We start from the raw sequence: 72,089 nt of genomic DNA, 5'->3' as shown, positions 1-72,089 counted from the left end.
TGCTTCCAATGTCCACATTTGCACAGTAGGTCGCTTTGGATAAAAGCGTCTGCTAAATGACTACATGAAGGTAACTCTCAAACCAGACCAAACTAATATTAGCTTGAGCCTTAGTTGTAGCAGTATGAAAATCATTGTGTTTTACCTTTCCGTGATTTGTTCATGTTGTTCTAAATCACTGTTTCATTTTTACCATACAGTTCGTATTGTATTGTCATGTGTGACTGTAAAAAAGTTTTGTGTGTGAGTGTCTGTTTTTTTTTGCAAACAGTACTGCTGTAATGTTAGCGAGCTCTTTGTGTTCTTGGCTTCGCTTTGTTCATATACATCAGTATTCTTTGAATTTGCTCGATTAAATTAAGTATTTAACACAATTTTGGGTAATGTGTGTGTGTGTATATGAATATAGAATGCAACACAAGGATCTTTAAAAATATTTTTTAATGAAATAAAATATTTTTATTAAAGATTACGAGGTAACACGGTCATTTATTAGGGTTTTTATTAAGACACTGGTAATTTATTGCATCTTTGGAAAACTTAATCCAATAGCCACTTATTAAACATACAGCAAGGAACACATAGAGGGTGAGTAAACACTGAAAATAACGAATATCATTGTTCAGGTTTGTATACCGAATACACTATTATCAGAAAGAGCATTCAGTTTTAAAATAAATTTAAATTGACTGAAACAGCTTCTCTATCATTGAAAAAATTGTGTTTAACATGGGTATGTCACATTGCTCAAAATATAGACTTTTTTTGCAGCATTCGTAAGGGTTGACCTCAGGAAGAGGCCAGTCACGATCAGACTCATCAGAGTCAAAGTTTGTTTCAAAGTCCTACCGACGTTTATTTACCAGAGATAATTCTGGTCATGAAGTGTTTTTTGTTCCAACAGGATGCTATAGATATGTAGTCTGGTGGCTTGCTTGCATGGTACCAGATACCAGGCATTGTACCATCCCATTGGAAAATGTACCGAATGTTTTCATCCATATTAAAGTTTCTCCAAATTTGATTGTAGAAGTATGCCCAGTCTACGCCGGTCAAAAGCAGTTAGGTGCATTCAGATGTATATTCTTCGTAAGATTCCAAAACGTAGTGTTTTACAATCTGCAACTCTTTGTCAAACACAAATCTCCCCACACGATCATAAGACACGGTGAAATCTTGTTTCACAATATCTTCGTCTTCACTGAGAACCTTTCATAGGCTCTTCCCTTGATTTTTCCTTGGTGCAAAAGTCAGCTCCTCTCTTATTTCAACAGAACTTCTTGGCGGTGTTACACACATCATTCTTCATCATTCTAGATGTTTCAGGACTGTTTGGAGGAGCGGCAGCCATTGTTTAAATATCACACTGGGAATGTAGGTAGGAGCCCGCAGGTGTGAAACAAACAAGGATGTGACACTTTCAGTAGTCATAAAACATTGGATGCTTTAGCACATTCAGTGAGATTATTTTCTCTTAAACAATTTATGTTTTCTTTGCGAACAAAGCATTAAAATTATCTTGCTAGTTAATCTAAAGCACACGGTTGCACGGTAGTTTTGTTTACACCTTAAGTTTGTGACGACCACTAATATAAATTTTTATTTAATTATGTACAAATAGGCCAAGAACTATTATTAATATTAATGTGTTAATTATATTATTATTATAAAAGTAGCAGTCTCGATTTTGAGTGTTGATGGATAGATGGATAATTCAAGAATTTTTTTTAAAAAGATCCTTGTGTTGCATTCTATATTCATATACACACAAACATTTACCAAAATTGTGTTAAATACTTAATTTAATCGAGCAAATTCAAAGAATACTGACGTATATGAACAAAGCGAAGCCGAGAACACAAAGAGCTCACTAACATTACAGCAGTACTGTTTGCAAAAGAAAAAAAAAAAAAACAGACACACACAAAACTTTTTTACAGTCACACATGACAATACAATACGAACTGTATGGTAAAAATGAAACGGTGGTTCAGAACAACATGAACAAATCACGGAAAGGTAGAACACAATGATTTTCACACTGCTACAACTAAGGCTCAAGCTAATTTTTGTTTGGTCTGGTTTGAGAGTTACCTTCATGTAGTCAAATGCTTTTATCCAAAGCGATCTACAAATGTGGACATTGGAAGCAATCAAAAACACCAAAAGAGCAATGATATATAAGTGCTATAACAAGTCTCAGTTAGCTTAAATGCAAAGGCTTTTAAATAATATAATAAAATAAAAAATAAAACCTTCAGGCCTACTACAGTTAAAAACATTTGTGAGTAACGCGGTGTTAAACATGTGGAACAGTAACAAACACTATTCAACATAAACATCAATTCAAAAAACTAATGTTACTGTGGGCTAGTTTCACATCATGTAGATTATCTCAGTAAATAAATCTCAGCTCACTTGCATTTTCTGGCTAATAGCTGAAATTTGGACTGATGCTAACCCTATTTTTCAGGCCTTAAGGTTTGGTGAAATATGTTATAATATTTTAAAAACTATAAACTATATAAAATGTTCTTAAAAATTTAAACGTCAGACATAACAACTTTGTAAACACGTAACTAATATTTTAAGCTAGATAAATGTTTAGATATTTTGTGAAAACAATAAAGATATACTACATTTCAGGGGCCCATGCTGTTGAAGACCGTAATTTCGCACTGTGTTGTTTTAATAAAAGTAGATAAATTATAAAGACAGTCATGACAACATGCAGTTCCAGTCGTATCTGTTTCCCGAATCAGACCTTTTGGTCTGATGAATACCTAAAACATCTAAAACATGTGTAGGTGCAGACCATCTAAAATGGACTAAAACATGCCCCTTTCAATGAATTCTTTCTACATGTCTTCTCTGGTTTATTTACCAGTGTGATGTTTAGAGACACAGACAAAGGAAATAGTTCCCGTGGCATCCTTGTCTTTTAATGTCTAACTTTAAATGTAATAGATGGGTTTGTATAAAGTGTAACAGTCACAACAGAAAATGGCAGGACTCATTTTCAAGTTGAGGTAGTGGCTATTACATGTCTTTGTGACACAGGTAGACCAGAAAAAGCGCTAAAGTGCATCACTATCTCAGTTTAAACACTCTCTTGACAATCATTTAATCATCTTGTACTCTATTTTGTTCATGTTTTCCTGCGAACACTCGCAGGCCTTTTTGACCAAACTCTGAGAATAGTCTTTATCTAAAAAACAATGAAAAAGATACACAGCTGGTGGGCCAGATCAACATTTAAAGTTTTCACTATAGTTTAGAAGAGAGGATTTAATTATTAGGTATTTGTTATTCTGATACATATTTCTGTTGTTCAAACATATTTCCTGTATAAAAAGAGTATGTCTATAACCTATTCAAGGGCGTGTAGTGCAATCTTATGGATCTTAAATGTAATCACATTACAAGGTTACATAGTCCCTCTAGCAAATCCACCAAAAGTGGACAAAGCAGAAAAATCATAGCACACGGTAGATGCTTATGCTTATGACCAAAGTGGAGTACACATAGGCCTACTCTTTAATGTCAAGTAGAAATGTTGAAACAAACGAGTACGACAAATAAAAATGTGAACATCATCATCAGCTATATGAACAAGAGCTCTAGATGTAAGGGCGATATTTTTATGCTGTAGTTGTTCATAAATTCCTATGAACAGGCACTTGCATTTCATAATTCAGTGATTTTTTTAGTCAATTAGTTTTGCGCACAGATAATCCATATGTAAAAGCTATTTTTTTTCTATAACCTTTACAAAAGCGAGAACATCATAGTTCTCAAATGTGTTTGTATTACAAGAGTAGCCCATCTAACAAATCTGGCAGAAGTGGAGAAACAAAGATGTTTGGCACATACACACAGTAGATACTTACGTACACCAGAGATGTTGCTTAATTCGAATCAAAGAAGATATCAGTAGTATCTGAAAACATACTCTACTGTTTAATGTCAAGTGGAATGTGCCGAAAAAAGATTCTGTAGATAAACACCTCAGGGGAAAATTGTTTGAAATGGAAGATTGTCCAAATAAAGAGTTCAGTCGAATTTTTAATACATTTCTTAAATGAATTGAATATCTTGAAGAGAAAAACTGTAACTTAATTTCTTAATTTTCCTTTATTCCTATTATGATGACAGCTAACAAAGAGATGTCTTCACCTAAAAACTTACAGTCCAACAAACAAATTGTGAACGGCCATCCAAAATGCTTTTATAGTAAAGCTTTGGCCCTTAAATACCCATGATCGGCTGGCATATGTTGGCAAATCTTTATAATCTCTCTTGGATGACCCCTGGTACTGTTCTGAGCTGCTTCCATACGGGGCACTTATGTTCAAATAAATTCAAACTTCATTGGATTTTGATGTCCCAACAGAGCTGCTATATCGGCCCTCTGCCTAAAGGGTTAGTTCACCCAAAAATCTAAATTATGTCATTAATAACTCACCCTCATGTCGTTCCAAACCCGTGAGACCTCCGTTTATCTTTGGTAAACACAGTTTAAGATATTTTAGATTTAGTCCGAGAGCTCTCAGTCCCTCCATTGAAACTGTGTGTATGGTATACTGTCCATGTCCAGAAAGGTAAGAAAAACATCATCAAAGTAGTCCATGTGACATCAGAGGGTCAATTAGTATTTTTTGAAGCATCGGAAATACATTTTGGTCCAAAAATAGCAAAAACTACGACTTTATTCAGCATTGTCTTCTCTTCCGTGTCTGTTGTGAGAGAGATCAAAACTCTCTCACAACAGGGGCAGTTCTAGAGGCGGTGCCACAGGGGCCCTGGCCCCTGCTGAAATCTGATTGGCCCCTGATTGTCCCCCGTTCAATCAATCGTAGACAAGAAGAGCAACCGGAGAATTCTTCACAACTATCACAGATGCAATTCCACCCCCAAACAATTGGCGGCACTCGCGGCAGTAATGTGTCAATGCAACTTGGGAGAAGAAGCAGAGGTCTTAGCTTTATATTATATTTTCTTGAAATTTTGACTGTAAATGGCTTTGGCTTGAGCGATACCAGAACATTCTCTGACGTTATGCCAGTAGGAGGGAGAAAGAATCCATCTATCTATCCAATTTGAAGACAATTCTTGGTGAGTCACAAATCCCTGTGTTGGTTGTCATTAAAATGACCAAATGAAAGGATATTTACAGTAGCTGCTGCTCTCACTTATTTTAGGTTTGTTAACTGATTGTGGAAAGAGCACTGGAAGCACTGTCGAAGTAAATCAATAAACTTGTTAACCCTTTGACACATACGATCACACTGGTGTGATTAGAACTTTCATCAACTGCTGAATTTAAGTCTGCTTCCGCGCTTTGACTGGCACAGAGCACTTGTCATATTATCACAAATATTCAGTGTTTTAAACCATATAATGCTTATTTTAGGTTTAAGACATTTAAATATACATAAGCACAAGCAAAACCATACATTTACAGTTTGTAAAATACACGCTGATGTCTATGGAAACGGAATTAATGATCCTTACAAATATAATCTGATTTCATGTTTTTATTGATATCATATACAGATTGTGTAGGTAACTAAAGTTTACTCTGCCCATCTCCGAGTTTACCGGTGACCTACTTCAGCGTGTTTCGGGAGGAGAGGATGAATGTGCGTGTTGTAAATCCCACCCACAGCTCGGATTCAGCGCGAACCATCATGGCGGCACCCATCAACCAACACAGTCGATATAAAAGTGTTTAAGCTACCAAATATATTTACTTACACATATTTCAGAATCGGAATATCAGATATTTCATTTTATAGTGAGTATGTTTGCAAATATTTTGAATAAAACAGGAAAAATGAAATAAAAGCGATCCATGTGTCATACAGATCTATTTTGGCTGTGTTGTGTCACATGATAATTACAACGTGTCGCCAGGGAAACAATAAGGTGGTACATTTTTTACGTGGCTGGAGTATTCTGTCTTTGGAGACTCTGTTTTTTGCTATCCTTGTCGCCACCTTTCGCTCCCAAATGCCCCAATGTCTATATTCAGGTCAGAATCAGGGTTCTCTAATTGGAAAAAAGCACTGTGCAAAAATGGTGGCTTAGAGATCATTGCAAATCAGAACATCAAAGAAGTGCTGTGTTTGCTTGGACACAGCACAAATTAGTCATTGAAATGTGTGAAACGTGATGCGTTGTGTCCTTTATGCACAGTATAAATAAATGAAAAGAAATCATTAATAACTTTACTGGCTCATATTTTCTATTAGAGCGTTTGAAAAAGGAATGACTGCCGAAATGTATTTGCACAGTACTGAATAGATTATTTTGTGTGCTTGAATGTACTCTGTACTTGGCCCCTGAATGTAACATGTGGCCCCTTACTGGCCCCTGCTACAGAAAAATCCTAGAACCACCACTGTTTCCGGACATGGACAGTATACCGTGCACACAGTTTCAATGGAGGGACTGAGAGCTCTCGGACTAAACCTAAATTATCTTAAACTGTGTCCCAAAGATAAATGGAGGTCTCACGGGTTTGGAACGACATGAGGGTGAGTTATTAATGACACAATTTCACATTTTTGGGTGAACTATCCCTTTAATGTGTGCTGAAGAGGTTAATGATGTTGTTGAATATCTTGAGATGGAGCTTTGTTTACTTCGTTTACTTACTTAAATGCTGTTACTTGAATTTATATAATCTTGGTTATGCATGGAAATTCTGGACATATTCTGGTCTCCCAAACCCTCTACAGGACACTCGGCTGATTCTGACTCTTGATCTTGAGCATTAACACTTGAGCTTTCAATTCCATTTATCCATTGCTTTGTGTCTTTTATAAAGGTGTCACTGTGCTTATAAACACTCGAAAACCAATAATCTTTTTTGGTTTGCTCATCACTAGGTAATAATAGGATCAAAGAATCATGAAGTTTGATTGTTTCTTAAAAAACTTGAATCCAGCCTTCAAGTTCAGACCACACATAATTTCTTTGCATGAGTCCTTTGATGGCTGGTATAGAACTTTTAATTGCATTCACCTTTCTTTTTTGTTCTTTCTGAAGTTGCTAAATTTTATTAGCCATGGCCTTTGTGGTAATCTGAACTTTTCTTTTACATTTGTCATGTTCAGGTTCAATTTCACTCATGATTGCAGCATTTGCATCTCAGCGCATCTACATTCGAATTACATAAGCGCTACCCAAAACATGCAAGCTCAAACCAAAATAAGCAAACACCTTTCGTGACCAAGCACATTGTCAAAGACGCTCCTCAACAGATTCAAAAAAGCCCAAACGACAGCTCAGAAATACCAACAGGGCTACATCAACAGCAAACAAACAGAAACTGCCAAGCCATTTCAAATCATCCGCAAAAACAATGTTCTGCCCATCTCTAATCCAGTGTAGACAGCATCACTGATTATAACACGCCACTTGCGTTCGGTGTTGTGCCGAATACTGCACCCCTGCCAGATTATGCACTCTCTCATTGAAGTCACTAACAAATTGCCTAATCATAACCTACTGGTTTGATGATGTCTGCAAACATTATCCAAAATCATAGATCCTGTTGTTCTGAAACCAACTGTACAGTAATCCTTCTCATTAGAATGAGTGAGAGTAGGTCCACTCTATTCTGTCAAATCTGCTCTTGCTTCCAGTCATCGAAGTGGACAGTATACCATACATACATTTTCAATGGAGGGACAGAAAGCTCTTGGACTAAATTTAAAATATCTTAAACAGTGTTCCGAAGATGAACAGAGGTCTTACAGGTTTGGAACTACATGAGGGTGAGTCATTAATGACATAATGACATAAAAGCCCGTTCCTATTGCAGCACAGGGAAGAAGACTTGGGGGGATCGCTTGGGACAGCATGCCAAATACGCATAACCCTTTACTCAGTTTATTATGTGTAAGTGTGAACTCAAGTCAGGAATGCATGAATTAACATTTCTGCATTTGACATTGAGAGCAGAGGGAGTAATTTAGAAATATTTTTATGATGGAAAATGCAGTTTTACAAATAGACAAGGCAAGGCAAGTTTGTTTATTTATATAGCACATTTCGTACACAATGGTATTTCAAAGTGCTTTATTTAAAAGAAAGTAAAATAATCATGAAGAAAAATAATAACAAAAATAAAACAAGCAATTTTAAAACTTTGAAAATGATTTAAAAATCTACTTATTTAAAATGAATTTAAAAACATTTAGAAACAAAAAATTATTTTACATAAAAAACAGTGAAAATACAGTGCAATCAGTTCGGACATTGCACAGAGCTCATTCAATAAATGCACAGCTAAACAGATGAGTTTTAAGTCTAGATTTAAATGTGAATCTGGAATCTGATCCCATCTGCGGGCGGCATAGTAACTAAAGGCGGACTCCCCTTGTTTTGTGTGAACCCTAGGTATTTCTAACTGACTCGATCCTAATGATCTGAGTGGTCTGTTAGGTTTATATTCAGTGAACATATCGGCAATGTATTTTGGTCCTAGGTCATTGAGTGACTTATATACGAGTAAAAGTACTTTAAAATCAATCCTAAATGTAACTGGAAGCCAGTGTAAGGACCTGAGGACTGGTGTGATATGCTCAGAATTTCTGGTTCTAGTCAGAATCCTGGCAGAAGCGTTCTGGATGAGCTGCAGCTGTCGAATGGTCTTTTTTGGAAAGCCGCTGAGGAGCCCATTAAAATAGTCCACCCTGCTGGTGATAAAGGCATGAACAAGTTTCTCCAAGTCTTGGCTGGAAACAAAACATCTAATTATTGCAATTTTTTTAAAATGATAGTATGCTGATTTAGTTACTGCTTTGAAATGACTACTGAAACTAAGCTCTGTCTCCAGAATCACACCAAGATTCCTGACTTGATTTTTAGTTGTTTGACCCCTAGAGTCAAGGTATGCATTTACCTTGAAAACTTCATCTTTGTTTCCAAATGCAATGACTTCAGTTTTTTCCTTGTTTAACTGAAGAAAGTTCTGGCACATCCAACTATTAATTTCATCAATGCATTGGCAGAGGGAGTCAATGGGGCTGTAATCATTTGTAGATAAGGCTAGGTAAATCTGGGTATCAACAGCATAGCTGTGATAGGCAATTTGGTTCTTTCCCATTATTTGACTTAGTGGAAGCATATACAGGCTACACAAGAGTGGTGCAAGAATTGAGCCTTGTGGGACTCCGCATGTCATGGACGTCCACTTAGACTTGTGCTCTCCTAGACTCAGATAATAACCTCTCCCTTCTAAGTATGAACTGAACCATTTGAGTTTAAGTATTTGTTCAGCTGATTAAAAATTACATTTTCTATAATTTTGCCTATAAAAGGAAGATTAGATATTAGTCTAAAATTGCTCAAAATGGTGTTATCAAGATTGCTCTTTTTCAGGAGGGGCTTAACAACTGCTGTTTTCAGAGAGTTTGGAAATGTCACAGAAAGAAGTGAGGCAGTCACCACTTCTAAGAGATCTGCTTCTAAACAGTTAAGCACACTTTTGAAAAAAGATGTGGGAAGTGTGTCAAGATAGCAGATGCCAGAAACATGGTTTTCAAAGGAAAGGTTGCTATTAAATACACGAGGAATTAACAGAGCAGACATCAAGTGTTAAACAGTGTTTTAGATTTTTACATGCAGAGGTTTTTGGTCCAGTAATTAAAACCTCAGTTTTTTTTCATAATTAAGCAGTAGGATTACTAGTCATCCAGTTCCTCTTCAGGAACTCGAGCTGCGTTGAGAACGGTTGGGGTATATGAATAACTTGTGTAATCAGTCCAATGGATGGGCGAGATGTCATAGGCGGGTGACGTCAGAGACCAGGAAGCATAAAAGCATGAGCGGCAAAACCGGTAATCAGCCTTCTGTTTTCAGCAAGCGCTCTGTGTGTGTGTCAGTCGCTATCTGTTTGTGAGTCTTATTTAGTGTCGTTTGTCCACTGATAATCTCCATTTGTCAAAGCTTCAATCAAGAGAAGTTTTGGGCGAGAGCAGGCAGCGTTCAGGCTGTGTGTTTTCCCTGCCAGCAAAAAAAAAAAAAAAAAAAAAAGGGTAGGGACACACGCAGCTCATGTGTTGTCTGTTTGAGAGTGAAGCGCGCAGTGTCAGCTCTTGAGGGAGTTGACGGCTGCGATGCAAGCATTTTGCTTCACTCTCAGAAGGCTCTCTTTGAGGGGGGAGCCTTCACTGGCATTTCTCGCGGTGCCAGCCCTGTTTTCGCTGAGGCGGAGCAGTGGTTGTGCTCGCGGGTTTCGCTTTCGGATCTGCTGGAAGGAATGTAGACAGGCAAGTCCCTATATCGGAGTCTCCGAAGAGTGTGTCTGTGCGTGAGATCTTGCGGTTGCAGTCGCGCTGCTGCTGAGGCACATATTTATCTGACTATGTGAAGTTAAATGTACAGGGGCTCTTGGGATGTAATTTCTTGTGTGAGAACACATGTTCACCTCTCTTCCTCTGGGGAGGTTGAGGCGGTGAGGGGCTGCTGGGTGTAGCAGTCCCAACCATGTTCCAGCCCCTCGTGCCGGGGGGTGTCACTTTTGTACTCCGCAGACACTAGAGTCAGAGTGGCGCTCCCAGGCCAAAGACTTCTAGTTGAAAGAGGTTCTGCGAACCGTCATTTTCGCTGGATAGCCTTCGTCATAACGTCCTGACACCTAAGGCGTAGGACATTTTGAGGGCCAGCTCCCTCTGGGGAAGACCGGTGTACACCGCATTACACGGTGCCCGTCTCTCCTCAGTGCCCTCAGGAGATCGTTCTGCCAACCCTGCCGGTGATCCAGGGTGCAGCGATCTCTGGCGAGTGCTTCTCTCAGTTACCGCCTAGAAACGAGGAGGCTCGCTACCTCTACGGATGTCTCTAGAGCAGCTAGTACGGTCGTCCCCTGCCGGTCCGCCACTTCAGGGCACCGAGCTAGTGGCTCTAGGGGCACCAGAGGTCAGTCTCGCAAGACTGGTTCCCTTAGGAGGTCACATGGTGGTGTGGGAGCCCTGCCAAATGTGCTTCATGGGGTCCTGCCCTGAGCAGGCTCTGGTTTGTCTTCCTAGAAAATGACGTGGGTCTGAGGACCGTCGTTTTAGGAGACTTCAGGTACGAGAATCCTGATGCTGTGGAACCTCAGAAGGGAGGACCCTCTGGGGAAGAGCAGAGTACACCACATTACACTGTACCCATCTCTCCTCAGTGCCCTCAGAAGATCGATCTGCCAACCCTGCTGGTATTCCAGGGCGCAGCGGTCTCCGGCGAGCGCTTCTCTCAATTACCGCCCGGAAACGTTGCAGTGCTAAGAGGCTCGCGACCTCCTGGGAGGGGTCCAGAGCAGCTAGTTCGGGCCATCTCCTGCTGGTGCGCCGCTTCAGGGCACGGAGCTAACTGCTCTGATGACACCAGATATCAGTCTTGGGAGACTGATTCCCAAAGTAGAGTATTTGGCAGCATGAAAACTACTGCCAAATGTGTCTCAGTGGGTCCTGCACACTGTAGTGAGAGACCACAGAATCCAGTTCTGGTGGGCCCCAAGTAGGCTCTCGAGGTGAGTTACGACATGTCTCATCTGCCCGAGGATGCTGGCCGTGCTTTGAGCCCTACATTACTTTCTCCCAGACCTTAGAGGTCACCATGTGTTGCTGCGCACCAACAACAAAGCAGTGGTCTCTTACATCAACCACCAAGGAGTTCTGCGCTCACGCCGTTTATTCAAACTAGCATACCAGATCCTTGTGTGGTCCCAGGGTGAACTCCTCTCGCTGAGAGCAGTCCACATTCCTTGGCATCTTAATATGGGAGCAGACATCCTGTTGAGGCAGGGGCCGAGGCCCAGGGAATGGCGGCTTCACACCGAGGTGATGAAGCAGAGTTGGAGAGTTTGGCCAGACTTGGGTGGATATGTTTGTGACTCGAGAGACATCCGAGGCCGTGGCTTCATCTGTACATTTTTCCCCCGATTGCTCTGCTCCCAGTTCCCAGTTCAGGAGAGAGTGCTTAGAGGCTGTAGGTGTGGTCTCTGAGGAGGCACAACTCTTAGCTTCCGGTCTCTCAACTGAGGTTGTTGAGACCGTTCTCCAATCCAGCGCTCCCTCAATGAGGAAACTGTACGCCTTGAAGTGGAAGCTTTTCACTTCTCTTTGCAGAGACCGCAGTTCGACCCAGTTAACTGCCCTGTTGGTACAGTGCTGGAGTTCCTGCAGGCTCTCCACAGGGTTGACCCACTCCACCCTGAAGGTCTACGTGGCGGCCATGGCAGCCTACCGTGCCCCTCTCGGTGTCCAGTTAGTGGGCAGAGACCCTCTGGTTACATGTTTCCTCCATGGTGTGCTGAGGCTGAGGCCTCCGGCCAGAAGAAGCTTATGCTAAGTGGTGATCAGGATGCTATCCTAAGCCTTGAGTCCTCTGATCTCCCCTCTCTTGGGGGTCAAGACTCACTCCTTCTGAAGTTGGCCATTGGACGGGTTGTCCCCGATTACTGTCAGGCTCCTGTCTCCTTCTCTTGCTTTAGCTGTGCTCTTCCACACTAGGCAGAGATTTGAAAGTCTGGTGGCATGGGCATTAGAGGCCGTAGGCATCTCTTGCCGGCGCTTGCTTTATCCTTTGAGGCTGGTTACCGGCTTCGCTGCTCATGCTTTTTTGCTTCCTGGTCTCTAACGTCACCCGCCTATGACGTCTCACACATCCATTGGACTAATTACACATGTTATTCAGAGATGTCACGCTGGAGGCATTCCCCAAATGTTCTCGACGCAGTGTCTCGTTCCTTCGAGGAACCAGGGTTACATACATAACCTTAGACGTTTTTAACTTTCAACTTAATTTAATTCAACTGCATTCCGTTAGCTTTGAAAAAAAGTAGCTTTCATCTGGCCTTCTTCATAAATTAACTGAGTGGGGCATTACATGTACTGTACAGTACTTGGTTGTGATGCAAGTTTTTGCAGCACGTTTCTGTATTTGATTGTGTTTTGAGTTTTTGCAGCACATTTCTGTATTTGATTGTGTTGTGAGTATTTACAGCGTGTGTTGTCAAACTGATGCAGATGTTTTCTCAATTTGCTGGTGCTTTTTCTATTTGCATGTGTTTTCTTAAGTTGCAGCACATTGAGCTCTCTCAGACAGCGTAGGAGAGTGTAGGTGGTGATTGCAAGTAATATTGTGTGTGTGTGTGTGTGTGTGTGTATATATATATATATACACACACTCACTGATCACTTTATTAGGTACACCTTACTAGTACCGGGTTGGACTCTCTTTTGCCAGGACTGCCTTATTTCTTCATGGCATAGATTCAGAACAAAATGTTCCTCAGCATTCCTCTGAGATTTTGGTCTGCAGAAATCAAGACTCATCAGACAAGGCAATGTTTTTCTAATCTTTTATTGTCCAATTTGGGGAGCCTTTTCGAACTGTAGCCTCTGTTTCCTGTTCTTAGCTGACAGGAGCGGCATCCGGTGTGGTCTTCTGTTGCCGTAGCCCATCTGCTTCAGGGTTCAACATGTTGTGCATTCAGAGATGGTATTCTGTATACCTTCATTGTAATTTTGTATACCTTGATTGATTTTTGTTCAAACAACTGCCGCTCACTGGATATTTTCTCTTTTTTTGGACCATTCTTTGTAAACTCTAGAAATGGTTGTGCGTGAAAATCCTAGTAGATCAGCGTTTTTTTTAATACTCAGACCAGCCCGTCTGGCACCAACCACCATTCCATGTACAAAGTCACTTAATTCCCATTCTAATGCTTGGTTTGGAGTTCAGCCAGTCATCTTCACCACATCGAGTGCTGCAATGTGATTGGCTGATTAGCAATTTGTGTTACCAAGCAATTGAATATATACTGTATATATTAGGGGTGTAACGGTTCACAAAATTCACGGTTCGGTTCGATACAATACACTGGTGTCATGGTTCGGTACGGTTCGGTACGTTTTAGATACAGCAAAAAGAAAAAAATTGGCAGATAAATTTCCTTGATTTTTAAAAAATGTTTTATTTATTAAAACTAACAAAGTATGTTTTTTTTTACATTGAACAATGATGGAGCTATTCTTTACCCATCTTCTATGGTGTTTTCTTAGCAGTATACTGTATAAAACAAAAACAGCTCCTTATAAAAAAAAATGAAAATGTTATGTTAGTTATGAACAAATACAAAGATGTAACTTTTTATATGGAACTCTATAACTCTTTATATTGAGTGTGTGTTTACTCAATTGGTTCTCTATAGGGCTTATGTTTTTTGGAACAAAGCAGGAATTACGGTCTGTCTGAAATGGGCTCGTGAAGGAATATTGTAACGGGGCTCAATTACATTAAGCATGTTCTTAAAACCTACGTTTTCCACTACAGAGTAAGGCGCTCGCTCACTCAGTACGCGCTGAAGGGTCGTTGCAAAATGGCTAATGCGTTTAACAGACCAGAAATAGAAGATCCTCCAATAACCAACAGGTCTGGTTTTTGGGTGCACTTTGGATTCCCTGTAAGCTATAATGGTGATGGTTGCACTTTATTTTACAGTACGTGTACTAACATGTACTTATAGTGTACTTACAGTGTATTTATCTAAGAAAGTTCTGGTAATACAAGGTAACTACATGGGGTAGGGTTAGGTTTAGGGGTAGGTTCAGGGTTAGTACCTAGTTATTACATAGTTATTGTAATTACTATAATAAGTACATAGTATGTACATGAGGAACAGGACTGTAATAGTAAGGTCTCATATCCGCGGCTATAACGTAAATGTAGCCTACCAATCGCCGTGGTGATGTCTTTTGCCCTGTCTGAATCCGTTGGAAATGTCTGTCTAAATGCTGCGGGGATAGTTTGTTGCTTGTATGTTTCTCCTTTTTTCCGTCTTTTCCCAGATACTGACACACTAAGGTGATGTCGGCGTAAATGAGTTGACATGTTTCAAGTATTCCCGCTGGTGTTTTTTTTTTTTTTGTATTCCCGCTGGTGTAGCCTACCCTAGATGCGACATATCGTTGTTTTTTTTATCCACCACTCTCTTGCCATCACCATTATAGCTTACAGGGAATCCAAAGTGCACCCAAACACCAGACCTGTTGGTTATTGGAGGATCTTCTATTTCTGGTCTGTTAAACGCATTGGCCATTTTGCAACGAGCCTTCAGCGTTTATTACTGAGTGAGCGAGCGCCTGACTGAGTAGCCTAACATAAACATATAAGTTGGTGTTTTTTTCTTCTTCGGGGGTGTCAGGGGCGTTGCCTGTTACGTCGTTTGGGTTATTGGGCTACCTTGTTGAACGCATATCATTATATTTCACAATTTTTTTATTTTCCAAATATAATTAATTAGTCCAACGAACCGTTCGGTCCATAATGCGTACCGCGTACCGAACCGAAAGCCTCGTACCAAACGGTTCAATACGAATACGCGTATCGTTACACCCCTAATATATATATATATATATATATATATATATATATATATATACACAGACAAGTTTTTTTTTTTTTTTTTTTTTGTTAACCACCCGACTACTGTTGTAAAATGTTGAGAGATTCAACAATAACAACAACAACAACAATAATAATAATAAAACTAATAAAATAAAACTTGTCTGAAAGAAGAAAGTCATACATGCCTATGATGGCTGGAGCATGAGTAAAACATGGGGTAATTTTCATTTTTGGGTGAACTATCCCTTTTAGCAGATCATCAAAGGATAAATGTCAGACAGTCATTTAGTGAATAATGGGTTTAGCCCAGAGGGTGAAAATCCCAGACTGACTCATGCCAACTGAAATAATCACCATGATCATTGATTAGGATGAGGATAAAATCTAGAAAAATAAACAGATAATATAAGTGGAATTTAACTGAATATGAGAAAGCAAATATAGATAAAGGACTGTACAAACACTAAATTCTTCCTCTAAGCTGTATCTGTGTTTTTAGATACGAAAAAAATAAACATATCCAAAAAGACGGGACTATATATTTGTCTTTCAGGTTTATGATACATGAGTCATTTTTACCTGTCATTATCATCAAATTTTCATCCTGAATGTTAATGTTGTTTTCATTTACAACAGAAAATTAACACTACTCAATCTAAGAAAATCCCTAATCATAGTTTTACTATTATTAAAACAAGCTGCAACTTCCCCGTAATGCTTTTGATTTCAAAGATATGATTTTATAACAGCGAACTACTAATTTGAATCATTTTTAAACACTGTTCTATTTGCATAGATAGTCTAAACACTTTTCCCCTTCGTAATTTCCATTGGAGGGGGTTTCACATGAGTCACTTCTTGCTAAAGTACTGTGGGTATATATAAGCCTCAGTAGAGTTGCTTGAGAGAAAGATGGGAGACAGAGACAGAATGTCAATGAGATCTGTTTTAAATAAATGGAATATGTCAAAGATGTGTTAAAACGGCTTTCAACTAAAACCAGTAGACTAAATCAGAGGACTGGCAGTTGTCAAGGAGGTATATATCAACAGAACAAGGAAGGAAATCAAGCAGGTAAATGTGTTTCAGAGCTCTGAAGAAAACCACATGATGCTGTGGCTTCTGCGTTTCCTTCCTTTTTGTTTTTAGTTTGTGTTTTTAAATATCAAAATGGAACCTTTATCAGCCGGTGATATTTAAAACACATGGACTCCAAATAACCTTTAAAAACAGAGAATAAGAGCAAAGAAAGGAGATGGAGCAGAGACAGATGTATACGTAACTCAGTGTTACCAGCGTTTAAAGATCACAGATCATCACCTTTCTAAACTGAATGTGTGGGCAATGGAGATGACGTTGACAACATTATTTAAATGTAGTTTTAGAATTGACTCTAAATGAACAGACAGTTTGCTTTTATTATCATAATTCAAACCCAAAAAAATCTGATGCATCCACATGTTTAGAAATCCATCATGAAAAGCATTTAAATAATGTGATTCATGGTCAATCTGATTTTTCTTGTTTTCTTCTCAACAGGTCCTTCTCCAGGTCATGACATGAGTGCGGCTCTGAATCGTCCCAGTTCAGGTTTAATGCTAATCGTGATAGGGGTTTTGTATTACTGAACACCTATGCTGTTAGCATTAGTCCTGCGCTGGTGTCCAAATCTCCAAATCTCATAACATAAATCTAGTTGTGTAAGTTGTGTTCGCATTCACACATGCAGAAACCAACAGAAATGACTCAATAAGTCTAACATATATACAAATAATCACAAATGGCTTAAGAGTTACATCTATCTGTTCATTGTAACGTTAAATTGTATTAGCAGCTTCTGTCTGAACCGAAAACAAATAAAAGGAACCTGCAACCATTTGGTCTTTGAATTAACTTTCATTTCCTTTGTTTGATGGGCTGAATGAGTTTTTATGCATGTAAATGTATGAGGGGTTTCTTCTTCTTTTTCCTGAATGAATTTACAACCTATTGTAGTTTTACATAATTTTCATACTAGCCTACTAGCATATGTGTGTTTCAATAAAATCCCAGTCATTGTCCAAACCCAAATATCAGTTGTGGTCACATTCTGCAAGCAGTTTTTGAAGTGGACCCCTAGAAACATGCAGGGCTGCCGGTATTTTAGATGTTCAAGAGCTCTTAGTAATCTGAAGGTTGTGGGTTTGAATTATTGAAGAATTGATTCATAAAGTGATTTAGTAACACTCCCATTTTGCATGCTCGTAAAGCACCACACCTTATTGGGGCAGTCCCTGTAGTAAATATAATGTAAGATGCATGAATAGAAAAGCATCTGCAAACCATTATAACCACACAATAACTGTAATTACACTGTACATTTCACTTAGCTGACATTTACATTTATTCACTTAGCTGACGCTTTTATCCAAAGCGACTTACAATTGCCACATATGTCAGAGATCACACACCTCTGGAGCAACTAGGGGTTAAGTGTCTTGCTCAGGGACACATTGGTGTCTCACAGTGGATTCGAACCCGGGTCTCTCACATCAAGGACATGTGTCTTATCCACTGCGCTAGCACCACCCCAACATACACTCATAAAGATTTCAAAAGGTGGTTTTCACAGTGATGCCATAGAACAGGGGTCTACAACCTTCAACATTAAAAGAGCCATTTTTTTGGCTCCTTTCCACAATGTATAAATCTCTAAAATGAAGATAACACCGCATATAGCAAAAATTTTAAATTTAGTTATGTTACTGGGCAGTAGCAATCAACTCAGAAGTGAGGGGGACAGAAATGACAAATATAATAATAACAATAATATTTATGTATATTTGTCTAATTGAAAAAAAAAATCTTATGTATTTTAATTGGCTAAGAAATAAGATACACTGCTGGACAATAACCAATAATTTGTATTCTATAATATTTTTGGTATATTTTCCTAATTAATCTTTTTCTACTTTTTTTCTTGCAATGGAAAGGTTTTATGGATGTCAGTGCCATATCATCAGCTCCTCGGTTCTCGAATCGGACATGTCTGACAGAAACGGTTCTTGACTCGAGAACGAGTCAATCGTTCATTCGTTATCTGGCTTGGCTCGGTGTTCATCTTCAGTTCTCTCTTCACAGCAGTTCAGTCAGTGTACTGTTTGAGTAAATGAATTACTCCGGGATATTGGTTTGTTTTAACTCAGAGGCAGTGTCAGTCACATTAAAAAAAGTTAACAGCTTAAGTAATTTGTGGATTAATGCTTACTGGAGATGCGAACTGTTTCAAACGATTCAGTTTCTTTTCGGTGAACTGGTTCAAGAAGATCCGGTTACATTGAGTGATTCGTTCACGAACCGGACACCACTACACTGCAGTGAACGTGTTCACAACAGACCGGAAGAGAAGTTTTTGCTATTTTTGCACCAAAATGTATTTTTAATGCTTCAAAAAATTCTAACTGACCCTCTGATGTCACATGGACTACTTTGATGATGTTTTTCTTACCTTTCTGGACATGGACAGTATACCGTACACACAGTTTCAATGGAGGGACAGAAGGCTCTCGGACTAAATCTAAAATATATTAAACTGTGTTCCGAAGATGAACGGAGGTCTTAAGGGTTTGGAACGACATGAGGGTGAGTCATAAATGACATAATTTTCCTTTTTGGCTGAACTAACTCTTTAATGTGTTTCTTTTTGAGACACTCCTTTGTTGCCTATGTGGTATCTTTCAGGTCACTGGCATGCTGGAAGACCCATCCATGACCCATCTTCAGTGTTCTGGTTGAGGGAAGGAGGTTCTCGTCCAAGATCAACCCTCTACGGACATCTTGGCAATTGAATCGCCACTGGCTAGTAATTTTTAGTTTACTCGCCAGACTGCCATATAATATATATATATATATATATATATATATATATATATATATATATATATATATATATATATATCACATAATATATATGTTTGTAAAATGGCACAGTTTTTTAGATATCTAAAAGTACACTCTTAACATCAGCCAGTCAAGCATTATAATAATGAAGTATAATTTAATAATAGAACTTTAGTAATTAGAATTAAAACTTGATAACCATGTATGAATGCATGTTAGTCATTTTAACTGAACAAAGGACTCTACTAATTAAAAGGATTCTACTAATAAGAACAATATAAAATGCACTGATTAATTCATGAAAATTAAAACTTGATAACCATGTATGAATGCATGTTAGTCATTTTAACTGAACAAAGGACTCTACTAACTAAAAGGATTCTACTAATAAGAACAATATAAAACGCTATGTCAAATACAGGCATGTTGCACATCCATTAATATGAACTGACGATGAGCTATGAGCTTGACGGAGAGTGAAACTCTGAAGCGCTCAGTCAGAGAGTGTTTGGTGAGTGAAAATATATCTGTGCTAAACTTTCACCTAACTCACACACTGGCAAGTAAAATCTGATAATTTAGTAGCCATTGGATAATATTAGATATAATTTAGTCACCCAGGTAAATATTTAGTCGCATATTCGAGTGATTTACTCGCAATGTAGAAGGTTGAAGATTGTACAGTACATGGCTCCATCCATTTGCTCCTAAATGTGATGAAGTCGTCCTGTACCCTTAGCAGAAAAACAGCCCCAAAGCTTAATGTTTCCACCTCCGTGCTTGACTGTAGGGATGGTGTTATTGGGGTCATAGTCAGCATTTCTCTCCCTCCAAACACGGCGAGACGAGTTAATGATGTTTACTGGCAAACTTTAAATGGTCTTGTACATTTGCCTTCTGGAGCAGGGGGACCTTGCAGGTGTTACAGGATTTCAGTCCATTACGGAGTAGTGTGTTAAAAATGGTTTGCTTGATGATTGTGGTCCCACCTGCCTTAAGATCATTAACAAGCTCCTCCTGTGTAGTTCGGGGCTGATCCCTAACCTTTTTCATGATCATCCTTACCCTATGAGGCGAGATTTTGCACAGAGCTCCAGACACAGCCCGACTGATGGTTGTTTTGTATTTCTTCCATTTACTAATAATCACACCAACTCCTTCTCACCAAGCTTCTTGCTGATGGTCTTGTGGCACATTCCAGCCTTCTGCAGATCTACAATCTTGTCTCGGACATCCTTTTACAGCTCTTTGGTCTTGCCCATGGTGGTGGGAGAGATTGGAATTGAATATACAGATTGTGTGGACAGGTGTCTTATACACCTAACAAGCTGACATTAGGTGTAACTTCTTAAAGTGGTGGGACTAATCTGTGTTCCACATAGGCAAATAAACAATCTGTGGGAGCCAGAATTCTTGCTGGTTGGTAGAGGACAAATACTTATTTCACTCACTGAAATACAAATCAATTACTAACCTTATTATTGTCACGAACACAGGCTAGGAGACAAAGGTAACTGGTCAAACAAAGGTCTTTATTAATTGAGAAAATGGGATGAACCAGGTTGTGATGAGAGATGTGAGTAGCACACAGAGTCAAGGTTTAGAGGTTTTAGCTTGTGGTGTCATTCTTTGCTTTATTGCAGGAAACACGTGGATCTGTGGAGAAACTGGAACGTCTGAGGTGAGGAAACACACAGGTGAGTAACGAGGGAGTCAGGCTAGGTTCAAGGTAGTGAATGGTAGACTGAACAATGAGCATGTGAGTGGTGAGCACTAATAAAGGGGGTTGTTGAGCTGCAGCAGGTGCAGGGAATTAGAATGCAGGTGAATGTGATCTTGTGAACATCGATTCTGGTGACTGTGTAGACTGTGGTGACTGAAGTGACTGTGACTCTCTGACATTACTCCCTTCACCAGAGGTGGCTCCAGATGCCCTAACACTGTGACGGGGATGGCCACAGTCTTTGGGTGCAGGACGATTTGGTCAATAACAATGGAATTCCTCCAGAAATAAGGGGTCTAGGATATCATCCGGGGCCACCCAGGATAATTACCCAGTCCATATCCCTCCCAGTCCACCAGGTACTCAAGCCAGCCTTCCCACCTGATAGACTGCAGCCTCTGATCGACGTATGTCTATGAAGAATTTGTGCCTTACACTGCGCTGGAGATGGATGTGTGCTGAGTCCCATACCCATGAGTATGCATTAGCCGCTTTTCCACTGTCGGGCCAGTGCGAGCCAGGCCTTAATACAGGCAGGGAAGGGCTAATAGCCTCGAGCCAGTAGCACCGAGGCCAAAATAGCACTGCGTTTCCACCATCCGCTGTGCTTCACTAAAACCCGCCCTTTACACGCCTCTCGGTAACAACGTCATACAACCCCATAATTTCACCAACAAAGAGAAGTTAAAGGAAACGCGGCTATTGAAAAAGGTGTAAGGCTGGAAGATTATTGTCGGAGGGAGTTCTGAGCATACTTGGCCTAGGGGAGGAAGCGGCTCCAGCTGATCTTTTGAGCAGTATGACTGAAGGTAGAGTCTGCTGAACCCCAAAACTGCTCCCCGGGCGCCGCAGCATAAATGATTCCCACTGCTCCGGGTGTGTGTTCACACAGTGTGTGCACTTTGGATGGGTTAAATGCAGAGCACGAACTCTGAGAAATCTTTGTCTTTTGGTGTGACAAACATAAAACAACAGAAAAATATACTTATTTTAAAATATCTTTTCAAAAAAGAGTCAAGTTTGGCACAAGAGGCAGACTTTGTTATATAAATAAGATAATTAATTTATTACAGTTATTATCTCTAGCAGTACAAGTAGAAAAAAAAGTATCAAAATGTTCTTTGCTCAAGGCAACAACAGTGATCGTTCAGGTGGTCCCGAAGCAGCATCTAAAGTCACTGTCATCATCACTGATATTTAAATTATTGACATCCCAAAATTTGGTCATCCAGACCGGTAACGCCCTTAGTGTCTTTAAATAGCCTAGCGTTAGCTCTTCTTTCTTCTTCCTTCAGACTCCGCTTCAGCTATCTGCAACTTGTCCTGCAACTAGCCCATTACTTCCTGGTAAGCACTCTCCCCACTTGCTCTTACATGCTTCTTCCTTCCTTCTCTATTTTCTTAATATACCACATTTCCAATAAAAAGCATTAATAACAAGTGTCTTGTCTTCAGTGTTGGGGAGTAACTAGTTACATGTAACGGCGTTACGTAATTTAATTACAAAATTATTGTAACTGTAATTAGTTACAGTTACTAAGAAAAAATGAGTAATTAAATTACAGTTACTTATGAAATTTTGAACGATTACAAAGTGGATTACATTTTAATATTTACACACATCCACATACAGATTTAACTGATTTCTTTCCCAAATTGCACTGACTATTCTGAGACATACCGCCCTAATAATTTCCGGGATGCGGAAACACAGTCTGGTTTGTAGAATCCAGTCATAAAAACGGAATGCCTAACGTGGACGGAATATGGCACATTTTGGATGACTAAATCTAAAGTAGGTCAGTACACTTGAATCAAAACATGACATGGACTAGTGTCTGTGAATATTAAGCCCCAAAAATGCAATATATGACTCCTGCACGTTCTGCGTGTCTGTGGAAATCAGGCGCGGACTGGACACCGGGAGAACCGGGACAATTCCCTATTTTAATATCATTATTTTATAATTGCCTGCCGAATGTACTAAAGCGATCATTTGCGAATCCGCCATTTGATAATTAAATCTCTAATAAATCATGAAGTGTTAGTCATGACTCGCGCGCTCTCCGCGCCTCCGCCAAACGGTTTGGATCAGACTCCGAGTAATCAATGCGAGAGAGAGAGAGAGAGAGAGAGAGAGAGGCAGATAGAGAGAGAGAGAGAGAGAGAGAGAGAGAGAGAGAGAGAGAGAGAGAGAGTGGACTGTGGAAGCGCACAGCTGGAGCAGAGAAGCAGAACTCCTGTTCAGGGTTTCAGGTCAGTTTCATCTGTAAAGATGCTTTTTTGTCTTTGTTTTTTTATTTATTTAATCAAATAGGCTACTATATAAAGGACATCATTATTATCTGTAGTAATGTTACAGTAGTAATTTAGCTGAAAAACAATCAGATTTTTTTTATAGGTTTAGGGGGAGCTACGGACAGACAACAACACAACCCTTACGAAAATTAACGTTTTAATATATTACTATAAATCCAGAGAAAATAGTTACTATTGTTTAACTGTGGTAACCAAAAATTTAAAATGATTTTACAAATTGAGTTATTTAAAAATAAATACAAATCCATTTGCAAAAAACAAAACAAAACAAGGTTATTGTATAGGCTAAAAAAAGCATGGTCAATTTTTTTAAGGGAAAAACATGACTCGTGTACAGTATTAGGATTTTTCTATAAAGATATTGTAGTATTGTAGAGTATTGTATTGTAAAGTAAAGTTTTGTTCAATCTTGAGTATTAAAGTCATGAGAGAGATGGATAACAGGGCAAAATAAAGAGACTGAAGAGAAAAATTAAAGTGAAGGTGCAGTTCAGGAGAGAACTTTTAATTATTTTGCATGTCCCCAAATTAAAGATTTAAACCTTTTTTTTTATCTCAGGTCCATACCAAAAATAGTTTTGTCCATGAATTTGTTTGTATGAGTTTGAATTTTCCAGTCTGAATTTTTTTCCCAGTCCGCCCTTCCTGTAAATTAATGGCAAAGACATGGTTTCATTTACTACACATAGGCCTACTGAAGCTCGCAGTGTTTTCAACCTCTGCTGCCTCAATATAGGAGTACACGAGCACATAAACATAATTTCTAGAACTGCTCTGTGTCACTTCATGTGCATTTTACTTATTTTGAGAAAACTATCATCATATCATATACAAAGAGACAGCAGTTTAAAAAAACACCAATGTTTCAGGAGTTTATTACACAGAATACGACACATGCTTATTAGATAACTGTATTTAAGTTGATGTATACGCTTTTATTTATTATTCTTTAATTTTCACAAATTTAGAAAAGTAATCAAAAAGTACTCAAAAGTAATTAGTTACATTACTTTAATAAAGTAATTGAAAAAGTTACACTACTATTACATTTTAAACAGGGTAACTTGTAATCTGTAACCTATTACATTTCCAAAGTAACCTTCCCAACACTGCTTGTCTTTTTCTTTTTGAAGCTTTGATTGTGTTTACAGTGTACAATATAACATGTTAAACATAAATTGTAACCATTAATCTCCAAGTACAGTGTCCCTGGGAAGGCCAAACAAAGATGATTGGACTCCAAAATGAAAATAACAGTGTTTCGACGACATGGCGACAAACCGAACGCAACACTTCCTCTTCTCCATCGGAGCGCAACAAGACCACGCCCCCCCTTTTTGTGTGTGGGCGGAGGTTAGTCAAAAAACTGTTTTAGTGACGTCATTACTGCAGGAACTAGAGGGATGTAGTCCAAACTGGTCGTTCGTTGTAGGCGAATTCTGTTAAATAAAATATCTCGCTTGGCATTTGTTACGGAAGCAGACGGACAACCAGGTAAGTAACAGTGAAGGTGGTTTATTTTTAACAGCAGAGTAACAGAGTGAATGAATGTGCAGGAATGGGTGAGTGTCAGAGTTCCGGTGTGGGGAATCCTTGAGTGCGATCCTTGAATGAATGACAGGACTTTCCTTTGCAGGAACAATGGAAGGGATTTTCCAGACAGACTGAGGGTGCACACACACGCCCCACTTGACAGGACTGACTGGCTCACGGCTCGCACTCCACTGGAGAGAGGATCTTGACAGACTGGGATCATCAGCGAATACTGGTAAGTAAACACAAGAAAGATTGGTTAGTGACACTCGCAGAGAGAAGCACTAGAGTCCGCTTCGAATTAACGAGCCCGGACAATGAGAGGTGCGTGGTGTGTGCTTATGAAGCAGGATGGCTGATGGGGTGCAGGTGTGTATTGTTAGAACTCAGGTGACTGTGATCGCTGGGTGATTGTGGTGGAGGAACCTGGCCAATCCGTGACATTACCCCCCTCCCCAGGGCCCGCTCCTGAGGGCCGAGATCTCTGGCGTCGTGGTGGTCTCCCTCGTCCACGAGGTGCAGGGTACTGAGGATGACTGGAATGGAACTCTTCCATGAGCGTGGGATCTAGGATGTCAGCTCTTGGGATCCATGATCTTTCCTCTGGTCCGTATCCCTCCCAATTGACGAGATATTCCAGTTGACCACCACGATGTCGGGACTGCAGGATTTCTCGAACAGAATAGATGGACCCTTCCTCTAGCATCAAGGGGGGAGGGGGTTCCTCTTCTGCACTCTGCAGATGGTGGTGAGCTTCGTCCCAGACTCTCTCGCTCTCCCGAAACCAGTAATCCACTGCGGGGACCTCAGATGGTTCACCATCCCAGGGAAATAGAGGGGGTTGGTATCCAAGAATACATTGGAAAGGTGTGAGGCCTGTCGTGGGTTGCCGCAGTGAATTTTAGGCATACTCCGCCCAGCCCAGAAACTGGTTCCAGGAGTTCTGGTGACCATTACAGAAGGTCCTGAGGAATCGTCCCACTTCCTGGATCTTCCTCTCCGTCTGGCCGTTGGTCTGAGGGTGGTAGCCAGAGGAGAGGCTGACTGTCACACCTAGGAGTTTGAAAAATGACTTCCATACCGGGGATATGAATTGGGGTCCTCTGTCTGAGACAATATCCTCTGGGATCCCATAATAGCGAAAGACGTGATTGAAGAGAAGTTCGGCGGTTTCCAGGGCAGTGGGGAGACCTTTCAGTGGCAATAGCCTGCAGAACTTCGAGAATCGATCTACTATGACGAAGATGCAGGTGTTTCCATCCGATGAAGGTAGATCCGTCATGAAGTCCACTCCTAGGTGTGACCAGGGATGGTTAGGAATCGGCAAGGGATGGAGCTTTCCTGCAGGTAGATGTCGGGGACTTTTGGACATTGCAGACTCCTTACAACCTAGAACATACCTCCTCACATCCCTTGCCATGTCCGGCCACCAGAAGCGCTCAGATAGCAGCGAGAGAGTGTTGTTGACCCTGGGATGCCCAGTGCCCAGGGAGGTGTGAATGGTGTGAAGGAGATCTACCCGTTGTATCCTTGGGATGAACTGACGGTTAGGTGGGCAACCCAGCAGAGGTCGAGGGTCAGGAGTGGCGACGGCTGGAGGAGCGGACCATTCAATGGGACTGATGATAATATCTTCGGGTAAATGTTGGTGGTTTTCTCAGGTGTTTCTGGAGAATCATGTAATCTAGATAAGGCATCGGCACGGACATTCTTAGGGCCAGGACGGTAAGTAATGGAGAAGTGGAAACTTGAAAAGAATAATGACCACCTGGCCTGACGGGGACAGAGTCGTTTAGCATCACGGAGGTACTGGAGGTTTTTATGGTCAGTGATCACTTGAAATGGATGGATGGCACCTCCCAGCCAATGTTGCCACTCCTCCAGGGCGAGCTTGATGGCCAGGAGTTCTCGGTTACCGATGTCGTAATTCCTCTCCGCCGGGCTGAGCTTCCGTGAGAAGTAGGCACATGGATGGAGTAATTTGGGTGTCCCATGAAATTGAGAAAGGACGGCTCCAACTCCGGCAGTCGAGGCGTCCACTTCTACGACGAAAGGGAGTTCTGGATCTGGATGCGTCAGGAGTGGAGCTTGTGTGAAGGCGGATTTGAGGGAATGGAAGGCTGCGGCCGCTTCAGGAGTCCAGAGAAGATTTTTTGGTTTTCCTTTGAGCAAGTTGGAGAGTGGAGTGGTAATGATGCTGTAACCCCGTATGAAACGTCTGTAAAAGTTGGCGAATCCAAGAAATCTCTGAAGTTCTTTGATCGTGGTTGGTTCTGGCCAGGTAGTTACTGCAGCCACCTTCCTCTCATCCATGCGGACCCCCTGTCGGTCAATGATGTAACCCAAGAACTGGACTGATGGGAGATGAAATGAACACTTCTCCGCCTTCAGGAAGAGGTGATGTGCCCTGAGTGTGTGGAGGACCTCCGTAACATGGTGACGATGTTCGACCTCATTCCGGGAGTAGATGAGGATGTCATCTATATAAACGACCATGAAGCGATGCAGAAACTCCCGGAGGACTTCATGTATGAAGTTTTGAAAGACGGAAGGGGCGTTGACCAAACCATAGGGCATAACCAGATATTCATAGTGGCCAGTAGGGGTCACAAAAGCGGTCTTCCATTCATCCCCCTCCCGTATTCTCACCAGATTGTAAGCGCTGCGGAGGTCCAACTTCGTGAAGATGGTAGCAGATTGTTCGAGACTAAGTTGTTCGAGGGCCGCAGGGACGAGAGGAAGGGGGTATTTGAATTTGATAGTACCTTGGTTTAGGGTCCGGTAATCAATGCATGGCCGCAGCCCTCCATCCTTTTTGGCCACAAAAAAGAAACTGGATGCTGCGGGAGATGTAGAATGCCGAATTTACCCTTGACTGAGAGCTTCCTGAATATACTCCTCCATGGCCTTGGTCTCTGGGAGTGATAATGGGTAGATCCTTCCTCTGGGCAAAGGGGCATTAGGAATCAGGTCAATGGCGCAGTCCCATGGCCGATGAGGAGGTAGCTGGGAAGCTCTCTTGGGGCAGAAGATGTCTTGGAAAGACGAGTAGATGTCAGGAATCTTCGTGGACTGTTTCTCGAGTGGGCTTTCAACTGACGTGACATAGACTGGGACATGATTCGGAATAGGACGTGGAAGAACGGGGAAACATTTTGGTACGCATTCTTTGCCCCACTTCATCACTTCCCCGGAGCCCCAAGAGATGATGTGATCGTGCTTCACCAGCCACGGATGCCCTAGGATGATATCCATGTTGGCTCCCTCCAGAGCCAGCAGCTGAATATCCTCCTTGTGTAAGGCTCCGATTTGAAGTGATATGGTCTCACATTTCCGGTGAATACGTGGATGTGCAGTGATGAACTTGGTTATGGGTTGGACCTGGTAAATACTTGACGAGGCTTCGGTACGGAGCTGGAGCTGGCGACAGAGGGTCCCCGAGATGAAATTTCCTGCTGACCCGGAGTCGATGAGAGCGTGAACTGAAACAGAGGATGTAGGGGTGGTTAACTGGACACAAATAGTGAGAGGATGCATCTTTTCATCATCAGTACGGAAAACACTCACCGGTGTTCGTATGGAACGAATTGGACAGTTCAACCGAACATGTCCACTGGCTCCACAGTACATACATAGACCCCGGGTCAGCCTCCTCTGTCGCTCAGCGGCGGTAATTTTGCCAGATTCAATGATCATAGGTTCTGGTTCTGGAGGACTGGCGGCTTCAGATGGGTGGAGCTAGAGTGCGGAAGCGAAGGGCATATTCATGAGTAGACATCGTACCTTGAGATAAATGGAGTTGCTCACCGGCTGATATCTCTCCATCCGTTCGGCCGAATACTTCCCTGAAGTGGGAGACGAATGTTTGTATAGAACTAATAGCTGGACCGGCTTGCTTCCAGATTGTTTCGGCCCATTGGAGAGCTGGACCGGTGAGGAGAGAGGTGATGAATGCTATTTTGGACTGGTCGGTAGGATATAGAGTTGGTTGCATGGTGAATATTAAGGAGCATTGAAGCAAAAATCCGTTGCACTCCTCCGCCCTGCCAGAATAGGGCGCCGGTCGTGCCATGGGACTGGAAGATGCGGTGGCCGAAGAAGTGCTCGGTGGTGGTGGTGCCGGTGGTGCAGGAGGCGTGATGGTAGGAGAGGACGTTAATACCCTCTTCAGCGAATCCACCAGCTCTTGGAAGGGATCTGGAACACTCATGCTGTTTAATGTCTTCTTAGGTCCGGGCTTACTGTTACGGAAGCAGACGGACAACCAGGTAAGTAACAGTGAAGGTGGTTTATTTTTAACAGCAGAGTAACAGAGTGAATGAACGTGCAGGAATGGGTGAGTGTCAGAGTTTCGGTGTGGGGAATCCTTGAGTGCGATCCTTGAATGAATGACAGGACTTTCCTTTGCAGGAACAATGGAAGGGATTTTCCAGTATAGATTAGATCTTCGGAAGACAGACTGATGGCGCACACACATGCAACACTTGACAGGACTGACTGGCTCACGGCTCGCACTCCACTGGAGAGAGGATCTTGACTGACTGGGATCGTCAGCGAATACTGGTAAGTAAACAAAAGAAAGATTGGTTAGTGACACTCGCAGAGAGAAGCACTAGAGTCCACTTCGAATTAACGAGCCCGAACAATGAGAGGTGCGTGGTGTGTGCTTATGAAGCAGGATGGCTGATGGGGTGCAGGTGTGTATTGTTAGAACTCAGGTGACTGTGATCGCTGGGTGATTGTGGTGGAGGAACCTGGCCAATCCGTGACAGCATTGAACTTTGAGCTTTAGAATTTTACAGATATTATTTATACTCTAACAACAACATTACACACTAACTAAAGTTTAAAACATGGGATCACGAAGAACGGGACCTTTAATAAAACATATTCTTAATAAAAGTTTTTAAATAAATTGCAGTCTTTTCCTCATCTCTTTGACCTTCAATTCAACTTTGTACAGCCGTTTCTGCACACACATATAACTCTACAATGCTCTCCAGGCTAACACTCAAAGTATTACTTGGTTATACTATAATACATCATATAAATGTTAAATTCATTTTATTATAAAACCCAGATTGCATGTCTGACGTCAGATGGAGTCAGTGTTCAAACTATACAGAGTCCTTTGGGGGAGTCCCTATTTTGGGAGGGGGGGGGGTTGTGCGCTTACGCGTGCCTCGAATAAAGACTTACAACAGCTACCAATGTATGCACTATTATACATTATCGGCATGAGTGCCTCAAAAAAGGACTTACAATGACTTAACTGTATATGCACTATTATACTTTGTTGACACAAATTGATAGGTCAAACAGCAAACAAACAGCCACCTACAAAAAGCAGCGCTGCTTATTTCCCCATTAATCCACTTCTCAGACAAGTGCGTGCCAGCCTTTTCAGACAGAAGAAGGCTTTTTGCGTCCCTACAAGCGACAAGCTTCCATTCATAACAAACAGCCATGTATATGGTCTCTCCACTGCTGGCTGTTCCAGTTTAACGGGAGAGAGGACTCGGAGCAAGAGGGGTTATTATGATCATGACCGGCCTCTGACGAGCTGTTACCATCTTCAGCCAGAGATGACTTTTCTTCAGCTTCTTGCGTTGTCACAGTGGGCGCGGCGGGAGGTCTAACAGTGCTTGCAGCAGGTGAATCAGTCGTGCTATTAACGTCATCACTACACAATTTCTTAATAAAACCAAAATTAATTAAACTGCCTCGTTTTCTTTTTGCCATGGCTATGATGCTGTAACTGCAGAATGAATTAAAGACTTTGCATGCGATAAATGGCCTCCAACAGTTATTTTTTTTCTACGAATCTATGATGTACTAACATATGTGGAATTTGCAGCGCAGCGCCCCCACACCTTGATGCTCATTACAAGAATTGCATGTATAGCAATCTTTATTGAAGTAAATTAGGTTTTAATCGGCGTCATGCATGAATGAATAATATTTTTGCTATTTTACACTTAATAAGTGAAGAAGTGAAGTGAAGTGAAGTGACATTCGGCCAAGTATGGTGATCCATACTCAGAATTTGTGCTCTGCATTTAACCCATCCGAAGTGCACACACACACAGAGCAGTGAACACACACACACACACACTGTGGACACACACCTGGAGCAGTGGGCAGCCATTTATGCTGCGGCGCCCGGGGAGCAGTTGGGGGTTCGGTGCCTTGCTCAAGGGCACCTCAGTCGTGGTATTGAGGGTGGTGAGAGAACTGTACATGCACTCCCCCCACCCACAATTCCTGCCGGCCCGGGACTCGAACCCACAACCCTTCGATTGGGAGTCCGATTCTCTAACCACCAGGCCACGACTTCCCCTTATAATACATCATGATCACATTACACAACTGAAATTGCACTTCAAAATTTTCACATTGTCAATATTTTTTAAGACCCCCCAAAATTTCACATTTCTCGTTTTCAGGGGAGCCCATGTCTTATTAAGGGGAGCCGAGCTCCCCCTAGCTCCCCCGTAGTTTGCACTATAGATGGAGTATTCTGACGATGACTTTTCATTCCTTTTATGGACCTTGACACTGTTATTTACTTGGCAGTCTATGGGACAGACTCAAGCCTCCAGGTTTTCATACAAAATATCTTAAATTGGGTTCCGAAGACGAACGGAGCTTTTACGGGTTTGGAACGACATGGGGGTAAGGGATAAATGACAAAATTTTCATTTTGGGGTGGAGTAACCATTTAAGGGAGGCTAAAGGACAAAGACGGTATAGGCTAAAACCAAAATATGCTACCCAGTTTATTAATAAAATATAGCCTATTATGCACAACAAAGCAGACAAGCCCAGCTTATAAACAAACCAAAACCTAATTTAAAGTGAAACTGAAAGTATGGGCTCACGAACCGCTCTCATTTAGCACAAATCCAAATGTTTCCATATTCGCAATGTATTTGAAGCTAAACCATTATTTATTAAACTAACTGGGCTTTATAAGTTCCAATATTTATGAAAAAAAAAAAATTCATAATGAACAACTATGTGCCACACTGGAGTGGACCGGGGCTCATGCTGTATGGCACAGACTATAATACAAATTATTTAAATGGACTGTGTAACATTTTATCTGTATTGGTGATTCTATGTTTTATTTTAATAATGAACAGGCCGCATTGTTTGCACATTGCAATGAATATGTGTGCATGAGGTGCTGGTGCGATCAAATCGCTATAACATAAAAGGCAGAACCATAAAAGATACCATGTGATTAAAGGTAGAACCACTTCTGACCTATGAACTGCCTTTAACTGTCATTTTGAATTATTTACACACTGTTTCCCTTTTTAATGTTGTTCAGTTTTGTATAAAGCGCTATATAAATAAAGGTGACTTGATTTGACTTGACAGTCCCTCATACAAGTTTAAAAAAATGGTCAAAGTGTATGAGTCATTGTTCAAAGGACTTGGGAAAATTTCTGCATATTCTCACACAGTCATAGTGGATGAGAAAGTAACACCTGTGGCACAAGGGCTGAGACAAGTTCTGTATCACATGATTGAAGCTGTCAATGAAGAGCTAGATAAGATGATTAAAGAAGGAATTATTGAGGAGGTCAATGAAGGAGCAGAATGGATCTCCAACCTCTTACTGATACCAAAGAAAGACACTTCAGAAGTTAGACTGTGTGTTGATTTACGAGTCAATAAAGTCAATAAAGCAGTAATTTGTGATAGATGCTACAGTGGATAGCATTCTTCAAGATGTAGCATCAGCCACACAGTTATTTGTTATATTCAACAAATAATCTCTTATACCCTCACCGAGCCAACAAACCAAGCCAACTATGAGGGTCTGTGGAACCTTCCCCCGAAATTCAACTAACAGCTCAAAAAAGGCAGAACAGGCCTCTGGTTCCATGGCAAAGACATATCATCTGATAACACTGGTTTTATTAATCAAAGGAATGTGGGCAAAGCAACTTTCACTCATTTTACTCATAGGAAAAACACATAATGCCCATAGAAATGGACTCTTCTCTAATTAATTTGTAGACAAACCTCTCTTTGAATGAAAAACACACATCCTCAGGTCGTGTGTATTATATTCTCTAATTGTAAGTTTATAAAAAGCCTATATCATGTATATTGTTTAGCCGTGCTTATAATGGAATACTTAGTTAATATAGCATTTTTGGTGTCTATGAATTTGTATTTTCATGATATAAATAAGAGTGTATTTTTAAATGCTGATACCTATGCAACATATTAGGGTTTTAATCATTTTCAATAGTTTGCATTAACATGCAATCCTGTTACATATGCAAAACACCATGCTAGAGACAAAGGGTCGTAAAGTTTTCCTCCAAAGGTACCATTCCTTACTGGCACATTCAAATCCAGAGTAGTGATGTCAAATTTGTGAACCAATCTTTCTTTTGAACTGTTTTTTACCAAATCGGACTGAATCGTTCAAAACAGTTCGCATCCCGAGTCAGAACTAATAAACAATTTTCTAAAGTTTCTCATTTCAGACATGCCTTACAGTCCCTACTGATATACTAAGCATGCATGTACTACCGAACGAACGATACTGCTACAGCGGTTCTCAAGTCAACAGCTCATGAATCACCACTTACATTACACTGAATTCAAAAACAGTTTATTTCAGACATGTTAGACATTTCAGACACATTCAGCATACTGAGAACTGTTTCTTTCGGACACATTCAACATTTCGGACATATTCAGCATACTGAGAACAGATGAGCTGGAGATACTGAGCACGTGTGTAGTATCGAACGGTACAGCGGTTCTCAAGGCAACAGTTCTCAAATCACCAGTGCACTGAACCGTAAACCGTTTCTGTCAGATATGTTTGAAATTTCGTAAACTTTCGACATACTGAGAACCATCTCTTTTGGACATGTTCGACATACTGAGAAGAACCGGTATGTATAGCTGGAGATACTGAGCATGCGTGAAGCTAAAACTGATGCTGTGCTGATATTTATATTCTTTGAGCACGAGTGAACCGAGGACTCTTATGAGGGGTGAACATGACAGAATTAAGTTTATTTTTAGTAACAGATAAAACTTACTGGTAAGTGCAAATGCAACTATAATAAACAAAATTTTAACACGATGAACATGCAACAACTTTTCAGTCAAAACGTAAACTGATTGTACCATTTACCATTGTGTATGCATGTTATATTTAAGCTTTATGAGCTGGATTTCTGTATTGTTAAGGTTTAGTTATGGTTGCTGTTAAAAGTTGATGAAGACTTCACTTTATTTTAAAATCTGACACTTGCATTTTGCAAAACATGAATGTTAGTAACTTATCCAAGATTATGATTGAAATGGTTATTACTATTTATTTTAAGTTATGTTTACAAATTCCTTTATTTGAGTGTGTATGATAGAAGGGGGATGATAGAATTGATGTCATTATGTGATGACTTAAAAGAACAACTGAATAATTTTTTTGAACGGGTACATCGAAAGGAACTGTCTGAAAGAATCGGTTCATGGAAAATAACACTTTGGCATGATCACTAATCCAGAGGTGTGACCTGTATCAAATTTACAATTCCTCACATCATTGACGGCCTGGGCTTTTTGGGTTTTTGGGTTTTGTCTCCGCTCTCATCACCTTCCCAGGGCTGGCGCAGCTGTGCCTGCCAGGCCTTGACTACAGTCATGCTTTCACTTTCCATCTGGGAGAAAACTCTCCCGACCACCACAGAGTCAGAATAATAACATCTTTTGGAGTACATCACTCTTCAAACTTGGAAGAATGTGATCGCAACTCCAACACCACCAAACCTTCCAACCATCAAGACTTTCATTCGAGACTGCATCCGGACACACGTTTAACGGCCAAGCTATGCAAGCATTGTACATTTAACTAAAAGAAACAGAGGTTTAGTATCCGCTTGTTATGTCTGACGTCACGCATCATGGTTTCCGTGTCCAAATGCTCTATCAGATACCATGAGAAAACAACAAAAGGTGCTAATATACACTCACAATGTGATATAATACTACCAAAAAATTATATTCCTAACCTTTTACTCCATACTGAAATCCCAGATAGCCAGACTATTAATAAATAAATATGAATAAATATAAAATTATTTGTGTTTGGGATGCTGTGAGTATGGAGATTGAAGTGTAAAAATTTGAAAACATTTAGCTTAAATGTTTAATATGAATAAATAGTGTTCATAAACGGCTGCTGAGATAGTATTTTCAAGTGAAGCAGTTAAAGCGTGGACCCAGAAACAGCACTTCTTACGTCACCACTTAACAACCGAATAAGCTGTAGATCCTATTCTAAAACGGCGCTGATGGTTTCACTCAGGTGGTTTTCATAACTGCATTTTCTGGTTTCTCTAACGTTTTCAGTCATCCATGCAACTACGCCCATGTATGAGTGTGTGTTTGTTTGTTTGTTTAGATTAGTTATGTGTTAGTGTTTAGTTAATAAAACATTTGTGCACAAATTACATGAGTAATTCTGTCACCACTTGTGAATAGTGTCCCTTTTACGATCCAATCTGTAGGTACATACTCTAATCAGAGTCATGTTTAAAGTTTTTGGGGCCCTAAGCAAGTGATACTTAGGGGAAACGTGGTAGAAATCTTGTTTCTCAGGGACAGGAGTGTCATGCATTGGGCCACCGGGGGTCATGTGGTGGTGTGGATCATGTGATAAGTAGCAGCCATGACAGTGCTGTATAACTGATATAGGCCTATTGGTTTTATTTAATTTTTCCATTTTTTATTTGAAATATTCCCAAATGTTTTAACTATATCATGAAATATCTTGATTCTCCAATATGTGTAAGTAAATCTATTTTGCACCTATAATGGGTGTTGGGCAAGTAGCCTAATGAAAGTGTAATCTATTACATCTATTACATCTATTACATCTATTACACTAATCTATCTCTGGGTTTTGCACTTTGTGGGTGAAGTCTGTGTGTTACGCGTCAGCACTGATTAGTTTGTGGGCGTCTCCGTTAATTGTCATCAGCAACAGCTGTCACTCATTACTCATCACTATATATTGGCTTGTCTAGCATCTTGTGTTCGTGAGAGCGTTGTTTCATGTTTATGACCTATGCTTTGCTTTCTTGTGTGTTTCTGCGTTGGATGTCCGTCTCTCCCGTCCTGTCTACGATCAAGAACCCATGCAGGTGGGTAGAGCTCGGCTTTCCCGGAGGGAGAGAGAGTGGCGGAGGTCCCAAGGACTATGCTTATATTGCGGTGGCTCGGAGCATTCCATCCATTTCTGCCCGGTAAAAAGAGCCAGCCCGGTAGAAAGTTTGAGGCTACTATCGGGTGGGATCTCCGCCGGGAAGTCCTCAACCACATCATCGACTTTCCTTCTGGTGAAACTTCGGTGGGAGAACCACACTCACGACTGTCACGCCCTTCTGGAATATGGGGCCGATGGTAATTTCATTGACTCTCTCCTTGCACGTCACCTGAACCTTCCAGTCCTTCCTGTGTCTCATCCCATCCATGTCACCGCACTCAATGGCCAGGAACTGCCACACGTCACCCACTACACTGAACCCATAACTCTGCTCACCTCAGGCAACCACAGTGAAACCATATCCTTTTACCTCATGGACTCCCCTGTAGCTCCCGTTGTTTTAGGTCACCCCTGGTTAATCAAACATAATCCACGAGTGGATTGGGGTTCCAACACAGTCACCTTGTGGAGTGAAAGTTGTCATGAGTCTTGTCTGGTTTCTGCTTGTCCTGTTGTGCCTGTTTCTGTCTTTCAGAAAGAGACCATGGTGTTATCAAACGTGCCCTCAGAGTACTTGAACCTGAAGGAGGTGTTCAGTAAGTCCCGTGCTGCTTCTTTTCCTCCGCATTGTCCCTATGACTTTGCTATAGATTTGTGCCAGGTAAGTCTCCGCCTAAAGGCAAGCTTTACTCTCTTTCTATTCCGGAGAGGGAGGCCATGGAGAAATACATTTCTGATTCCTTCTGATTCCAGTACTCCGTTCAGGTGGTCGGAGGCAGCCGAGACTGCATTTACCAACCTCAAGAGCCGCTTCGTTTCGGCTCCCATCCTTGTAGCCCCTGATCCCACATGGCAGTTCGTGGAGGAGGTCGACGCATCAGAGGTGGGGGTAGGAGCAGTTCTTTCCCAACGTTCTGCCTCAGATGATAAGATGCATCCCTGAGTGTTTTTCTCTCATCGTTTATCTCCTGCTGAACGCAATTATGACATTGGTAACAGAGAATTGTTGGCCGTCAAATTAGCTTTAGAGGAGTGGTGTCACTGGTTGGAAGGGTCTCAATGGAAAAGACTCAATTCCAGGCAGGCTCGGATTCACACGCTCTCCACAACGCCGAGGCTTAACCTTGCCTTCTGGTGCAGCAGAGCTGCAGGCTTCCTTCAGTCACAGTGAGAGCCCTTCATCAGGCGCATCAAACCGCACCTCGTATTCAGCCACAAGAGGGACTCTTCCTTCTGGTGCAGCAGAGCTGCAGCTCCCTTCAGATGCAGCAATAGTCCCTCATTTGATATCTGGCATTGTGCACCTCTCGTAGCGGCACATAGGGTTCGTCAGTCTGACGTTGCGAGCCGCAGCTCCCGTTGAACACTGCACAGGCTCTCCCGGTCGCTCTGCGCCTTCTCTCATCTCAGCATGCATATTTTGGGGAGCAACTAAAATTTTGCTCTCTAGCTGTTGTCCCATGCCTTTAAGCTTCTTTTGGGGAGTTCTTTGGGTTCGGGCTATATTCATGGCCCAGACCCCTCTCCCAGGACAGCATGCCAAAATATGCTTACTATTTGCTATCAGATTAGATGTAAGGGTGAACTCGTAAAATGATGTTTTGTTAACAAGGTTCGGGAGGAACACAATCAGATAATCAACCAATTTGGCACAGGTGCATCTCTTTTAGCTAGCCATCTTAACTAGCACAACACTTGTATATATGCAGCCTTCCTACCTCTGTCGTAAGACAGTTTTTCGGCATCCCTCCTCCACCCCAACTCCTCACTTCTAATCTATTTTTATCCCACATAGGCACAGGAGGAGTTATTTGGGTTCTGGCTATATTCCGGGCACGGAGCCCTCCCTAAGGACAGCATGCCAAAATATGCTTACTATTTGCTATCAGATTAGATGTAAGGGTGAACTCGTGAATGATTTAAAGAAAGAGGACTGAAACTGAAAAAAGACAAGTGTTCCTTTGGACTAAACCAAGCAGAGGTGCTGGGCCATTTGGTCACATCCGAAGGAATTGAACCTGACCCCAAGAAAGTGGAGATTGTGTGTGTGGAGCACCCAGACCACAAAATGTAAATCAGCTGAGATATTTTCGGGGTACATGAGGGTATCTAATAAAGTTAAAATTCCTAATATCTCAGAACAACTCATACCATGTCTTGCATATTTTCAACTTAATGGATCAATTTATGTTATGAGCAATGCTAGCCCTGTTGGTCTCAGGGCTATTCTGCTCCAAAGAGGTGACGGAAAAAGTTCAACAACTTCAGCAGATGGTTCAAGTGGTCCAAACAAACCAGGGGCAAAACCCAGTTCCAGGAGTGTTAATTTAATATCAGTGCTATGCAACTGAATTGTCAGTATTTGGTGGACTTTTACTTCATGGAGGTAGAATTGTGCTTTCCTCTTCTTTAGTAAAAAGGGCTTTGGGATTCGTGAGACACACCAGGGCATTGTGAGTACAAAGCAGTACCTTAGGAGTAAGTTTTACTGGCCCAATATGGTTTTAGATGTTGAGAGAATTGTTAGAGATTGCACAGCATGTTTTATAAACCAACCTTCTCAGAAGGACCAACTGCTGGAACCTTTTAAGCTGCCCCCAAGATCGTGTAAAAAACTGGTAATTGACTTAGTAGGGATCAATTCAAGATGAATATGCTCTGACTGTCATTTACTACTACTCTTCTTTTCCTGAGGTGGCAGGAATAGCTGACATCTCCTCAGAAAATCTTTTCCAGAGATATTAGACCAAAGTTACCAAGTGTGGGGCAGTTACAAAAACAGAGCACACAAAAAGCCAAGATACATCATCAGGGCCCATATTCACAAAACATCTTACGGCTAAAAGTAGCTCTTAAACTCACTGATGTAGAAGAAAATTTTAAAAATAATGGGAGTGTCAATCCTAAATTTAGGATGCCTAAATTTTTGCTCTAAGAGTATTTCACAAAGCTTTTTAGCTCTAAAACTAGCTCCTAAATCTGTGAAAGCTAAGAGTAGTGAATAGGACTCCTAAGTCACTAAGATCAAACCAAAAATATCCTAAAATGGCTGTTGCCGGAAATCTGACTCTGAATGTAAACATTTTAGAAACATTTGATGATAATGACCTTTTGAAAAGGTATCGCCTTTGGTTTTGGAGGTTATCCTAACTCTACATTTTTCATTACGTTTTCATTAACCAGTTGGGCAAGAAGTAACAGCTGTTCTTGCGTACAGGTTTTTTTCTATTTTTTCTTTTTAGGTTTGCATGTGTTACTAAAAGCCATGATTATTATAGAATAGTGTTAATTAAAAGGCTGTTTATACGCATATTCACTAATTGTTTATGAGAAGCATACATGTAAGAGGCTGACAATTAGATGGACATTTACATGTTTAATTTGTGAAATTTAGCCTGTATTTTAAAATCTTTATTTGAATGTGGCAATATTTTCATTTTTAAACCTTTATATATGGCAACATCTGCTCTACAATATTTCTATGAATAGAGCTCTGACAGAGAATATCAGCCAGTCACTGTGTGCATAGTCAGTAAGCATGTTGACATCATCCACAGCAACGAGGTCAACCCCGCACTTTCTCTTAGCTTAAGACTTCTCTCCATTCCTTAGTAAAATCTTAGCTAAAAACTTTTATTGTTATTTATGAGAACTCTTTTGTTGTAAGATAAAATGTTTTGTGAATACGGGCCCTGATGTACAAGGAGAAAATGAATGCGCAGATAAAAGAAACAGAGCAAAAGATCATTCCTTCAAATTGGGACATATAGTCCAAGTTGCAAATATGGATCAAAGCAAGTTGGACTCAAGGTTCAAAAGCATATGGTATGTCCTTCTGAACAAAACTTCAGATAGTTCATTTGAACTTATGAATACAGAAGATGGATCCTTGATCAGAAGAAATGTCAAACACATGAGACATGCATCTTTGTTTCTGGATTCACCTCTTCCTGAGCTTGAGAAGGAGAGCATAAGCTCACATAAGCAGAGTGAACAAGTGCAAATGTAGAAAGTGCAGAATGACGAGTCTTCAGAGAAAGAGTAGTTACCAGAAACTGTGCCCACAGAGAAACCATTCATGACTAGAAGTGGTCATCTTGTGAAGAAACCATTATGTTACTGACATAATCCTGGTTCTCTGATAACATGAAATGAGATATCTCACTATAGGGGAACACCTCAGGCATGATCAATTGGGAAAGCACCAATAACACTATGTCTAACAACTATCAATCGCTGCAGCGATCAGGGAGTCCTGCCTCCCTGTATATGTGTATTAGGGCTTTCAAAATAGCTGAAAAATTAAATTAGAATTTTGTACTTAAATATTATATTAAATAATTATATTCAAATTTAAAATGCATAATTTCAGTTAGGGTGAATAAAAGCTGTTGGCTTCCCTCCTCAGGCCACAAGTGGGCGCATTGAGCAAAATATTACTAATGCACATTTATTCAAACCATAAGACCACTGCGGGTGTCGCTGTTGGACAGTGTTTTCTCTGCTTCCTGTTGGCCTTGCGGGAGCTGATTGTAGCTTGTTTTTTCTTCTCTAGAATCTTTATCTTACTATCACTCTCTGTTTTTTAAAGTGATAAAATATAACTTAATTCACACCATATTTCTGATATTATCGATCAATCTTATCAGATTAATTTTGATCGTTCACTTTTATTTTATATCCATGAGTATAGTACACCTGCTTTGCTTAGCACTCGTTAGCTTGTCATTATCGTTTTCATTTGAACCTATCGCTGTTTTCTTTTCTCCTCTCCTTCTCTCACTCCAGTTTTTCACAAGTTCATCAAAAAACTGTGGTAAGAATATTTCATCAAGCACGGTGAGTAATGGCTTCTCCTGCTATTGTTATTTGCACCTCTTGCCACATGTACAGTTTATCTATCTCTTGTCAGGATCCTGCCCTGACAGTCCTGTCCATCTTGTCTCTGCTCCATGTTTCTTTGTTTGTTTTGTGTCTAAGCACATGGTTCTGTCTTTGTTTGTGTCTGCCACGTGCTCCCCTTGTCCCACCTCCTTGTTACCCCTGGTCACGCCCCCTTGTTTAGCCCTTGTCTGCTTGATTGTTTTCACCTGATCCTCATGTGTACTGCTCTATATATTGGGTTCTCTTTCCTTGTGTCTCTGCTGGTTCGTTTTTGGTGTTTACCTGCTTCTTGGGCCAGAATTTATCCTTTTGATCTTGCTCAAGTTGTTTTTGATCTCTTGTCTAGTTAGTCTATATCCTCGGTTCCTTTTTGGCCTTTTAGTTTTATCTAGTTCTTGTTTTTTGATTGTGCACATCCTAATCTAGTTTTTGTTTTTTCTCTTTTTGATTTAGGGTTTCATTTACTCAGTTTGAGAGTGCAGTTCCTTTTTGGATCCTGGCTTTTTGTTTTAAACTGGATTATTTCTTTGGATAGTTTTGGTTATTTTGCCTTTTGTTCACTCTTTGTTTTCTATTGTCGTTTAGAAAACGTGTGTCGTTTTGAGTCTAGTTTTGTTTTGTTTATTGTCCTGTCTTGCCCCCACTCAGATTTCCTGGCCACTGAACCCCACTGCCTGGAAGCAGCTCACCTCTCTCTCGTGTCAAGTCTCGTGAGTCTCTACCTGGCGACTAGACTGGTGACATTTGAGTTCCACTTGAAGCTACGGGTTTCCTGGGTCTGCCTGGTCCTTCCTCTGGAGCTGCCTCCTCTGTGCTCAAGCCCGTGGTCATCTTGGACTGTCTCTGTGGTCATCCCTCCTGCCCGTATTGTCTGCCCTGCCCATCTGTTTGAACCATTTCACTGCAAATTCCCCCAGCTGTTCAAGTCTATGTTTTGTTAATAAAATACCCTTGTCTGCTCATTCTGCATTTGGGTCCCATTTCTTGCAGATCCCTGACAGAACGAACCAGCCAACTCAGGACCCAGCAATGAGCATCCGTATTGTTCCCCCCAGTACCGCTAAGGGGAGACTGGCACTCCAACAGGCAGTGGCATCGCTCCGCCAGCAGGGGCGGGAGGTTGTTTCATTTGCCCAGTTTTTCTGGACCATGGCAAGGGGCTTGGAGTATCCGGACTCCACTCTAAAGGAGGCTTTTAATCTCTGCTTGGATGATCCCCTACCACAATGGGAGATGGAGCAACTAAGAGGCATAGATTATTGGACATTTTCTAAGTATTTGCACCATCGTAAGGACTGGCAGATTCTTACACCCCCAGAGTCAGCCTGCAGGGACCATGCCACCTTCCCTCCCATGCCGAGTCAAATTCAAGACCCTATTCCATCTCCTACGTTGAAGCGTAGACTGAGGAGGAAGAGAGCTGCCCAGAACGCTGCATCAGTAGCAGAGCCAGTTAGATCTGCCCTTGCCACGCCAGAGCCGGTCGTGCCCACGCCAGAGCCAGTCGTGCCCACGCCAGTCAGTCCAGAGTTGATTCAAAGTGTTGAAGTCACCCCAGAAGCTGAAAGTCATGCACATTTGAGCCCTCAAAGATGTAAGAAGAGGAGGGCACCCATTGTGCAGCCAAACGCTCTTCTTTCAGAGGTCCCAAGCACACTGCGCCAAGAGGACCAGTGTCAGGAGAGTTCTAACACATTGGTCCAGGAGGACCAGACTCAGTTGGTCCTGTATTCAGTAGGTCCAGAGGTATACAGTCTGGAACCAATCCCCAAGTCTGTCCAGTCTTCTCCAGTCATTCCAGAGCCAGATTGCAGAGACCAACCTGCTCTCTTACCCTCATCGAGTCAAGTCCCAGATCATCTTCTGACTCCAAGGAAGTATAGGGCAGGAAGGATGGGCGCAGTCCAGAATGCTGCATCTGTCTCAGAGTCATTCAAGTCTGCTCCAGTCATTCCAGAGCCAATTCAGTCCGCCCCAGATATTCCAGAGCTAATCAAGTCAGATCCTGCTATTTCAAAGCTAGTAGAGAAGGGGCCTTTCATCCCAGAGGTGGCCAAGTCAGCAACCAAGATTAAGGTGGTTAAGTTAAATGCAGTCAATTCAGAGGCAGCCGATAACACACTGCTGTGCCCCCAGAAGCTGAATCTAATGAGGGCCTGTGTTGGGCAGTTCGACATTCCCTCCCAGGAGGTCGCTAGTCCTCTGGTCCAGGAGGGCCTAAGCCATGAGACCCCAAGTCCAGAGGTCCAGGATTTCTCATGTCAGGATGCCCTACCTCCAGTGGTCTTGGAAGACCAGTTTCAGAATGTCCCTAGTCCTGTTATCCAGGCGGACCCTAGTCAGGTGGTCCAATATCCAGTGGTCTCAGAAGTATGTAACCTGGTGGAACCACACCCTAAGATGCCCACTTCACCAGTTGTCTCTCCCCTAGAGAAGGAATCTGTGACTGTCTATGTAACTTCACCTGAACCACCGGTTAATCCTGTCATGCCCAAGAAGAGCAATCATATAAGTCATGTCATGTTCCCAGAGCTTGCTGTTGAGATGGCACCCCCTGAGCCCGTGTCAGCTCCAACCTCTGAGCCCTGAGTTTGTCCCATTAAAAACTGCTAGATCCGATTACTTTTCTTCTCTTTTAGAAGAAAACAAACATAACCCCAGGTATTTATTCAATACAGTGGCTAAATTAACGAAAAATAAAGCCTCAACAAGTGTTGACATTTCCCAACACCACAGCAGTAATGAGTTTATGAACTACTTTACTTCTAAAATCGATACTATTAGAGATAAAATTGCAACCATTCAGCCGTCAGCTACAGTATCACATCAGACAGTGCACTATAGACCCCCTGAGGAACAGTTCCACTCATTCTCTACCATAGGAGAGGAAGAATTGTATAAACTTGTTAAATCATCTAAACCAACAACATGTATGTTAGACCCTATACCATCTAAGCTCCTGAAAGAGGTGCTTCCAGAAGTCATAGATCCTCTTCTGACTATTATTAATTCCTCATTGTCATTAGGACATGTCCCCAAAACCTTCAAACTGGCTGTTATTAAGCCTCTCATCAAAAAACCACAACTTGACCCCAAAGAACTAGTTAATTATAGACCAATCTCGAATCTCCCTTTTCTGTCCAAGATACTAGAAAAGGTGGTATCCACACAATTATATTCCTTCTTAGAGAAAAATGGTATATGTGAGGATTTCCAGTCAGGATTTAGACCGTATCATAGTACTGAGACTGCTCTTCTTAGAGTTACAAATGATCTGCTCTTATCATTTGATCGTGGTTGTATCTCTCTATTAGTTCTATTGGATCTTAATGCTGTGTTTGACACAATTGACAACAACATTCTTTTGCATAGACTTGAACACTTTGTTGGCATTAATGGAAGTGCATTAGCATGGTTTAAATCATACTTATATGACCGCCATCAATTCGTAGCAGTGAATGAAGAGGTATCATATTGATCACAAGTGCAGTATGGAGTACCGCCGCTACTCTTCACGCTTTATGTGTTACCCTTGGGAGATATCATCAGGAAACATGGTGTAAGCTTTCACTGTTATGCTGATGATACTCAGCTCTATATTTTTTCGTGGCCTGTTGAAACACACCAATTTGAAAAACTAATGGAATGCATAGTCGATATAAAAAACTGGATGACAAGTAATTTCTTACTGCTAAATGCTGAAACAACAGAGGTGTTAATTATAGGACCTAAAACTTCTGCATGTAATAACCTAGAACACTGTCTAAGACTTGATGGCTGCTCTTTCAATTATTCGTCATCAGTTAGGAACCTAGGTGTGCTGTTTGATTGCAATCTTTCCTTAGAAAGCCACATTTCTAGCATTTGTAAAACTGCATTTTTCCATCTCAAAAATATATCTAAATTACGGCCTATGCTCTCAATGTCAAGTGCAGAAATGTTAATCCATGCATTTATGACCTCAAGGTTAGATTATTGTAATGCTTTATTGGGTGTTTGTTCTGCACGCTTAGTAAACAAACTACAGCTAGTCCAAAAGGCAGCAGCAAGAGTTCTTACTAGAACCAGGAAGTATGACCATATTAGCCCGGTCCTGTCAACACTGCACTTGCTCCTTATCAAACATCATATAGATTTTAAAATATTTATTACTTATAAAGCCCTGAATGGTTTACCACCTCAGTATTTGAATGAGCTCCTTTTACATTTTAATCCTCTACGTCCGCTACGTTCTCAAAACTCAGGCAATTTGATAATACCTAGAATATCAAAATCAACTGCGGGCGGCAGATCCTTTTCCTATTTGGCGCCTAAACTCTGGAATAACCTACCTAACATTGTTCGGGAGGCAGACACACTCTTGCAGTTTAAATCTAGATTAAAGACCCATTTCTTTAACCTGGCTTACACATAACATTCTAATATGCTTTTAATATCCAAATCCGTTAAAGGATTTTTAGGCTGCATTAATTAGGTAAACCGGAACCGGGAACACTTCCCATAACACCCGATGTACTTGCTACATCATTAGAAGAATGGCATCTACGCTAATATTAGTCTGTGTCTCTCTTATTCCAAGGTCACCATAGCCACCAGATCCAGTCTGTATCCAGATCAGAGGGTCACTGCAGTCACCCGGATCCAGTACGTATCCAGACCAGATGGTGGATCGGCACCTAGAAAGGACCTCTACATCCCTGAAAGACAGCGGAGACCAGGACAACTAGAGCCCCAGATACAGATCCCCTGTAAAGACCTTGTCTCAGATGACCACCAGAACAAGACCACAGGAAACAGATGATTCTTCTGCACAATCTGACTTTGCTGCAGCCTGGAATTGAACTGCTGGTTTCATCTGGTCAGAGGAGAACTAGGCCTGGTTTCTCCCAAGGTTTTTTTCTCCATTCTGTCACCGATGGAGTTTCGGTTCCTTGCCGCTGTCGCCTCTGGCTTGCTTAGTTGGGATCACTTCATCTACAGCGATATAGTTGACTTGATTGCAAATAAATGCACAGACACTATTTAAACTGAACAGAGATGACATCACTGAATTCAATGATGAACAGCCTTTAACTGTCATTTTGCATTATTGACAAACTGTTTTCCAAATGAATGTTGTTCAGTTGCTTTGACGCAATTTATTTTGTTTAAAGCGCTATATAAATAAAGGTGACTTGACTTGACATAAAAAAACATGAATGTGGAAAATAAATACATAATATTTAAAATAATGTTTATAAACAAATTATAATTAAGTTGCTTAAACAACTATAAACAAAACAGCAGTCATATATGCATGCATAGTTAAATACAAATGGTAGAAAGCCAGTCACACAGAATAATTGGGATTGATATACTTCTGTGCACGTACATGAGGCAAATGATGAGACAGAAGTGGTACTGCGTGTCAAACTTATCAAGTCAAGTCACTTTTATTTATATAGCACTTTAAACAGAAAGGATTGCGTAAAAGCCACTGAACAACATTAATTAGGAAAACAGTGTGTCAATAATGCAAAATGACAGTTAAAGGCATTTCATACTGAATTGAGTGATGTCATCATCTCAGTTCAGTTTAAATAGTATCTGTGCAATTATTTGCAATCAAGTCAACGATATCACTGTAAATGAAGTGTCCCCAACTAAGCAAGCCAGAGGCGACAGTGGCAAGGAACCAAAACTCCATCAATTACCGTACACACATTTTCAATGGAGGGACAGAAAGCTCTCTGACTAAATCTAAAATATCTTCAACTGTGTTCTGAAGATGAACGGAGGTCTTACGGGTTTGGAACGACATGAGGGTGAGTCATTAATGACATTATTTTAATATTTGGGTGAACTAACCCTTTAACTGTAGAGAAGACTCTGCCCTTTTCCATAAGGTTCCATAGGAAGCACAGCACATCCGAAACTGAACACAAGAAAGGAACAATGTTTCTATCTGTACACCATCCCTCAAATACACTCTGTGAAGATGATGAATATGCTATTCTAAGAATATGTCGAGGCAGCTATCGTGTTCTTAATTGTCTCTATCACTTTAAGATGTAACACAGCTGCATTCAGATTTAGCCATCTTACGGGCCAGGCCAGCTAGTTTCTGGGGGGAGGCTCAATGGAAGGAACACGTACAAAAACCTTTCTGGTCACTCGTGGGCTAGAGCATCCACACCCAACAGTGTATTGTCACTGTCCAGAGAGAAGAATAGGGGATACTGGATCTCGCCTGTCTTCGAGAGATCTACAGCGGCCCATCCAAAACCCTGCCACACCATGAGGATCACTTGTAAGTTGAGTCTCCACTCCCCATACAGAGGATTTCCTCTGGACAGTTAATTAGCTCCCCTGTTCATTATTCCTGGAACATGCATTGCCTGAAGCTTGTGAGAACAAACTCTTTCCTGCCAATTTATGTAGGCTATAATTGTCACGTCCCCGGGCTGATCTGTCTGTTTTTCCCTATAGTGTGTGTGGTTGTTTTCACTTACCATGTGCTTCTGTGTCACCATGGTGCCCGTCTCCGCCCTCTTGTTTCATTATTATCTTGTTATTTGTCACCATCACCTGCTCTGCATCATGATAATCACTCCTTCTCTATTTAGTCTCCTCATGTGTGCTGTCTGTTGTCAGATCGTCGTGTTCTCGTTCATGTCTCAGCTTTGTCCCCATCTCCTGTTTAGCCTGCACAGAGATCGTGCCCGTTTTGTTTTCATCCTCTAGTTTTGTTTTTTCCCTCTTCCTCCTGCTTTCAGGCAGCGCTACTCTCCAGCCTTCCGTGCTAGCGATCACCAATCGTCGTCACTCCTCTTCTTCGCCGCGCCGCAGCGCGCCACCAGTTCCCCGCCTCAACAGCGCCCCCTCCTCCCTGTCAGCTTATCTGGGCATTGCATCAGTGGATTTCCAAGTGGAATTCGTCCAGGAGGCTCTTTGGATCTGCTCCAGACTGCCCTGTTCCTGGATAGTTTTGTTTATTGATTTTTATTTTTTTATTTTTTTGTCCTTTGAAATTAAAGCCCATCTAATAAACTGACCTTTTTGATCACCTGCAACTGAGTCCCAGTCTCGCCTTGACAGACCGATCTGACCACCATGGACTCAGCAGGTGCAGATCCCCTCAGATCAGCCGTCACCCAGCAGGGCATTCTCTTGGGCCAGCATGCCTCCCAGCTAACATCCACGTCCCGGGAGGTTGAGTTCCTTAATGCCAAGTTGTCGGAGCTGACTGCCCAGCTCCAGGAACTTCGCAGACAGACATCTGCCAGATCGGAGACCGTTATGACCCTGAGCCTCATGCCAACAACCCACCTCCCTATGATGGGAACCCTAACTCCTGCAGAGCCTTCCTGTCTCAGTGCTCCCTAGTCTTCGCCCTCCAGCCCCGCCGGTATGCCCAGGAAGAGACTAAGGTGGCTTATGTTTTGACCCTCCTCACAGGCAGGGCCCGTGACTGGGGAACTTCAGTATGGGAGGCCCGGGCTCCCTTTTGTGCTTCTTTTGAGTCCTTTCGACAGGAGATGGTCAAATTATTCGATCGTTCTGCTCGGGGTGATGAGGCAGCAGCCGGCAAGGAGGCCGTTCAGTGACTGAGTTTACCATTGAATTCAAGACCTTAGCAGCGGCCTGTGACTGGAATGAGGGGTCTTGCAGAGCTGTATTCCGTGCTGGCCTAGACGAGGAGATCCAAGACAAGATCGCCACCCAAGAGCTTCCACGCAGTTTTGATGATCTGGTCGACTTGGCCCTCCGTGTTGAGAGCCAACCTTCGCCTTCGTCACCTACAATTGTCTGCTCGCACTTCTTGGAGGGTGGGAGAAATGGCCAGCGAATCCACCCCGGTCCTGCCTCTGCCATCTCCTGCTGACCCTGAACCTATGCAGGTGGGACGTCTGCGTCTCACTCCCCAGCAGAAGCAAGAGAGACTCACCCGGGGCTTATGTCTCTACTGTGGGAGGGCCGGACACTTCGTCGGAAAATGCCCGCTAAAAGCCAGGGCCCATCAGTAACCAGGGGGATTCTGGTGGGCACATCTCCTCTTAATTTCCCCCACTCTTCCCGCACACCACTTCCCGTGGGTGTCCAGTTCGGAGGTTCTACTCACTCCTGTTCGGCCCTGGTGGATTCTGGGGCTGGTGGCAGTTTCATGGACACGGCACTGGCCAAGCAGTGGGGAATTCCTGCCATTCCCCTTTCTACTCCTATCTCTGTTCGGTCTCTTGATGATTCCCCTATCACCACCATCACTCACCTCACCCCTCCTGTAAGTCTTATCGTTTCTGGCAATCACCATGAGATAACCGAGCTGTACCTTCTTGACTCCCCGAGTGCCCCCGTGGTTCTGGGACACCCGTGGTTGGTGCAGCACGGCCCTCATGTGTATTGGGCCAGAAACTCAGTTTTGTCTTGGAAGCAGTCTTGTCTTGAGTCTTGTTTGGGTTCTGCCTCTTTTCCTGGTGCTGTGTTTCCTGTTGTGCAGGTGGATGATGCTGATCTGTCCGGGGTGCCGGAGGAGTACTGCGATCTGCGGCAGGTCTTCAGCAAGTCCCGGGCTGTGTCCCTGCCTCCTCACCGGCCTTATGATTGTGCCATCAACCTCCTCCCAGGCACTTCTCCGCCCAGGGGTCGGTTATATTCCCTGTCTGGTCCAGAAAGAGAGGCTATGGACAAATATATTCGTGAGTCCCTTGATGCCGGTCTCATCCATCCCTCCTCGTCTCCTGCTGGCACAGGATTTCTTCTTTGTTAAGAAGAAGGATGGCTCCTTGCACCCTTGTATTGATTACAGAGGTTTGAATGACATTACTATTAAGAATAGGTACCCCCTGCCCTTAATGTCGTCTGCCTTTGAACTTTTGCAGGGAGCCAAGGTCTTCAGTAAGTTGGACCTCCGTAATGCTTATCACCTGGTTCGGATTCGAGAGGGGGATGAGTGGAAGACAGCATTCATCACCTTCGGGACATTATGAGTACCGGGTGCTACCCTTTGGCCTGACAAATGCCCCAGCTGTCTTCCAGGCCCTGGTTAATGACGTGTTGCGAGACATGGTTAACAAGTTTGTCTTTGTGTACCTTGATGACATTCTTATTTTTTCTCCTTCACTTCAGGTACACACCCAACACGTGCGCCAGGTGCTACAACGGCTGCTGGAGAACCAGCTATATGTTAAAGCGGAGAAGTGCATTTTTCACTCCAAGTCAGTTCCCTTCCTGGGCTATATCATTTCTGCGGAGGGAATCAAAGCAGATCCCACTAAGGTAAGGGCCGTAGCCGAGTGGCCACCTCCAGACTCACGCAAGGCACTGCAGCGGTTTCTGGGATTTGACAACTTCTACAGGCGCTTCATCAGAAACTTTAGTCAGGTTGCTGCACCCTTGACAGCTCTTACCTCCACTAAGGTACCGTTTAGGTGGAATTTGAAGGCTCAGGAGGCCTTTAATGACCTAAAGTCCCGATTCATTTCTGCTCCTGTTCTTTTGTTTCCAGACCCTGAACGTCAGTTTATTGTGGAGGTGGATGCTTCTGAGATTGGAGTAGGTGCGGTCCTTTCTCAGAGATCCCCCAGAGATGGGAAGGTACATCCCTGTGCCTACTACTCTCACCGCCTGAGCCCAGCGGAACGGAATTATGACGTAGGGAACCGGGAGCTGTTGGCGGTCAGACTGGCCTTGGGTGAGTGGCGTCACTGGTTGGAGGGGTCAGCGCAGCCCTTCTTGGTTTGGACGGACCATAAGAATTTGGAATACGTCCGTTCGGCCAAGAGGGTGAGTTCACGCCAGGCCCGATGGGCACTCTTCTTTGGCCGGTTCAACTTCTCTCTCTTGTATCGCCCAGGCTCCAAAAATGTAAAACCTGATGCCCTCTCCCGTCTTTACAGGGATACTAAGAGAACCAGTGCATCAACTGAAACCATTATCCCTAAAGAAATTGTGGTGGGGTCCCTCTCCTGGGACGTGGAGAGGAGCGTGCTGGAAGCCATATGAGAGAGAGAGGGACCAAGGGAGTGCCCAGATGGTAGACTCTTCGTGCCGGCTGTGCTGCGCCCTGAAGTCCTCCAGTGGGGGCATTCATCCAAGTTAGTCTGTCATCCTGGGGTTCGGAGATCTCTGGCTGCCATCCGCCAGCGATTTTGGTGGCCATCCCATGGCCCAGGACGTCAGGCAGTTTGTGTTTGCCTGCCCAATTTGCGCCCAGAACAAGAGTTCCAATCAGCCTCCTGTTGGTCTGCTACACCCCTTGCCCATCCCCTCCCGCCCCTGGTCACACATAGCCCTTGACTTTGTCACTGATCTTTCAACATCGAGGGGTAACACCGTAGTATTGACGGTGGTTGATCGCTTTTCTAAAGCAGCCCATTTCATCCCCCTTCCCAAACTGCCTTCAGCTAAGGAGGCAGCTCAAGTGGTGGTTGACCACATCTTCCGGATTCATGGCCTTCCGGTGGACGTGGTTTCTGATAGGGGGCCACAGTTTGTCTCCCGGTTCTGGAAGGAGTTCTGTCGACAGATTGGGGCCTCTAGGAGTCTGTCGTCCGGTTTTCACCCTCAGACCAATGGGCAGTCCGAGTGGGCAAACCAGGTTCTGGAACAAGCTCTCCACTGCCTGACGTCCCATAATCCGAGTTCTTGGAGCCAACAGTTATCCTGGATTGAATATGCCCATAACTCCTTGCCAGTGGCAGCCACAGGTATGTCTCCATTCCAGTGCTCCAGTGGTTTTCAACCTCCTATGTTCCCCTCACAGGAGCCCGATGCTGCTGTTCCGTCTGCCTTAGCCTTCGTCCGCAGGTGTCGCCGCACCTGGAGGAGAGCTGAGGAAACCTTGGCTCGGGTTTCCAGACCAGGCACGTGCACACATAGACATGAAAGGGGGCTTGAGCACCTGCCCTTTTTATTCCTGGAGAGAAAGTGCCCTTTTTTCTGGGATGCTTTTTTTATTTTTGAAAAATAATATATATTTCTGTTTGCACACAGCTTCCCTGTCAAACAAATATATTTATTGAAATATAGTATCTAAATATCAGGTCGGGAGTTCTGAAGCGCTCCCTCTCCCCCGATTGTTAAACCCGATTGTATTGCTTCCGCTAAAGAAAATAGTCTGCTCCGTCTCTACGGTTAGAATCCTGTGTTAGAATCCATAGCAACGCTCTGTTTTTCATGGCAACGGTCTGTTAAACTCCGCACAGCGGTCTGTTGGTTATAACAGACCACATTCTACATTGGAATTCAACCAAGCCATGTAATAAAATAAGTTAATAAAATAAGCATATATCGCCACCAGGTGATATGCTTTAGTTATTTTGTTTATCCTATTTACCTGCATTTCCCTGTCAATTAGATGCAAATGTGCAAATTTTAACTAGTTGATGCCTAATTTGCATACAGAACGTCCCCAGTTATTGACTTACATCAAGAGTCTTTCCCCCTGAAATTTAGAAATCTAAATTGGTGAATTTAGAAGAAATCTACAGATGCAAACAGATGGAAGATACACTCTAAAAAATGTAGTAAATCTGAGTAACTGCATCTGGTACATTAATAAATAAAACTGAGTAGAAATAAGTTAACATTAAACTTTAAAAATAACAATATTTATAAATTAACTATTTAAGTAATTTAACTTTTTTTATTTCCTCGAAACCTTTATAAAATAGTATTCCATACCACCACAAATACATACATGACATTGGCTTTTATTGAATTTTTACTCAATTATTTTGGTAAGTTTAATTTTAAAGTGTTATGTATTCTGATAACGCCAAAATAATTAAAACGATGTAGTGCCTTGTGCAAAAATAAACAAATTATTAATAAAACACGCCTCTTCTGTCTGTTAGGTTATTCTAAATATGAAGAGTTCAGATGAAAAATCCTCTAAGTGCCATCTGAAATTTCCTTCAATAATGATCATTTTTATCAAGCTTGTATGTTTATGTTCACTTATTTCACATTACTGGCAATGAAAATTACCTATTAATTGTCATTTAAGTTAAATTACTGAACTTAAATACGAGCTTGAAAAAAAAAAGCTCATAAGAAAATTTCAGATGGCACTTAGAGGCTTTTGCATCTGAACTCTTCATATATACTTGAAACTAGTAGCATAGAAAATGTTTTCAAAACATGCACATTGTGGAATGGTTTCCTTTGCTGCTCTATAAACCTAGTGAATACTAAGGAGACCATGGTTTCTGTGAACTGATTATTTTGTAGAGATCTTTTGAAAATGAAACAATTGCGTGAGTTTGAGAAAGATAAAATTAATTAACTTTTTAAAAGATTTTTTTTTTAAAAGGAAGTCAGAGTTGCGTTAATATATATATATATATATATATATATATATATATATATACTTTTTTGTAAAAAACTAATTATGAGAAGTGCCCTTTATTTCACTTGAGCCCCTGCCCCTCAAAATGTCTGTGCACGTCCCTGTTCCAGACGAACCAAAGCAGCGGCTGTCCGTCACAGTATTCCTGCTCCCCGCTACGTATGAGGTCAGAGAGTATGGCTGTCAACCAAGGACCTTCCTCTCCGGGTGGCTTCTCGCAAGTTAGCCCCCAGGTTCATGGGGCCATATCAGATCACCAAGGTATTGAGTCCGGTGGTGGTAAAGCTCAAGTTACCTCCCATACTTTGTTGGGTACACCCAGTCTTTCATGTTTCTCGGGTCAATCCTGTGTTTCATTCTCGCCTTAACCCATCTGCTACTAACCCCCCACCCCCACCCCCACGTGTAGTGGATGTTTCCCCAGCCTTCACTGTCAGGAGGTTGCTGGATGTCAGACGTCGAGGTCGGGGATTTCAGTATCTGGTGGACTGGGAGGGATATGGTCCGGATGAGAGGAGTTGGGTCCCGACTCGGGATATTCTGGATCGGTCGCTGATCGAGGACTTCAACCGGCAGCGTGGTGGTTCCTTCCCTGGAGCGCCAGGGGGCGCTCCTGGGGAGGGGGGTAATGTCACGTCCCCGGGCTGATCTGTCTGTTTTTACCTATAGTGTGTGTGGTTGTTTACACTTACCATGTGCTTATGTGTCACCGTGGTGCCCATCTCCGCCCTCTTGTTTCATTATTATCTTGTTATTGGTCACCATCTCCTGCTCTGCATCATGATAATCACTCCTTCTCCATTTAGTCTCCTCATGTGTGCTGTCTGTTGTCAGATCATCGTGTTCTCGTCAATGTCTCAGCTTTGTCCACATCTCCTGTTTAGCCTGCACAGAGATCGTGCCCGTTTTGTTTTCATCCTCTAGTTTTGTTTTTTCCCTCTTCCTCCTGCTTTCAGGCAGCGCTACTCTCCAGCCTTCCGTGCTAGCGATCACCAATCGCCGTCACTCCTCTTCTTCGCCGCGCCGCAGCGCGCCACCAGTTCCCCGCCTCAACAGCGCCCCCTCCTCCCTGTCAGCTTATCTGGGCATTGCATCAGTGGATTTCCAAGTGGAATTCGTCCAGGAGGCTCTTTGGATCTGCTCCAGACTGCCCTGTTCCTGGATAGTTTTGTTTGTTGATTTTTATTTGTTAATTTTTTTGTCCTTTGAAATTAAAGCCCATCTAATAAACTGACCTTTTTGAGCACCTGCAACTGAGTCCCAGACTCGCCTTGACAATAACATTTGTATTGTCTGTCCTGACCAATAAACAATGATTCTTGAGAAAATGCATAAAATGTGTCAGAGCTAGTAACACTTTTAGTAGTTCTAGAAAATTTATTGAACACTGCCCAACCCAACCCCCCCACCCCACCCCCAGCACGTGAGAGATGCATCTGTTGTCACCACTTTCCTTTACATTACAGGAACCAGAGGGCATCCTGTCCTGAAAAAGGACAGGGCTCTCCACTGTAGAGAGTGCTCATGCATTCTGGTGAGATGCGCACTCTGCAGCTGAGATGGCTCTGCTGAGAACCCTGGTAGCCAAAGCAAGGCCAAAGAGTATTTTCATATACTCGTGTGCTGTGTCCTGATACGTGAACCTCAGATAATTCCTGTGAGCAGGAAAAATACCTCTGTGAAAATATGCATCATGGAGGTCCACTGAGGCGAACCAATTTCCCTGACATTACTCTGACACATTTTGAGCGACAGCAATTTAAATTTGTTTTTTCTGAGATGTTCATTGAGGACCTGTAAAATCAAAATGGGACAGAGATCTCCCCCTCTTTTGGGAAATCATAAAATACCGGGAGTAAAAACCTATGTGGCTTTCTCTCATAGGAATCACTCTTATCACTCCTTTTCTCATAAAAGAGGATATTTCTTCTTCTAATGCCTGATCTGCTTCCCACTGAAATTAGCACTCCATTGAACACAGGTGGTTTTACAGTGAATTGAAGTCTGTATGCCCTGTCTATTGTGGATAAAAACCCAGGGATAAATGCGCACCAGTTCGCCGCCTGAGCTACGAGTGGGCCTTTTCCGTCTACACTCACTAGCAGGGTAGCGGGCACTCTCTAGTGAAGGGAATACCACTCTTATGAAGGAGTTAGATTTGTATTTATTTGTGAATGTTTATATATATATATATATATATATAAGTAGTAGTATATATTCTACTGCTTATGTCATGATGATTTATGACTTTGACCTTTGACCTTTTGACAGGTTGAACTTCCGGTGACCTTATGATGGATGGGTTGAACTTCCGGAATGAGTTCAGGGGCTAACCTATGACCGTTTCCCACGCATCGATCATGTGGTTTTGACAGAAAGTTTTACCCTATTGACCTAGTTAGTTCTAAATCATGGTTTTTGACAGCTAGTTTAAACGGTAAAGGAAACACTCCCCACGCATCGATCAAGTGGTTTTGACAGAAAGTTTTACCCTATTGACCTAGTTAGTACTAAATTATAGTTTTTGAAGGCTAGTTTAAACGGTAAAGGAAACACTCCCCACGCATCGATCAAGTGGTTTTGACAGAAAGTTTTACCCTATTGACCTAGTTAGTTCTAAATCATGGTTTTAGGAAACCCTCCCGATGCATCGATCATGTTGTTTTGACAGAAGCTGTTTGAACTTTGTGTCAGTTAGCTTGTTTGAAGTTTGTGCCAGCTAACTTGTTTGAACTTTATCCCAGTTATTATGGCTTCTCCCCCCTCCCATTACATTCCTGAGCAGTGTATAAATGGGATCGGTGTGTTCTACGTTTGTATATAAAACATTCTATAATTTATATGATATAATTAATTATCATGCTAAAGTTGAAAAAGAAAAACATTTAAGTTATTTCACATTTATATATAAAACATTCTATAATTTATATAATATAATAATTATCATGCTAAAGTTGAAAACATTTTAGTTATTTCATATATGTGACATTGTTATTTCACATATATATATATAAAACATTATATAATTTATATGATATAATTAATTATGCTAAGGTTGAAAAACATTTCAGTTATTTCACATTTATATATAAAACAGCCTATAATTGATATAATATAATAATTATCATGCTAAAGTTGAAAACATTTTAGTTATTTCACATTTATATATAAAACATGCCGTTCTTTATATTCTATCTTTTATATAATATACATAATCTAAAAGCAATTTAACTAAGGTTGAAAAAAAAACATTCTGTTCTTTTAAAAAGGTTATACATGAAACGTTTATAAACTGAAACCGACTGTTTCAGATAAAACAAGATCCATTTTTTACGGGGCAGAAGAAGCTGTTTTCACATCAGCTTTGATCCTGACCCTCTGTGTCCCACTGTCTACGTCTGCACGCTACAGTGCACACTCGTCCGAATTTACTACAAAATCACAATATCTTCAAAGCCATTGCTAATTAAAACTAACGTATCTCACGCAGGAGTACCGTGTTTTGACAGTTTTCTGACGGTTCACCTATGAATTACGGTTGGTGCGCGGCTAGCATCTCTTGTACCCCTCTCTCTCTCTCCCTCTCATACATTCATTCGTCTCCAAGTCTTATTTTCTTCTTTTAATGAATATAAACACATTATAAATTCGCAAACAATATAAAACAAAACATTTACATTAGTTTTAGTCATCACTAAAAATATACATTTTACCAGGATCGGGGAAAAAATATATAATTAAACAGAACAAAGAATATGGTCTATTGAGGAACCCGGATGTGTCGTTGACACAATTCAGTTAAATTCATTTCACATTAATCGTTGCAAAACATTTTCTATATTATATTTAAAACCTTTTATATCCATCTTTATATCATATCTTTTTCAAAAAGCTGTTTAATTATTTATTTTAACCGTACACCTACAGTACCACCACACACTAAAATGCTGCATGCACGTACATTTTTTTAATTAAATTTAGTTTTTAAGCGATCTGAATTATGACTACCCTATACATTTAATCATAAACCACACGTACCCTGATATATCACTATAATATCCATTCCACTATACAATTTTGTATTCTGATAAACCAAATAAACAAGCGGACATACGCATGAACATATCAAGTTAAAAAGAGACTTATCTCTATTTTAAAAAATATGAATGAATATGACAACGTGTTACTAAACCAGAACACACGTTTTAAACAAGTATTCATCATGTTTATAAAACACATCGCAGTAACAGACATGTTACTAAACCAAACCAAATCATTTATCATACATTTTTAATCATGTATTCAACATATACTTATAACACCAATGTCTGGGGGAGGCCAAAATACCTCCAGTCACCCCAAAACCCACTCTGACTCCAGGGGTTAAAGAATATGGAAATAAATAATTATATAATGACATCATCATCCTAAAGCAATTCATTAAACAAAAAAAAGTATAACTTAAAAAAAAGATTACTTATTTTAAATGTGATAGCATAGTATATAGAATAAACATTTCTGATGATACATATAAAAAATATCCCTTACATTTTTTCAGACCGGGGAGAGATGTCCAAACATGAATGAAATATCCCAAAATAAAATAATACGACTTAAAAAAATAAAGTAAAATGTTTAAATCATAAACAGAATCTCACAGGTCCAAGTTGGGGTATTCTCCTGTATGTGAGACCTGAGGGGGTGCTTCACACACCCCGCGCGCGGCGAGGGTGGAGTTCCAGACCGCATTATCTAAGCCAGAGGGGTACATTATTTCAAAGATAACATTAATGTAATGTTTGAATAATCAGTACCCTCACTACATCTGATGTAATTCATTACATCTGTTTAAATGTTTCTTAATTCAACAAAATGATGATATATATTACCTAAAATATTTAGATTTTTTTATAATATTATATAATAATTATTTATATCATATCATATATATAATTATATTATATTAGATGCGTTATGCATTAATCACTTTAGATTCTTTAAAGTTCTTATTTTTTGCATGATCTTCAAAGTTTTTAATACCATCTTTCTCTCTCCCTCTCCCTCTCACACGGACACACACACACACACACACACACACACAGACAATGAAACATGATGCCAAAGTCTTTCTGTATGTTTTAAAAATAAAGCTAAAAATATTGATTGAAAGACCCTCGTTCGTATTCACCCATTAAAGATGGTTCAGGAGAGATGGGCTTCTGGACCCACGCATCCTAGAGATGTAATTTATGTGCGTTGCTACGGTCGTAAACCTTTCACATATCTACGGTACTTTCAGACAAAGAGCAGGAAAGACATTTGCAGGGCCTCTGTTTAACCGTTCCAAAATACCTCCATTTAAAAGCAAAATTAAAATATAAAAATGACCGCCTGTACAGCTGTAGTTCTATTTTATATTAAAAGTATCCTTACTATCCATATTATATTCTTTATTTAAAACGATATATTTAACCGGCAGTATCCCCCCAACGTGTTTTCCATCAGTTGTTTGGCCTTCGGGCTTTTTACGTAGTGCTTTTCAGTTACTGTAAGATCGCTTTACACTAGTGTAATGAAAGTTAACTTTTCTTAAAGTTTATAGTTGTATTTTACTGTATCCGCATCCTTCTATCCTGTAGATTGTATGCGTCCTGTAAAATAACAAATATAAATTTTGCTTAAAGTCAGTAAAATAATTACACCTACAATTTGAAACGTGTTTAAACACATTGTGTGTCACTAAAGCAAGGCACGCCGTCTATCGTCTAATTTTTTTTAAATAACCTGATGACCAGCATTGTTTCTTCATATAATTTATGCCCCAGAGTGCTTTTCTCACACGAGTAGAAAACTCTTTCTCTTTGGATGTGTTTGGCAGAAACATAATTTCTACATCAGAAAATTTTTTAAATGTACGACTGAACTTTTCTCATTCGACAGAAATACTATTTTCAAATTATTTACCCGGCCTATGACACTCGGTGTAAATGTTCTTACCTAGAACAGAAAACATCCGCTTTGATTATTTTGTAGGCATCGTGTAATGTTAAATGGTTTACTAAAAAAATTAAAGCACCGGCAGCTGTGATTTTCAAAATGAAAGACATGTACGAGCTAAGGATGTGTCAACTATTATCATCATTTCCTTTTGACCCGGATAATAAGGTAATTAATTTTCCATGCGAGTGACACAATATACAGTTCTCATACTATTGGTGTAAATAGCCGTGCTAAAACATTTATGACTATTTTTGCAGTCCAGCAGATCATGTCAAGGGTGTTTCACATCTAAGAATCACAATGTTTTGTAAATGACATTTTTCTTACACATCGAGATTTAACCGTATCAAGATTTTGGATGGCCGTTCGCAATTTGTTTGTCGGACCGTATGTTTTTAGGCAATCTTTGTGCGGCGTCATCGTAATAGGAATAAATGAAAATTAAGAAATTAAGTTACAGTTTTTCTCTTCGAGATATTTCTTTTAGCGCAACTTCGTGTCTGTCCAAAAAGTGTGATCGCATGAAACATCGACGCAAAAATGAAGTCTAGCTGTTTTACACTTAAAACTATTACAACATCAAACGTTACACTCGTTTAAGTTTCCACACTCTTGTTGAGATACATTTTTTTATCCATAACCTTTCGTGTATTCGAGCGACCAAATCACTAAGAAAGACAGTATAGCAAGAAAACTAACGTTTACAACGCATATAGAATTCAGAATACAATCGTTAAAGTATTTATTTATTTTTTTTTGATTTGTAAATGATATTTTTATTACATTTACATTTACATTTATTCATTTAGCTGACGCTTTTATCCAAAGCGACTTACAATTGCTATATATGTCAGAGGTCGCACGCCTCTGGAGCAACTAGGGGTTAAGTGTCTTGCTCAGGGACACATTGGTGTCTCAGTGGATTCGAACCCGGGCCTCTCACGCCAAAGACGTGTGTCTTATCCACTGCGCCAACACCACCCCTATTACTCCGTTAGATTTAGTCATCGTGTTCGGATAGCCGATGACACAATTCACATTCTGTTTTAAGACTCCTGTAAGTTCATGCTAACTCTCGCGTGGGAAAGAGAGCGGGGTGAGCGCATTCTATTCATTTAAGAAAAATTATTAAACATTTGCCCAAACTTTTTTATTATTTTGACAAAACACAACACGACGACATTAAAGAATGTTATCAGTTCCTACGGCCATCTTCTTTGATTCAAATAAAGCAACATCTCTGGCGTACGTGTGTATGTGCTAAACATCTTTGCTTCTCCACTTCTGACAGATTTGTTAGATGGGCTACCGTTGTAATACAAACACATTTGAGAACTACGATGTTCTCACTTTTGTAACGTTTATAGAAAAATGCCATACACCCTTTTGCATTTCATAATTCAGTGATTTTAGCTGTAATGAGCACATGAGACAAAAATTGTCAATGTGTGACTCGTAAACATGAATAATTTTATTTATTTATTTATTTTTACCAGAGATAGTCGACCGATCTGTTGACACGTTGTTTTGCAGTTTTCTGATGAAGAGTTTTCTCTGACCGCGGTCAAACATACACTGCCTGTTCATAGGAATTTTACAGCATAAAAATATCACCCCTACATCTAGAGCTCTTGTTCATATAGCCGATGACGACGTTCACATTTTACTCATCGTACTCGTTTCAACATTTCCGCTTGACATTAAAGAGTAGACCTATGCGTACGCCCCTTCGGTCGTAAGCATTATCATCTACCGCGTGCTGAGATTTTTCTGCTTTGTCCACTTTTGACGGATTTGCTAGAGGGACTATGTCACCTCGTTGTAACGTGATTACGTTTAAGATCCATAAGATTGCACTACATTCACCTGAAAAGGTTATAGACATACTCTTTTATACAGGAAACGCGTATCAGAATAACAAATACCTAATAGTGAAATCCAGTATTCTAAACTATTGTGAAAGTTTTAATGCAACTCTGTAAATAGCTTTTTTTTCTACTACTGTATACATTATTGTTTGGTTGTCTTTGTACGGTACTTCAATCAATAAACCACTGTTGATAAGTCGTTCATTTAAGTGAGAGACGGGATGATTTTGACTGTTTCAGTCATTCATCGTGTTTACGGTCTGATCCGGAAACCGCGCTACGACTGGAACTGCGCTCTGTCACGTCTAAATAACCCGTTGTTCTTTAAGAAAACACGAGGCGAGCAGTTTCTGACATCTATTAATTCACTTCATTTTTTCACAACCGCAAATGTTTTGTTTAGCATACATATTAGTTTTAGTCAGTTACATAGGCATCACGCATGAAGTTTATAGTTATTTTAAATAATTATGATAGAGTTACAGGTTTAGGTTAGTGTGGCGCCTGTAAGCGGTGAAAACTTCAAGCATCGTAGACGACGGTGTTACTCAAACAGCCCATAGCGTTATCTTTTAACAAACTATTGTATTGCGCGTTACTAAGACAAAATCTGTAACAGCGTTCATTAATATGTTGAAATGAAAATAAACATACAAAACTTTATAATGACCGCGAGTTTAGTATAGCCTAACACCGCATAGACAAATGTTTGTTCTAACTCTTTCGTCCTAAAATTGCGAGATTTCTTGACTTTGCCGTGTTTAACGGACTCTAGATCTCATCACGCCGCAGCGAACTGTAAACCACACACTTTCTCATCGCATTACGCTAAGAAACTGCACATGGTTAAAGCTATTACACCATAAACTGTCTAAAGTTGTTAATGTACAAGCCGAGTAAGCTATTTCTACAAAAAATATCATTGCACTACAGTTTTTTGTTTTTTTTTTGCGTATGATACATCGTTCAACAATACTTTTGCACACTCATTCGACTGTATTTATTACCACCGTTCTCACATTCCTGCTGTTCATAATGTATATATAATCCTTCAATGCATTCATATTTATATACTGTATATACTCCGATCGATATTGTACGTATATAGCAACTACACTGTACTTTCTGTATGTCATAGCTTTACTTACTCTGCACTTTTATGAATATAAAACACTATATTCTCACGCTTCTGGTTAGATGCTAACTGCATTTCATTAGCTCTGTACTTGTACTCTGCATAATGACAATAAAGTCGAATCTAATCTAATCTAAACAAGTACAATCGTACGCTTCCAGGACTTTGCTCATTCTTTCTGTTTAAATTTGTTTAAACGGACTTTCACATTCTTATTTTCACCAACTAAGTGTAATTTCCTAGGCCTCGCGGATTGTTTTTCTAGTTTTGCCGTCAACCCCTTTGTTCATACGCAGCGATATCTCTGTGAATCTGCTTGATTTCATAAAATATTTTATCGCTTACGTTATATCATTATACTATCCTAGTTTATATCAGATACAAGTTTGTTTCTTCATATTTCTCGCGAGTCAAACCCTAACCAGGGCCCTTCACCCTCCTCCGCTTTTGTGTGCAACACCCCCATTTCAACAACCAACTAAGCAACATTTGATACGTAGAAACAAGACCGCTCATTTTTATTTTTTGTTCGAATGTACAGAAGATCCGCCACTACTTCCTCGTGACTACGGCTAGTCTTTATTCCCTGTGAGCGGCTGACCTCATAAACTCTGCAGTTATCACAGGATTTTTTATGATCCGCGAACATCTTGTCAATCAAACTGCAACATCTTGTCAATCAAAACATTATCTACGTGGACTGACAGAATCGGCTTCAGCGATCAATACGATCAAAAATTGCACAAGGCCCGGATAGTCGTGGATTTTAAAAACACTCGGTTTACGTCTTGGAATAAATTCTGAAAAGGATGTCTGCCACTACCAGCGCTGGTGCGGATGAGCGAGTGGAGTGCGGCTGTGCCGAAGGAAAGATGTGTCCTGTAAAAGCCAACATAGACTCTATGTTTAAACAATGTTACAGAGAGCAAATGATCGATCTGATGCATAAAATTATAGACGATGCGTCTGATCCGAATCATGATTGTACGACGGATTCCAAGCGCGTAACAAATCTCAAGAAAGAAATGGACGTTGTAAGAAGCCTGAAAAATAATCCATGGCCCGATTTGTCGAGCTTGTATACGACCAGCAAGGCGCCGATTTGTATAACGACCAGAAAGATTCTGTATGTGACGGCCGAATGTAGCGACGAGATGTACATTAACGAGACTCTCTGTCTGTGTACGTGCATAACGGATTTGTGTGTGATGTTAGTCGCTAAACATTATGGGTTCGCGATACATGAAATTATTGAAACCGTCGTCAATTTCATAATAGAACAAAACTTGAGGGCCTGCCGAGATTTTCTTTTCTTATTTTTTGGATTTTTATGATTTTAGCATACATCCGAAGAGACTTACAAATGAGTACACAGTCGTGGATACTCTAACGGGGTAGAATGGACGGGAGTAGATGTAAGAGAAATATGAAGAAACAAACTTGTATCTGATATAAACTAGGATAGTATAATGATATAACGTAAGAGATAAAATATTTTATGAAATCAAGCAGATTCACAGAGATATCGCTGCGTATGAACAAAGGGGTTGACGGCAAAACTAGAAAAACAACCCGCGAGGCCTAGGAAATTACACTTAGTTGGTGAAAATAAGAATGTGAAAGTTTAAACAAATTTAAACAGAAAGAATGAGCAAAGTCCTGGAAGCGTACGATTGTACTTGTTTAGATTAGATTAGATTCGACTTTATTGTCATTATGCAGAGTACAAGTACAGAGCTAATGAAATGCAGTTAGCATCTAACCAGAAGCGTGAGAATATAGTGTTTTATATTCATAAAAGTGCAGAGTAAGTAAAGCTATGACATACAGAAAGTACAGTGTAGTTGCTATATACGTACAATATCGATCGGAGTATATACAGTATATAAATATGAATGCATTGAAGGATTATATATACATTATGAACAGCAGGAACGTGAGAAGGGTGGTAATAAATACAGTCGAATGAGTGTGCAAAAGTATTGTTGAACGATGTATCATACGCAAAAAAAACAAAAAACTGTAGTGCAATGATATTTTTTGTAGAAATAGCTTACTCGGCTTGTACATTAACAACTTTAGACAGTTTATGGTGTAATAGCTTTAACCATGTGCAGTTTCTTAGCGTAATGCGATGAGAAAGTGTGTGGTTTACAGTTCGCTGCGGCGTGATGAGATCTAGAGTCCGTTAAACACGGCAAAGTCAAGAAATCTCGCAATTTTAGGGCGAAAGAGTTAGAACAAACATTTGTCTATGCGGTGTTAGGCTATACTAAACTCGCGGTCATTATAAAGTTTTGTATGTTTATTTTCATTTCAACATATTAATGAACGCTGTTACAGATTTTGTCTTAGTAACGCGCAATACAATAGTTTGTTAAAAGATAACGCTATGGGCTGTTTGAGTAACACCGTCGTCTACGATGCTTGAAGTTTTCACCGCTTACAGGCGCCACACTAACCTAAACCTGTAACTCTATCATAATTATTTAAAATAACTATAAATTTCATGCGTAATGCCTATGTAACTGACTAAAACTAATACGTATGCTAAACAAAACATTTGCGGTTGTGAAAAAATGAAGTGAATTAATAGATGTCAGAAACTGCTCGCCTCGTGTTTTCTTAAAAAACAACGGGTTATTTAGACGTGACAGAGCGCAGTTCCAGTCGTAGCGCGGTTTCCGGATCAGACCTTAAACACGATGAATGACTGAAACAGTCAAAATCATCCCGTCTCTCACTTAAATGAACGACTTATCAACAGTGGTTTATTGATTGAAGTACCGTACAAAGACAACCAAACAATAATGTATACAGTAGTAGAAAAAAAAAGCTATTTACAGAGTTGCATTAAAACTTTCACAATAGTTTAGAATACTGGATTTCACTATTAGGTATTTGTTATTCTGATACGCGTTTCCTGTATAAAAGAGTATGTCTATAACCTTTTCAGGTGAATGTAGTGCAATCTTATGGATCTTAAACGTAATCACGTTACAACGAGGTGACATAGTCCCTCTAGCAAATCCGTCAAAAGTGGACAAAGCAGAAAAATCTCAGCACGCGGTAGATGATAATGCTTACGACCGAAGGGGCGTACGCATAGGTCTACTCTTTAATGTCAAGCGGAAATGTTGAAACGAGTACGACGAGTAAAATGTGAACGTCGTCATCGGCTATATGAACAAGAGCTCTAGATGTAGGGGTGATATTTTTATGCTGTAAAATACCTATGAACAGGCAGTGTATGTTTGACCGCGGTCAGAGAAAACTCTTCATCAGAAAACTGCAAAACAACGTGTCAACAGATCGGTCGACTATCTCTGGTAAAAATAAATAAATAAATAAAATTATTCATGTTTACGAGTCACACATTGACAATTTTTGTCTCATGTGCTCATTACAGCTAAAATCACTGAATTATGAAATGCAAAAGTGTGTATGGCATTTTTCTATAACCGTTACAAAAGTGAGAACATCGTAGTTCTCAAATGTGTTTGTATTACAACGGTAGCCCATCTAACAAATCTGTCAGAAGTGGAGAAGCAAAGATGTTTAGCACATACACACGTACACCAGAGATGTTGCTTTATTTGAATCAAAGAAGATGGCCGTAGGAACTGATAACATTCTTTAATGTCGTCGTGTTGTGTTTTGTCAAAATAATAAAAAAGTTTGGGCAAATGTTTAATAATTTTTCTTAAATGAATAGAATGCGCTCACCCCACTCTCTTTCCCACGCGAGAGTTAGCATGAACTTACAGGAGTCTTAAAACAGAATGTGAATTGTGTCATCGGCTATCCGAACACGATGACTAAATCTAACGGAGTAATAAAAATATCATTTACAAATCAAAAAAAATAAATAAATACTTTAACGATTGTATTCTGAATTCTATATGCGTTGTAAACGTTAATTTTCTTGCTATACTGTCTTTCTTAGTGATTTGGTCGCTCGAATACACGAAAGGTTATGGATAAAAAAATGTATCTCAACAAGAGTGTGGAAACTTAAACGAGTGTAACGTTTGATGTTGTAATAGTTTTAAGTGTAAAACAGCTAGACTTCATTTTTGCGTCGATGTTTCATGCGATCACACTTTTTGGACAGACACGAAGTTGCGCTAAAAGAAATATCTCGAAGAGAAAAACTGTAACTTAATTTCTTAATTTTCATTTATTCCTATTACGATGACGCCGCACAAAGATTGCCTAAAAACGTACGGTCCGACAAACAAAATGCGAACGGCCATCCAAAATCTTGATACGGTTAAATCTCGAGGTGTAAGAAAAATGTCATTTACAAAACATTGTGATTCTTAGATGTGAAACACCCTTGACATGATCTGCTGGCCTGCAAAAATAGTCATAAATGTTTTAGCACGGCTATTTACACCAATAGTATGAGAACTGTATATTGTGTCCCTCGCATAGAAAATTAATTACCGTATTATCCGGGTCAAAAGGAAATGATGATAATAGTTGACACATCCTTAGCTCGTACATGTCTTTCATTTTGAAAATCACAGCTGCCGGTGCTTTAATTTTTTAAGTAAACCATTTAACATTACACGATGCCTACAAAATAATCAAAGCGGATGTTTTCTGTTCTAGGTAAGAACATTTACACCGAGTGTCATAGGCCGGGTAAATAATTTGAAAATAGTATTTCTGTCGAATAAGAAAAGTTCAGTCGTACATTTAAAAAATTTTCTGATGTAGAAATTATGTTTCTGCCAAACACATCCAAAGAGAAAGAGTTTTCTACTCGTGTGAGAAAAGCACTCTGGGGCATAAATTATATGAAGAAACAATGCTGGTCATCAGGTTATTTAAAAAAAATTAGACGATAGACGGCGTGCCTTGCTTTAGTGACACACAATGTGTTTAAACACGTTTCAAATTGTAGGTGTAATTATTTTACTGACTTTAAGCAAAATGTATATTTGTTATTTTACAGTACGCATACAATCTACAGGATAGAAGGATGCGGATACAGTAAAATACAACTATAAACTTTAAGAAAAGTTAACTTTCATTACACTAGTGTAAAGCGATCTTACAGTAACTGAAAAGCACTACGTAAAAAGCCCGAAGGCCAAACAACTGATGGAAAACACGTTGGGGGGATACTGCCGATTAAAAGATTAAATATATCGCAGATTAAATATATCGTTTTAAATAAAGAATATAATATGGATAGTAAGGATACTTTTAATATAAAATAGAACTACAGCTGTACAGGCGGTCATTTTTATATTTTAATTTTGCTTTTAAATGGAGGTATTTTGGAACGGTTAAACAGAGGCCCTGCAAATGTCTTTCCTGCTCTTTGTCTGAAAGTACCGTAGATATGTGAAAGGTTTACGACCGTAGCAACGCACATAAATTACATCTCTAGGATGCGTGGGTCCAGAAGCCCATCTCTCCTGAACCATCTTTAATGGGTGAATACGATCGAGGGTCTTTCAATCAATATTTTTAGCTTTATTTTTAAAACATACAGAAAGACTTTGGCATCATGTTTCATTGTCTGTGTGTGTGTGTGTGTGTGTGTGTGTGTGTGTGTGTGTGTGTGTGTGTGTGTGTGTGTGTGTGTGTGTGTGTCCGTGTGAGAGAGGGAGAGGGAGAGAGAAAGATGGTATTAAAAACTTTGAAGATCATGCAAAAAATAAGAACTTTAAAGAATCTAAAGTGATTAATGCATAACGCATCTAATATAATATAATTATATATATGATATGATATAAATAATTATTATATAATATTATAAAAAAATCTAAATATTTTAGGTAATATATATCATCATTTTGTTGAATTAAGAAACATTTAAACAGATGTAATGAATTACATCAGATGTAGTGAGGGTACTGATTATTCAAACATTACATTAATGTTATCTTTGAAATAATGTACCCCTCTGGCTTAGATCATGCGGTCTGGAACTCCACCCTCGCCGCGCGCGGGGTGTGTGAAGCACCCCCTCAGGTCTCACATACAGGAGAATACCCCAACTTGGACCTGTGAGATTCTGTTTATGATTTAAACATTTTACTTTATTTTTTTAAATCGTATTATTTTATTTTGGGATATTTCATTCATGTTTGGACATCTCTCCCCGGTCTAAAAAAATGTAAGGGATATTTTTTATATGTATCATCAGAAATGTTTATTTTATATACTATGCTATCACATTTAAAATAAGTAATCTTTTTTTTAAGTTATACTTTTTTTGTTTAATGAATTGCTTTAGGATGATGATGTCATTATATAATTATTTATTTCCATATTCTTTAACCCCTGGAGTCAGAGTGGGTTTTGGGGTGACTGGAGGTATTTTGGCCTCCCCCAGACATTGGTGTTATAAGTATATGTTGAATACATGATTAAAAATGTATGATAAATGATTTGGTTTGGTTTAGTAACATGTCTGTTACTGCGATGTGTTTTATAAACATGATGAATACTTATATAATTGTATTTATTTATTTTTTCATATTTTTTAAAATAGAGATAAGTCTCTTTTTAACTTGATATGTTCATGCGTATGTCCGCTTGTTTATTTGGTTTATCAGAATACAAAATTGTATAGTGGAATGGATATTATAGTGATATATCAGGGTACGTGTGGTTTATGATTAAATGTATAGGGTAGTCATAATTCAGATCGCTTAAAAACTAAATTTAATTAAAAAAATGTACGTGCATGCAGCATTTTAGTGTGTGGTGGTACTGTAGGTGTACGGTTAAAATAAATAATTAAACAGCTTTTTGAAAAAGATATGATATAAAGATGGATATAAAAGACTTTAAATATAATATAGAAAATGTTTTGCAACGATTAATGTGAAATGAATTTAACTGAATTGTGTCAACGACACATCCGGGTTCCTCAATAAACCATATTCTTTGTTCTGTTTAATTATATATTTTTTCCCCGATCCTGGTAAAATGTATATTTTTAGTGATGACTAAAACTAATGTAAATGTTTTGTTTTATATTGTTTGCGAATTTATAATGTGTTTATATTCATTAAAAGAAGAAAATAAGACTTGGAGACGAATGAATGTATGAGAGGGAGAGAGAGAGAGGGGTACAAGAGATGCTAGCCGCGCACCAACCGTAATTCATAGGTGAACCGTCAGAAAACTGTCAAAACACGGTACTCCTGCGTGAGATACGTTAGTTTTAATTAGCAATGGCTTTGAAGATATTGTGATTTTGTAGTAAATTCGGACGAGTGTGCACTGTAGCGTGCAGACGTAGACAGTGGGACACAGAGGGTCAGGATCAAAGCTGATGTGAAAACAGCTTCTTCTGCCCCGTAAAAAATGGATCTTGTTTTATCTGAAACAGTCGGTTTCAGTTTATAAAGAAAGTGAAGTGACTTTCAGCCAAGTATGGTGACCCATACTCAGAATTTGTGCTCTGCATTTAACCCATCCGAAGTGCACACACACAGAGCAGTGAACACACACACACACTGTGAACACACACCCGGAGCAGTGGGCAGCCATTTATGCTGCGGCGCCCGGGGAGCAGTTGGGGGTTCGATGCCTTGCTCATGGGCACCTAAGTCATGGTATTGAAGGTGGAGAGAGAACTGTACATGCACTCTACCCACCCACAATTCCTGCCGACCCGGGACTCGAACTCACAACCTTTCGATTGGGAGTCTGACTCTCTAACCATTAGGCCACGACTTCCCACGAGATTTTTTTTTTAAACGCAGGAGGAAAAACTCCGGTTATAAAATTACCCGTGCCCGTGTGGACTAGGCCTAAAACCTACATACACTGTGGTAATACCCTTTTTGTAGCCGGCTTCAACTTCAATAAACGTTTCATGTATAACCTTTTTAAAAGAACAGAATGTTTTTTTTTCAACCTTAGTTAAATTGCTTTTAGATTATGTATATTATATAAAAGATAGAATATAAAGAACGGCATGTTTTATATATAAATGTGAAATAACTAAAATGTTTTCAACTTTAGCATGATAATTATTATATTATATCAATTATAGGCTGTTTTATATATAAATGTGAAATAACTGAAATATTTTTCAACCTTAGCATAATTAATTATATCATATAAATTATATAATGTTTTATATATATATATGTGAAATAACAATGTCACATATATGAAATAACTAAAATGTTTTCAACTTTAGCATGATAATTATTATATTATATAAATTATAGAATGTTTTATATATAAATGTGAAATAACTTAAATGTTTTTCTTTTTCAACTTTAGCATGATAATTAATTATATCATATAAATTATAGAATGTTTTATATACAAACGTAGAACACACCGATCCCATTTATACACTGCTCAGGAATGTAATGGGAGGGGGGAGAAGCCATAATAACTGGGATAAAGTTCAAACAAGTTAGCTGGCACAAACTTCAAACAAGCTAACTGACACAAAGTTCAAACAGCTTCTGTCAAAACCACATGATCGATGCATCGGGAGGGTTTCCTAAAACCATGATTTAGAACTAACTAGGTCAATAGGGTAAAACTTTCTGTCAAAACCACTTGATCGATGCGTGGGGAGTGTTTCCTTTACCGTTTAAACTAGCCGTCAAAAACTATAATTTAGTACTAACTAGGTCAATAGGGTAAAACTTTCTGTCAAAACCACATGATCGATGCGTGGGAAACGGTCATAGGTTAGCCCCTGAACTCATTCCGGAAGTTCAACCCATCCATCATAAGGTCACCGGAAGTTCAACCTGTCAAAAGGTCAAAGGTCAAAGTCATAAATCATCATGACATAAGCAGTAGAATATATACTACTTATATATATATATATATATATATATATATATATATATATATATATATATATATATATATCTTTCATTTTTATCCCATTCTGTGCCCTCAGCCCTTGGCCTGGATGCATCAGCACATAGAGACTCTTTCACCTAGATATCACACTATAGAGACTGTGTCTGTTCCCCGAACTAGAAAATACAAAAAACTTCCAAACCAAGTTAAGATTAACAATTTAATTGAGGTTCAACAAATAAAAAACAGAAGCAATATGGATAAACAAATGATAAAGCTTGGCTTATTGAATATCAGATCCCTTTCTACGAAAACACTTTTTGTAAATAATATGATCACTGATCATAATATGGATGTGCTCTGTTTGACAGAAACCTGGCTAAAACCTGATGATTACATTATTTTAAATGAGTCCACCCCCCAAGATTACTGTTATAAACATGAGCCAGGTCTAAAAGGCAAAGATGGAGGTGTTGCTTCAATTTATAACAACGTTTTCAGGATTTCTCAGAGGGCAGGCTACAAGTATAACTCGTTTGAAGTAATGGTACTTCATATAACATTATCCAAAGAAACAAATGTTAATGATAAATCCCCTGTTATGTTTGTACTGGCTACTGTATACAGGCCACCAGGGCACCATACAGACTTTATTAAAGAGTTTGGTGATTTTACATCCGAGTTAGTTCTGGCTGCAGATAAAGTTTTAATTGTTGGTGATTTTAATATCCATGTTGATAATGAAAACGATGCATTGGGATCAGCATTTATAGACATTCTGAACTCTATTGGTGTTAGACAACACGTTTCAGGACCTACTCATTGTCGAAATCATACTCTAGATTTAATACTGTCACATGGAATTGATGTTGATGGTGTTGAAATTATTCAGCCAAGTGATGATATCTCAGATAATTATTTAGTTCTTTGCAAAATTCATATAGCCAAAATGGTAAATT

This window comes from Carassius carassius, chromosome 6, assembly GCF_963082965.1.
Source record: "Carassius carassius chromosome 6, fCarCar2.1, whole genome shotgun sequence".
NCBI classification, from domain to species: Eukaryota; Metazoa; Chordata; class Actinopteri; order Cypriniformes; family Cyprinidae; genus Carassius; species Carassius carassius.
The sequence above is the reverse complement of the archived record's forward strand: the minus strand, read 5'-3'. Positions refer to the sequence as shown.